The 68334-nt window shown below is 49.2% G+C and overlaps 4 protein-coding genes across 12 annotated transcripts in view; 3 read left to right on the forward strand and 1 right to left on the reverse strand.

Annotated features, from left to right (window-relative positions):
- The first annotated feature begins 8366 nt into the window (after positions 1 to 8366).
- Wdr81 (WD repeat domain 81) lies at positions 8367 to 22406 on the forward strand. Of its 2 annotated transcripts, XM_034504891.2 has the most exons (10): positions 8369 to 12291; positions 13022 to 13129; positions 13555 to 13745; positions 13873 to 14063; positions 14863 to 15028; positions 15108 to 15267; positions 17527 to 18213; positions 18784 to 18929; positions 19185 to 19364; positions 21257 to 22406. In XM_034504891.2, exons 1-10 carry the CDS (start codon positions 8643 to 8645, stop codon positions 21575 to 21577), a joined length of 5799 nt encoding a protein of 1932 aa, XP_034360782.1. In that variant the 5' UTR covers positions 8369 to 8642; the 3' UTR covers positions 21578 to 22406. The 2 variants fall into 2 exon arrangements, 1 of the variants encoding a protein (XP_034360782.1); XR_013111198.1 differs by lacking the exon at positions 21257 to 22406 and having other exon boundaries at positions 8367 to 12291; positions 17527 to 18227; positions 19185 to 19327.
- Positions 22407 to 23387: 981 nt separating this feature from the next.
- Positions 23388 to 31895, forward strand: Serpinf2 (serpin family F member 2). Of its 3 annotated transcripts, none has more exons than XM_076936303.1 (10): positions 23388 to 23538; positions 24817 to 24883; positions 25022 to 25060; positions 25175 to 25237; positions 25491 to 25692; positions 26147 to 26290; positions 26429 to 26632; positions 26981 to 27123; positions 30020 to 30224; positions 30805 to 31895. In XM_076936303.1, exons 2-10 carry the CDS (start codon positions 24821 to 24823, stop codon positions 31215 to 31217), a joined length of 1476 nt encoding a protein of 491 aa, XP_076792418.1. In that variant the 5' UTR covers positions 23388 to 23538; positions 24817 to 24820; the 3' UTR covers positions 31218 to 31895. The 3 variants fall into 3 exon arrangements, with proteins under 3 accessions (XP_076792418.1, XP_034363106.1, XP_076792419.1); XM_034507215.2 differs by lacking the exon at positions 23388 to 23538 and adding an exon at positions 23640 to 23788; XM_076936304.1 differs by lacking the exon at positions 23388 to 23538 and adding an exon at positions 24396 to 24531.
- Positions 31896 to 41864: 9969 nt separating this feature from the next.
- Positions 41865 to 52862, forward strand: Serpinf1 (serpin family F member 1). Of its 3 annotated transcripts, none has more exons than XM_034507312.2 (8): positions 41865 to 42021; positions 45592 to 45679; positions 47269 to 47467; positions 47964 to 48119; positions 48593 to 48796; positions 49726 to 49868; positions 52072 to 52282; positions 52496 to 52862. In XM_034507312.2, exons 2-8 carry the CDS (start codon positions 45599 to 45601, stop codon positions 52753 to 52755), a joined length of 1254 nt encoding a protein of 417 aa, XP_034363203.1. In that variant the 5' UTR covers positions 41865 to 42021; positions 45592 to 45598; the 3' UTR covers positions 52756 to 52862. The 3 variants fall into 3 exon arrangements, with proteins under 3 accessions (XP_034363203.1, XP_076792421.1, XP_076792420.1); XM_076936306.1 differs by lacking the exon at positions 41865 to 42021 and adding an exon at positions 44142 to 44165; XM_076936305.1 differs by lacking the exon at positions 41865 to 42021 and adding an exon at positions 44327 to 44433.
- Positions 52863 to 56331: 3469 nt separating this feature from the next.
- Positions 56332 to 68334, reverse strand: part of Smyd4 (SET and MYND domain containing 4) — a 57672-nt gene continuing 45669 nt past the window's right edge. For 2 of the 4 annotated variants that reach the window (XM_034507439.2, XM_076936308.1), the window contains exons 6-11: positions 63380 to 63562; positions 62733 to 62896; positions 60593 to 60725; positions 59650 to 59766; positions 59353 to 59476; positions 56332 to 58134 (exon numbers count right to left, since the gene is read on the reverse strand). In XM_034507439.2, coding sequence (XP_034363330.1) covers positions 57981 to 58134; positions 59353 to 59476; positions 59650 to 59766; positions 60593 to 60725; positions 62733 to 62896; positions 63380 to 63562 — 875 coding nt within the window. In that variant the 3' untranslated portion in view covers positions 56332 to 57980. Of the gene's footprint in view, positions 58135 to 59352; positions 59477 to 59649; positions 59814 to 60592; positions 60726 to 62732; positions 62897 to 63379; positions 63563 to 68334 lie in introns of those variants that run through there. The other 2 variants (XM_076936307.1, XR_013111199.1) reach the window with 2 other exon arrangements.

Consider the following 68334-nt stretch of genomic DNA (forward strand, 5'->3'; position numbering starts at 1 on the left):
AAGTGAAGGCGTGTGTTTTTGCAGTGCATCCTGGTCAATGAAGTTCTTACGGTGACACTCGGCTTCCCAGAATGCAGCGCGCTCTGTGAGTTGGCATTTTTAAACTGATCTCTGAATCGGTCGCGGGGAAGTCCTTAAAGGGCTACAGCGCCTCCTTCTTGGAGCTTCTTTTAGACCTCAAAACTGATTCACCCTCCTTCACAGGAGGCCTAAGCTAAGAGAAGGCGGAGCACGCGAAGCAACAGCAGTTGGTAGAACTGAAGATGGAAGCCAGCCACCGATGCAGCAGAACTCTCGAGGTCTTCGGGGTATAGGGACCACTGTCACTCGCACAGCCCCAGTCTTCACTGGAGAGCTAGCCCGAGGTCTTTGGGGTATAGGGACAACTGTCACCCTCACAGGCCCAGTCTTCCGTGGAGATCTAGTCCATCCCTCGTGGGTTTAGTGAAATCTTTTCTAGTAAATGTCTCGTCCTAGTCGCCGAAGAGCCCACGGCCTCGCAGGGGACGCTTTTCTAACAAAGGATTCATATCACAGCCCTCACTTTTAGAAAGAAAGAGTTTGTTGTTGTTGTTTTTTTTTCGAAATTAGGGAATGATCTTTACCAAAATAGTATCAGCCAGAAACCCCATCCTAAGATTAACAGCCATTCAGTCCCGCCCTCCGAAGCGCTTCTCTGACTCAGGCCTACTTAGGGAAGTGATTTCAAAGGTGGGGACCAATGAAGAGGCGGCTCCTTCCCTGGGGGCCAATCAGAGTCTGAAAGGTGGGGGATGGGCAAAAGCCGAAATGAACCCAATGACTTGGCAAAAGCTGCTGAATTGCTTATTTAAAGGGACAAGCCTGGGACCACCTCGTCACTCCCTCCCCACCCCCAAAGAGAAACTTGCGGCCTGGGGTTCATGATTTCATCATATCTAAGTTGAGGGTGAGAGCAACTGAGCCGAAGGAATGAGAGGGGGAGCTTGAGATAGCTCCTTCTGTGTTAATTAAGTATGGGCTCCACTAAAGTGACTGCTAAGGTTCCTTCAAATCCCGAGTTCAACTTAGAGAATGTTGTGTCTTTAAGGAGACTTCCTGCCTTCCGCCCCAGTAACAGCTGATTATTCGACCCCAGGAGACGAATCAGCCTTAACCACATCCTCCTTATTGCATGTCCTTCTCCATCTCCTTCTTTCTGCCCTCCCCCCTCAACCAGGACATGGGTGGTAATGGAAGGTAATGGGACCCCAAGCATAGGGGGGTAAAATTTATCTTTTTGTTTTGTTTTTTTGAGACAGGGCTTCTCTGTATAGCCTTGGCTGTCCTGGAACTCACTCTGTAGACTAGGCTGTCCGCCTGCCTCTGCCAAATGTATCTTTTTCATGATCTTTACTCCATCACTCCAAGAGTGCTGCCTCCCCCCAACAGCTGCCCTTACTTATTCAGAGTTCTGAGGAGATTGGAACAGAAGATATTTCCTGTCACCACGGTCAATTTAGTGGGGAGGCCACTACTGGGGATCCTGTTATGGTGGCGAGCTGAATGTGGGTGCTCCAGAGGCTCCTGGAGAAGATACAGGGAAACTGAGCTCAAGCCTAAAAAGGAAAGGCTGTGGAAAACAAGACTAGTGGGTCAGAATCTTGTTTCCTAGACCAGCTCCCCGGCTTCACTGCTTCAGTTGCCCTTCTTTCCTAGGTCAGGTGACTGACTGATGGGGTCCTCCTGCCTTTACCCACTCACCCCACTTCTAGCTTCTCAGATGCCACTTATCTTTGACTTTTAGCCCACTCCTGAATCAAGCATGCCAACATGTTAGTTCAGGTACTACAGGTAGAACACACCAGTCCTAGAAGCCAGGAATTCCTACAGGAAGACCCAGGTAAATATGTTGTCCCAGCTCTGAGCTGGAGTCAGGGTCACTCCAGGACAAACTTAGTGTGAAGTCCTAGGACTGACTTGGCAGGGTTGGGGGAAATTGAGCAGGGCTCTGGCCAAGCTTGGAAGAAAGAAAAGTCTCAACAAGCTGCCCTATTCTCCATTATCCCTGGCATAGGAGCCCCATGCCCTCCTTACTCAGGCGTCTGTGGTGGCCCTTCTGATTTTATTCCACTCTCTAACCTCCTCCCACCCACCTCAAGGCCAAAAGCACAGGGTTGACATTTCTCAACCTTAGCACTGTTGATGTTTTGAGCAAGAGAAGTTCTTCTGTACATGGCTGCCCTGTGCAGAGTAGGAAGGTCAGTACCACCCTGGGCTCTACCCTAGGTGCCAGTAGCACATGATCCCAATTATAACTACCAGAAGTGTCCCCAAATATCCCCTGGGGAGTCCAAATCCATCCTAGCTGAGAACCACTGAACTAGCCAAACAGATTCCAATTCCAGTGCTGACAGGGAGTGAGCTTAGGAATGATATTTTCTTCATCTACAAAACAGTGTAGATAATAAATTTGTGGTTTCTTGTAGGGGGTTAAGAAGAAACTTCTTGAAACTACTTAGCACAGTACAAATCTAGCAGACCCACAGTTGGCACACAGGATGTCAGCTTCTTTCTTGCTGACCTCACTTGGCATGGGCTGGTGGCCCACAGACAGCTGCAGTTTTCCTCAGTGACTAGCCAAAGGGGGTACTTCTGGAAACTCAATATTGAAGTAGGCGAAGGGAAGTGACTAACGTTCCGCCCCAGATTCTGCAAACCCCATGGATCATGGATGCTCAAGCAGGGAGTCTGTAGATAACAGCTGGGTGAGGCAGAGGGGAACAGGGAGAGCAGTCACAGAGCATGATTTTAATTATCATCATCATCATTATTAATGGGAAACACGTGCTTTGTCACTGAGTTATAGCCATGTGCACCCAAAGCCTTTCTTTTTCTAGATGCGTCTTGAATAATTGTTCATCAGAGTTCTACTATGACTATGACCACCACCACCACCACCACCACCACCCAGGGCACTCAACACAAGTGCGGGCTCCAAGGCTTCATTCCCTCCTAAGTCAGAAGTACATCTTTAAAGTTTGAAAAGCCTTTCTTGGAACTGGGGAAGCTAGGTCAGTGGTAGAATCCTTGCTCAGCTAGCACACACAAAGTCCTGAGCCCCCAAGATAACAAAGTCAAGAAGTTTCCTAAAGTTCATATGGAGGCAGGTGCAGTGCCCTAGAAATTTCTGAGCCAGGTCCTAGCCTTGAAAAGATATCCCAAGAGTAGGCAGAGAGAGAACAAGAGGTAAATTGAAATACATTCAAGATCACTACTGTAGTATACAGCCAGCACCACTAGAGGGCAGGGAATACAGACTTAGAGGAAAAAATTGTTTTTGATCAGGTAATAATCTAAATTTCAGATAACTGAGACCAGAGCAAAGAGCAGGCCGATCCAATTCTGATGGTGGCAAGATCATCCTAGTGGGTCTTTATGGGGGATGGTGATAAACCACAGCACTTGAGAGATGGCAGACCAGAGCATCTTGAATTCAAGACACACCTTGGATACATATTATGATTCTAATTTTTAAAAACGGTTCCTGGGTTCCACCTCTTACTTCCCAGGTATGTGTGGGAATAAGCAAAAAACAAGCAGAATCTCTGTGTCCTTCGGTTTCAGGCTTCTCTAACACAAAGATGGAGAATTGTCCTGGATCATCTTGTTTCTCAGTTGAAAGACAATAATGTCCAAGTACAGGAATACTTTAATTAGTTAATTAAAATTTTTTAGCTAGTTAATTAATTCAAGGAGAATACAAGCTTGCTTCCATGTATTCTCTCTCTTTCCCTCTCACTCTGAAACAAGGTCTCACTGTGTTAACCCTGGCTATCCTGGAACTTTTTAGGTAGACCAGGCTGACCTGGGACTCACAAAGATTCTCTTGCCTCTGCCCCTCTAGTGTTGGGATTAAAGGCAAGTGCCACCATGCCTGATTCTCTCTTTAAAAAGAATTGTTTTATGTGCCTGAATATTTTGACTACATATGTGTATTGCACCATGTGAATGCCTGGGGCCCATAGAGGCCAGAAGAAGGTACCAGGTTCCCTGAAACTAGAGTTACAGATGATTGTGAGCCACCCAGTATAGGTGCTTGGAGCCAAAACCAGCCCCTCTGTAAGAGCATCCAGTGCTCTTAACCACTGGGTCATCTCTCTAGCCCCTGACTTACTTATTTTTTTTTTTTATTGAAGTGAACAATAAATATTCCCATTAACTTCACTTATTTATGTATTTATTTTTATTTTATGAGTATGGGTGTTTTGCCTGCATGTGTGTCTGTGTACCATGTGTGTGCAGTGCCCGTGGAGGCCAGAAGAGGAGTTATCAGATCACCTGGAAACTGGAGTCATAGTATCTATCATGTAGTGCTGGTAATTGAACAGTGCTCCTCTGAAGCCCCCTCAGTGCTCTTAATCACTGAGCTATCCATCCCTTTAACTTCACTTCATAGCTACATGAAAATATGCTTAGAAATGACTTCAGTAGATGTAAACAGTGACTCAAGGAGAGCTCCAAGGCTTTTCCCACTGCAGTGATTTATGGGTGGTCTCATGAGGCTAGTGTGGCTCTCCCTGAGTGTCTGTGCAGTTGCACTAGAGCCCTCAAGAGTTGGGAGAGGTGTAGGCAGATGCAACCAAAGCAGTTCTGCCTTTGTGTGATGTTTGAAAATCCACTTACTAGGTCCTTCTTCAGCTGACTGTGTAACAAATACCAACTAATCTCTTGATAGTTCAACTCAGGGGACATTTAGAATGAGAGTCATTATCATTTGTGTATAGCTTGAGACCCTCACAATCCACTCTGAGGTCATAGGGGTGCTTGACCAAGCAAGCCAAGTTAAATAGTCCATTTTCTTTGTCTCATCTCGTTAAGGATACCCAGTCTGTAATAGTTACTTTTCTGTTGCTGCCTTGCTGTAATAAAACATCATGACCAAAGGCAGTTTAAGAAAGAGAGTTTAGCCAGGTATGGAGTCCCACACCTTTGATCCTGCACTTGAGAGGCAGAAGCAGACAGATATCTGTAAGTTTGAGGCCAGCTTGGTCTACATAGTATGTTCCAGGAAGCTAGGGCTACATAGAGAGACTCTGTCTCTCAAGAAGAAGGAGGAGGAAGAAGAGGAGGAGGAGGAGGAAGAAGAGAAGGAGAAAGAGAAGGAAGAAGAGGAGGAAGAGGAGGGGAGGAGTATTTTTGTTTTCAGAGAGATAAAAGTCCATCCTGCCAGGGAGACAACACAATAACAATCAGGAAGCATGAACAGAATCAGGAAGCCAAGAAATCAATCAGATCTTTAACCACAAGCACAAAGCAGAGAGAACAAACTGATCTGTAGTGAGGCTAAGCTTTAAACCCTCAAAGTCCATCTCCACAGGAAGGCTACACCTCCCTATCACCTCTCCAAACAATACCCCAAATGGGGACCAAGTGTTCAAATGCCTGAGCTTATGGGGAACTTTTCTCACTCAAACAACCAAATCATCTCTGGGTATAGGACTGCTCACAGACCTTGTGGGTACACTTGGGTTTCATAGCTGGGTAAACAGAGTTGAAAAGAGACTTAAGAAAAACACCAGACCCTGTCTGACATTAGTGTTGGGGTTCACACTTTTGTTAAAGTCATTGATAAAGTCACATGATGCTCAACCTATGAACAACTGTAATTCCAGCACTTGAGGGAAGAAGACAGAAGAATCTAAAGTTTAGGGTCATCTTCATCTATATAGCAGTTTCAAGCTAACCTGGAATAGATAACACAATTCAACATGGCAGGGAAGCCCTGGCAGCAGGAACTTAAAGCAACCAGTCCCACTATCTGCAGTCAGGAAGCAAAAGATGATACATTTATTTTTTTTTAAATAGGGTATCATGTAGCCCAGGTTGGTCCTCAAACTCACCACATAGTCAAGGATGACTTTGAATTTATGATCCTCCTACCCCTGCCTCCCAAGTGGGTTTACATCATCCCAGCAGGATGCAAAAGCAAGTTCAAGGCCAGCCTGAATTTGAATCTCAGGTTGTCATCTTCCTCCTCCTCCTCCTCTTCCTTCTCCTCCTTCTTCTTCTCTTCTTCTTCTCCTTCTCCTCCTCTTCTTCCTCTTTCTCCTCTTCCTCCTCCTCCACCTCCTCTTCCTCCTCCTTCACCTCCTCTTTCTCCTTTTCCTTCTCTCTTCTCCTTCTCCTCCTCTTCTTCCTCTTTCTCCTCTTCCTCCTCCTCCACCTCCTCTTCCTCCTCCTTCACCTCCTCTTTCTCCTTTTCCTTCTCTCTTCTCCTTCCTTCCTTCCTTCCTTCTTCCTCCTTTTCTTCTTCCTTCTCCTTTTTCTTCTTTGGTTTTCTGAGATAGGTTTCTCTGTGTAGCCTTGGCTATCCTGGAACTAGGTCTGTACACCAAGCCAGCGTTGAAACCCAAGAGATCTGTCTGCCTTTGCCTCCAGAGTGTTGAGCTAAAGGCATGTTCCACTGTTGTATGGCATTCAAGTTTCTTATGAGATCTTTAACAAGTTTACCAAAGGTGTTTGGATAGCTTCATCATTCTAAAATAGGTGTGAAAATAGCTCCTAATTTTGTTTTGCTTTGATGTTTTGTGACATGGTATAAAGTAGTCTTGGCTGTCCTAGAACTCAATGTGTCAATCAGGCTGGCCTTGAACTTGCTTCTGCCTCCTGCTGGGGTCACAGGTTTGAGCCACCATAGCAATAGGTTTAATACAAGTTTAGCAATAGCTTTGTAAAGCCAACAGTGTCAAGCTGGATATGATGGCACATACTTGTAAGATTAACCTCAAAAGATTCTCTGAACTTGAGTTGGTGAAATGGTCCATCAGGTACTTGCTGCTCAAGTCTGAGTTTGATTCCCTGCTCCTATGGTATAAGGAAAGAATCAGCTTTCCAAAGTTGTCCTCTGAGTGCCGTGCGCCAATGCACACTTGCAGCCACCCACCCACACAAATGCACTCTCACACAGTGAGAACAGCAAGCAAGCAAACAGACAAACCAGAGAGAGGGCAATTGAGACACAAAGAGAATGAAATGAAGCAAGATATGTAAAGCTCTTGGCAGGTGGCTGGCTTCTGGTAAACACTCCATAAATGGGGAAGTTACCACATGCAAGGTCACGTGATCAAGTATATCTTGGGATCCAGTAGTCTTTGAAGAAGAAAAAGATGGAATCTGTCATATCTAAGCTATTGTCTTATCTTTGGGCAGTTTTTCTTCTTCCCTCCCTTTTTCTCTTCCCCTTTCTCTTTTGAGTTAGGTCTTATGTAGCCCTGGGTGGCATTACCTTAACTATACTGGCTTGGAAGTTGCAATGATTCTCTGCTGATTTCTCTTCATTTTGAGATAAGGACTCACTATGTCATAGCCTTTTCTGGTCTGAAACTAACAGAGATCTGCCTGATTCCGCCTTGCAAATGTTGGGAATAAAGTTGTGTATCACCACACTTGGGTTTTAAGTTTTAAAACTGATTTATTTTTATATATGTGTATGGGTGTGTGGGTGCTTGTGAGAAACCAGGTGTCAGATCCCCTGGAGCGGAAGTGTTCTTAACCACTGACCCATATCTCTTCCCTCTTCCCTAACCCTGCTTTTAAAGGCCTGAACCTCAGCACCAAACTCTTAGGTAGAAGACTCAACACACACACACACACACACACACACACACACACACACACACACGTGCACACACACAAACAGGCTCGAGCATACAAAGTGATTTTATTGCTGGTCTGGCCTTTATATGAGCTGGAACCAAAACCTTTGTCAGGAGAGCCGCAGTTTGAGCACAGGCTGTCTAGTTTCTGTTCTCTGTCCTGTGCCACCCCTTGCCTAGAGCCATAGTAGCATCTGCAAAGCTGTGACCACGCTAGCTAGCTGGTGTTCTGCCATCTACATTTTCGACAGGAAGTCTCTGGAGACTTTCCTTTTAAGAACTCCAGGCTTCTGTGCCTGGGCCACTTCTCTACTTCACAGAACATTATGTGCCAAGTGGCAAGTTATTAACCAAGTGCTTTGGAAAGTTAAACTCCTTGGTTGGCAGAGTGGCATGGGAGCACTGAGAGGGTGTATGTCTAAATGCCTGGTTCTGAGGCTGACAAGGCTGACACTTGGCTAAAGGGCTGGCATTTCTGATATGAGCCTCACTAGATCCGCATCTCAAAGCCTGCAGGAGAAATCAGAGACGGGAGAGAGGTCCAGTGGCCTGTTCAGGATGGCCTTCCTCTGCACCTAAGGGCGGCTGATTTGCCCAGGTAGTCCCAGAACCAAAGGAGCCTGGGACGAAGCCCCCTAAGGGCAGCAGGAGAGAGGACGCCTTGACTCATAAGCAGGGGTGGGGACAGGAGCAAGAGGCGGATCTCGCCCGGCCCTTTAGAGACACGTGCGGTTGTTTCCGTGTCTGGGAGATCACATGACCTGCATCAGCTGACCCGTCACGGTGTAGCTCAGCGCTGGCGCTTCTCGCTCCCCGCCCGGCTGCGCCTCGGAGCGCAGGACTCTGCGGAGGGGTAAGAACACCCCCAGGCCTTCTCTCCTTTGTCGCTGGTTCCCTCAGTCACCTGCACCCCATCCCCCACTCTTCCCCCCTCCCAGTCTTCCCGGCCTGGCACCCCGGAAGCCACTGTGAGGAGGGCCGTGGCCAGGCTCATCCTTGTGCTGCCCCCCAGGCAGCCAGGACCAAATGGCCCAGGGGAGCAGAAGGCGGAAAGTGGTTCTTACAGCAGGAGCCGAGGGCTGGTCCCCTTCCTCAGGACCTGACATGGAGGAGCTGCTCCGGAGCGTAGAGAGAGATCTGAACATTGATGCCCGGCAGCTGGCCCTGGCGCCGGGGGGCACCCACGTGGTGGCCCTAGTACCCACGCGTTGGCTGGCTAGTCTCCGCGAGCGCCGGCTGGGACCCTGTCCCCGAGCCGAGGGCCTAGGTGAAGCGGAAGTCAGGACTTTACTGCAACGTTCAGTACAGAGGTTGCCCCCGGGCTGGACGCGAGTAGAGGTGCATGGGCTGCAGAAACGAAGACTGTGCTACCCGCTGGGCAGAGTCTTGCCCTTTGAGGAGGGGTCTGGTAGTCCTGAGACTCTCACTCGTTTCATGCAGGAGGTGGCTGCCCAAAATTACCGGAACCTGTGGCGCCATGCGTACCACACTTATGGGCAGCCCTACAGCCACAGCACTGCCCCCTCAGCTATACCTGCCCTAGACTCTATAAGACAAGCCCTACAGAGGGTCTATGGATGCACCTTCCTGCCAGTGGGTGAATCCATCCAGTGTCTATCAAATGTCAGGGATGGGCCCTGCCCCTCTCGTGACAGCCCTGCCTGCCCCAGCCTTTTGCGAGCTGAGGCCCTGCTGGAGTCACCCGAGATGCTCTATGTGGTACACCCTTATGTGCAGTTCTCCCTGCATGATGTAGTTACTTTCAGCCCTGCCAAGCTGATCAACAGCCAAGCCAAGGTGCTCTTCATTCTGTTCCGTGTCCTGCGGGCCATGGATGCCTGTCACCGCCAGGGGCTGGCCTGTGGGGCCCTGTCTTTGCACCACATTGCTGTAGATGAGAAGCTATGCAGTGAGCTCCGGCTGGACCTCAGTGCTTATGAGATGCCTTCTGAGGATGAGAACCAGGAGGTCTCTGAAGAGAAAAATGGGACAGATGTTAAGTCTGAAGAAGATGGGGAAGGGAGACCTGGGTGTCCCACCTGCCAGAAAGAACTTCGGGGCCTTGTGCTAGACTGGGTCCATGGCCGCATCAGCAACTTCCACTACCTCATGCAGCTGAATCGGTTGGCCGGTCGACGGCAGGGGGATCCCAACTATCACCCAGTGCTGCCTTGGGTGGTGGACTTTACCACGCCTTATGGGCGCTTCCGAGACCTTCGTAAATCCAAGTTCCGACTCAACAAGGGAGACAAACAATTGGACTTCACCTATGAGATGACACGGCAGGCATTTGTAGCAGGTGGTGCAGGAAGTGGGGAGCCACCTCATGTTCCCCACCACATCTCTGACGTGCTCTCCGACATCACATACTATGTATACAAGGCCCGTCGCACACCACGCTCGGTGCTCTGTGGACATGTCCGAGCACAGTGGGAGCCCCACGAGTATCCTGCCACCATGGAGCGGATGCAGACCTGGACACCGGATGAGTGCATACCCGAATTCTACACGGACCCCACTATCTTTTGCTCTATCCACCCTGACATGCCTGACCTGGATGTGCCGGCCTGGTGCAGTTCTAATCAGGAATTTGTGACTGCCCACAGAGCACTGCTGGAGAGCTGGGAGGTGTCCCAAGACCTGCATCATTGGATTGACCTTACTTTTGGCTACAAACTCCAGGGCAAGGAAGCTGTGAAGGAGAAGAATGTGTGTCTGCACCTGGTGGATGCTCACACCCATCTGACCAGCTATGGTGTAGTGCAGCTGTTTGATCAGCCACACCCCCAACGCCTGGCTGGGGCTCCTGCCCTGGCCCCTGAACCTCCACTCATCCCCCGGCTCTTGGTCCAGCCTATTCAGGAGGCCACAGGCCAGGAAGACATTTCAGGACAACTTATAAATGGTGCGGGCAGGCTTGTTGTAGAGGCCACACCGTGTGAGACTGGCTGGACTAGAGATAGGCCCGTGACAGGGGAAGATGATTTAGAACAGGCTACGGAAGCTCTGGATTCCATCTCCCTCCCTGGGAAAGCAGGTGACCAGCCAGGCTCTTCCTCCAGTCAAGCCTCACCTGGCCTGTTGTCTTTTTCTGCACCCTCGGGGTCTCGTCCAGGCCGCAGGAGCAAAGCTGCTGGGTTGGACCCTGGGGAGGGTGAAGAGGGCAAGATTGTTCTTCCAGAGGGCTTCAGTCCCATACAGGCCTTGGAAGAGCTGGAGAAAGTGGGTAACTTCCTGGCCAAAGGCCTAGGGAGCCGGTTGGAGGACCCTGAAAAGCCTCAAGCGCAGCCACCTGTGCACCTACAGAGCCTCTTCCATCGAGACATGCAGGCACTGGGTGTCCTGTTGGCTGAGATGGTATTTGCCACCAGGGTCCGGATACTGCAGCCTGATGCACCTTTGTGGGTACGCTTTGAGGCTGTTAGGGGTCTCTGCATGCGCCACTCCAAGGATATCCCTGTATCCCTGCAGCCTGTGCTGGATACACTCCTGCAGCTCAGTGGACCCAAAAGTCCTATAGTGGTGAAGAAGGGCAGGCTAGAACCCCTGTTTGAGTACAGACCCGTTTCCCAAGGATTGCCCCCACCCAGTCCAGCCCAGCTCCTCAGCCCCTTCAGCTCTGTGGTCCCCTTCCCTCCATACTTCCCAGCACTGCACAAGTTCATTCTTCTGTATCAGGCCCGGCGTGTGGAGGATGAGGTCCAGGGACGGGAGCTGGTGTTCGCTCTATGGCAGCAGCTGGGTGCGGTGTTAAATGACATCACTCCCGAGGGCTTGGAGATCCTCCTGCCTTTCGTGCTGTCACTCATGTCTGAGGAGCACACAGCTGTGTACACAGCCTGGTACCTATTTGAACCTGTTGCCAAGGCCCTGGGCCCCAAAAATGCCAATAAGTACCTCCTAAAGCCTCTCATTGGTGCCTATGAGAGCCCCTGCCGCCTGCACGGCCGCTTCTACCTGTACACTGACTGTTTTGTGGCCCAGTTGGTGGTGCGGTTGGGCTTGCAGGCCTTCCTCAACCACCTGTTGCCCCACGTCCTACAGGTACTGGCTGGGGTGGAGGCCTCCCAGGAGGAGGGCAAAGGCCTGGTTGGGACCACTGAGGATGAGGAAAATGAGCTCCCAGTGTCTGGGCCTGGCTCTTGTGCCTTTGGGGAGGAGATTCAGATGGATGGGCAGCCGGCTGCTTCCTCAGGACTGGGGCTCCCAGACTACAGGTCAGGCGTCAGCTTCCATGACCAGGCCGACCTGCCAGACACAGAGGACTTCCAAGCTGGACTATATGTGGCTGAATCTCCACAGCCCCAGGAGGCTGAGGCAGTGAGCCTGGGCCAGATGAGTGACAAAAGCAGCACCAGTGAAGCCTCACAGGGCGAGGAGAGAGGTGGGGACGATGGGGGTGTCCCTGCAGACAAGAACAGCGTGAAGTCAGGGGACAGCAGCCAGGATTTGAAGCAAAGTGAAGGCTCTGAGGAAGAGGAGGAGGAGGAAGGCTGTGTGGTGTTGGAGGAGGAGGAGGAGCAGGATGAAGCCACAGGAACATCCGAGCTCACTCTGTCTGACACAATACTGTCCATGGAGACAGTTGTGGCTCCTGACGATGGGCAAGACAGAGAAGAGGAAGAGGAGCCCTTGACCGAGCAGACAGAAGGCAAAGAACAAAAGATCCTCCTTGGTGAGCCCTTGGGCTGCGGGGACGTGGGTCAGCTGCTTTTCCTTCAGTGTTTCACGTGCTGGGCATGGGTCCATCCTGATCCCCTGTAGCCCACACAGCTCACAGGCACAGTCAATGGTCTGATACAGTGTGATGTGGTAATGCTGTGTGACTGGAGCGTGGGGCTTAGATTTAGCTTTCAGGAGTCAGAGAAGGTGGCTGTCAAAGGGACACGTTGGGCTGGGGGTGGAGCTTAGTGGTAGAGCACTTGTCTAGTATATGTGAGGCCCTGGGTGTCTTATCTCTGCCCCCCAGAAAAAGAATTAAGAAGTAAGAGCGAGTCGTGGTTGAGATGTAAATGGAGCCGGAACTACTGGCAATAGCACTCAGGTGTGGAGTGGGAAGAGTATTCCAGACAGAGGGAAGAGCATTTGTGCACCTCTGAGGCTCTCGAGGTTCCCTCAGAGAGGCAGGGAAAGACTAAAATGGTTTTCTTAAGAGAGGCCAGAGGGCGGTAGCCAGAGACAAGCCTGCATTCAAGAACTTGGGAACAGTAGGGGAAGGTCGCAGGTCCTGCCTGTTTCCATGGGTTATTGGCTAGGACCTCAACCATGGCTAAGTAAATGGGCCCGGGCTGGTCAGGCTCACTAGCAGGGCCGCAGCCAGAGTTGGCCGGGTGGGGTGGGGTGTAGCGGGTGGGGTGGAAAGGGTGAGTTATCTGACGAGCTCAGAACCTTTTCCTGCCTTGTAGATACAGCCTGCAAGATGGTCCGCTGGCTCTCTGCCAAGCTTGGTCCCACAGTAGCCTCTCGCCATGTGGCCCGGAACCTGCTGCGCCTGCTGACATCTTGTTATGTCGGTAAGGTCTGTGGTTAGTGTTGGACACCAGGTTCCCCACCCAGGCTTCTGCCCATCCTTAGCCCCCTCTAAGGGACTCCGCTGACTTCCATCTCTTTCTGGGCAGGTCCTGGGTCTCACCCAGTAAGCTTCTTTTCTTGGGTTAAGAGTGGGGAAGAGCTGGGCGGTGGTGGCGCACGCCTTTAATCCCAGCACTTGGGAGGCAGAGGCAGGCAGATTTCTGAGTTCGAGGCTAGCCTGGTCTAGAGTTCCAGGACAGCCAGGACTACACAGAGAAACCCTGTCTCGAAAAACCAAAAAAAAAAAAAAAAAAGAGTGGGGAAGAGCCCAGTATAGAATGAATATAAGCTGCCCCACAATCTCAGAAGGCCGACACCCCTCCTGCCTTCCACTAGCTTCTCAAGGCTGCTGGCCCTTCCTTGGCAGGGCCCACTCGGCAGCAGTTCACAGTCGTCAGTGATGACAGCCCCCCACTGAGCGCCGGCAATATCTACCAGAAGAGGCCAGTGCTAGGTGACATCGTGTCGGGGCCTGTGCTCAGCTGTCTCCTCCACATCGCCCACCTATATGGAGAGCCCGTTCTCACCTACCAGTACCTGCCCTACATCAGCTACCTGGTCAGTCGATAGTTAATCAGGCCCTGGATTGGGGGCGCCAAGGATCCAAGGACTGGCCCCAGATCTCTGGGATTCCAGGAAGTCTGTGGGGTGGCCTGGCCCTCTCTCATCTATTCTGTGGTCCTAGGTAGCCCCAGGGAGCAACTCAAGCCCCAGCCGACTGAACAGCCGCAAGGAGGCCGGGCTGCTGGCTGCGGTGACGCTGACTCAGAAAATCATTGTATACCTCTCCGACACTACCCTCATGGATATTCTGCCCCGCATCAGCCACGAGGTCTTGCTGCCTGTGCTCAGCTTCCTCACCTCCTTTGTCACAGGGTAGGTCCCTGCTCCTTGGGAGAGCCAGCTAGCTGAGGGGCCCCCAGGAGGGGCTGGGAAGCTCAGGGGAAAGGAGATAATACTGTCCTGAGTCATGGTTCTGATGTTGGGTGTAGTGGCACAGGCCTTTAATTCCAGCACCTAGAAGAGGGCAAGTTTCTGTGAGTCTGAGGCTAGCCTGGTCTACAGACAGAGTGCCAGGCTAGCTAAGGCTCCATAGTGAGACTCTATCTTTAAGGAGAGAGAGAGAGAGAGAGAGAGAGAGAGAGAGAGAGAGAGAGAGAGAGAGAGTGTGTGTGTGTGTGTGTGTGTGTCCTGGTTCTGGGTTGTGGGCGTGGCTTGGTGAGGGGACACATTCCCAACATGCAGGAGGTGCTGTGTTTGAACTCCAGCACCTCAGAAAAACAAAAATGGGGGCTGGAAAGAATAGCTCAGGGCTTAACAGCACTGGTTGCTCTTCCTGAGGATCCAGGTTAGATTCCCAGCAGCCGTGTGGTAGCTCACAACTGTCTAGCACTGCAGTTCTATGGGACCTGCTACCCTCTTTTGGTCTCTGTGGGCACTGCAAACATGTGCACAGATACATGCAGGCAGTACACACATAAAATTAAACAAACAAACAGAAAAAGTCCATGTTCTAGCCTACCTGTAACTCTGACTAAGCCACACTGCTCCCCTGTGCCTCAGTTTCCTTTCCTGGTCTGGACTGATCAGCCTTACAGCTCTGTTATTTGAAATTCCTGGTAAATTGGTCAAGTCCTTCAGGGAAGGGCTCGGAACTCATGCACTTTGTTTCTAGGTTCCCGAGTGGGGCCCAGGCCCGGACCGTCTTGTGTGTGAAGACCATTAGTCTCATCGCCCTCATCTGCTTGCGCATCGGACAGGAGATGGTCCAGCAGCACCTGAGTGAGCCAGTGGCCACCTTCTTTCAAGTCTTCTCTCATCTGCATGAGCTTCGGCAGCAGGTAGGCAGGTTCTGGGCTGGTCAGGCCAGACCAGGGCAGTGCAGTGGACCCACTGAATCTGTGGGCTTCCTACCTGCAGGAGCTGGATCCCAAGGTCTGTACTGAGGGCCAACTGCCAGAGGCGACCTTCTCAGATGGTCAGCGACGGCCAGTGGATCCCACCCTGCTGGAAGAGCTGCAGAAGGTGTTCACCCTGGAAATGGCGTACACAATCTACGTACCTTTCTCCTGCCTGTTGGGTATTGCCCATCACGTTCCTTTGCACAGAGTTGGTGACTACATCTCTTCCCTGGGGTGGGCCCCAGAGTCAGCAGTGGATTCTTTTTTTTTTTTTTTGAACATGGGATCTCATTAGCCCAGGCTGACCTTTAACTCCAGCTCCTTCCGGCTTCCACCCGTCTCCCACCCGTCTCCTGCTGGCATTGTAGGAATGTGGCACCACTCGGGCTTCTTTATGTTCTTTTGTTAGAAGTGACTCTGTGTGTGTGTGTGTGTGTGTGTGTGTGTGTGTGTGTGTGATATCTGTGTGAGTGTAGGTGTGTGTGCCATGGCATGAGTGTGGAGGTGAAAGAATAGCTATCGGGAGTCAGTTCTGTCCCACCACCGTTGGTTCTGTGGACTGAAGTCAGGTGACGAGTCTTGGCAGCAGATCCCTTACATGACGAGTTCTCTCTCTAGATCCTGCTTTTGTTTCTGTGGGGTTTGTTTGTTTGTTTTCTTAGACAGGGTCTCTGTGTAGCCTGGCCATTCTGGAACTCACTCTGTGGAGTGTGGCTGGCTTTGAACTCACAGAGATTCACCTGCCTCTGGCTCCCAGTGCCGGGATTAAAGGCGTGCGCCACCACTGCCTGGCTTTGTTTTTGTTTATTTTAAAGATGATATCTTACTGTGTAGTCCTGGCCACCCTCATACATAACACACATCCTCCTGCCTTTGCATCTGCCTCCTCTGTGCTGGGATTAGAGGTGTGCACTGCCACACCCAGATTTAAACAGGAATTTTAGCATCAGGGCAAACAGATTTGGCCCTAGAGCCCAATTTCCTTGGTGATTATCTATCTTAGGGTTTCTATTGAACATCACGATAGAACATCATTACCAAAAGTACCTCGAGGAGGAAAGGGTTTATTTCATCTGACAACTCTCAGGTCACCAAGGGAAGTCAGGGCAGGAACTCAAGGCATAATAGAAGCCATAGAAGAATTTGGGCGCCTACGGCAGTGGCGCACGCCTTTAATCCCAGCACTTGGAGGCAGAGGCAGGCGGATTTCTAAGTTCGAGGCCAGCCTGGTCTACAGAGGGAGTTCCAGGATAGCCAGAGCTACATAGAGAAACCCTGTCTCGAAAAAACCAAAAAGAAAAAAGAAAAACTTGGGCTTGTTCTTGGTGGCTTGCTCAGTCTGGTGCCCCCTTCCACCGTGCAATGGTTTCTCTGTTTATCTCCGACTATCCTGGAACTCATTCTGTAGAGCAGGCTGGCCTCAAACTCAGAGATCCCCTTGCCTCTGCCTCCCAAGTGCTAAGATTAAAGGCATGTGCCACCACCCCTGCCCCGGGGATGGCACTACTCACTGTAAATTGGCCCCCTCCCATATCAGTTGTTAAGAAAATTCCTCCATAGGCCAATCTGGTGGATGAATCTTCTCAATTGAGGGTTTCTTCTCTCTCTCTCTCTCTCTCTTTTTTTTCTATTATTTATTTTTATTTTATGTGCATTATGGCCTGCATGTCAGTCTGTGTGAGGGTATCAGATCCCCTGGAACTGGAGGTATAGACAGTTGTGAGCTGCCATGTGGTTGCTGGGAATTGAACTCATGTCCTCTGGAAGAGCAGTCAGTGCTCTTAACCACTGGGCCATCTCTCCAGCCCCCGGTTTCTTTTCTCAAATGACTGTAGCTGGTGCCAAATTGATAAAAAACAAAACAAAAGAAAACCCCAAACCAACAACAATAACAACAAACAACAACTAACCAGGACAGTGACTTATAAAGAGACACTGAACATTTTCCAGCAGCAAAGACTCAGGAGCTGGCCATTCAGGGCTGGGGAATGGAATGTAGGGGAATATGATGGTCTCCAGAAGCTACCTGCAAAGGAATGAATGGCCTGCTGGGTTTTGTGGCTTCCCTTATGGGATGGGCACTGTACTGGGCTTCTCTCTGAATAGGATGGGCAGCCCTGTGGTTGGGTGTGTTATGCTCCTACAGAATTCTAAGCTCCAAGAGGCAGGATGCATCTGTCTTATTCTTCATTGTATATCTGTTGCCAGAATGGTGCCTGGTATCTATGTGTGTCTCTATAGAGACAGCACTCATGTCTATGTATTGATAAAGGAAGCTGTTTTCGGGGGAGGAAACAGGCTTACAGACGAGGATTTAATTACCCAGAGTAGCCCAGTCAGTACCTTGCTTTGGCTTCTGTGGTTTCTAAGCCCTGGGTAGAAGATGGCAACTACCTGCCATCTTCCCCAATCTTAGAACTTTTCCTACTCCCCTGTAGGTGACATCATCCAGAAAATCATCCCCAACCACGAGTTGGTCGGGGAGCTGGCAGGGCTCTATCTGGAAAGCATGAGCCCGAGCTCTCGAAACCCAGCCAGCGTGGAACCTGCCATGGCTAGTGCTGGCCCTGAGTGGGATCCTCAGAGTGGGAGCTCTCTCCAGGATGATGGCCACTCAGGGACTTTTGGGAGTGTCCTGGTTGGAAATCGCATCCAGATCCCTGATTCTCAGCCCCAGAATCCGGGGCCACTGGGCTCCATCTCTGGAGTGGGTAGTGGAGGCCCCAGCAGCAGGAATGAAGACAACGCCCTGAAGCGGGAGCTGCCTCGGAGTGTGCATGGGCTGAGTGGGAACTGGCTGGCATACTGGCAGTACGAGATCGGCGTGAGCCAGCAGGACGCTCACTTCCATTTCCACCAGATCCGCCTGCAGAGCTTCCCAGGACACACGGGGGCTGTCAAATGTGTGGCCGCCCTGAGCAGTGAAGACTTCTTTCTGAGCGGCAGCAAGGACCGTACTGTGCGCCTCTGGCCTCTGTACAACTATGGGGACGGGACCAGTGAGACAGCTTCCCGCCTCATCTATGCCCAGCACCGCAAAAGCGTCTTCTACGTGGGCCAGCTTGAGGCCCCACAGTATGTGGTGAGCTGTGATGGGGCGGTGCACGTCTGGGACCCCTTCACAGGTGAGCGGGCCCAGGTGAGGCCTGTTTGCAGCTGCTTTTCTGTGCTTTAGCCAGGCCTCTGGGAACGAACTGGATCTAGTGGGAAACATAATCGCATATTTTGACAGGGAAGATTCAGTGAGGCAGGCTAGAAGAACAATTAGGACTTAGAATCTGTGGGACCCAAGCTTGAGTCCGCTCCCCCAACTTATGAGCAAGCGGCTCAGCTGCTGCAGGCATCTGCTTTCCACCTGTAAGAATCAGAAGTTTAGAAGATTCTGAGAGTGTGGCTTTGGCTTCTTGTGCAGCGTCTCCTGTCATCATTGTAAAGGGAAATATTGAATGGAGAAGTGTCAGGGCAGACAGAGGTGGCGGCTGGTTGGAGCATGCTATATGAAGAGAGCAGACTGCTTTGGGGCTGGGCCCTTGGCTTCACTGTGGAAACAGCAAGATGAGAAATCCTTGAAATTGTTTGTGTTTTCTGAGGGTTACTGGGGAATGGGATGCAGGTGTGGGGTCAGTCAGGGCTTGAAGTTAGCCAGGGCTCTTTGATAGCCACTAGGTCCCCAAATGTACTGTGTTCTTTTTCAGGGAAGACCCTTCGCACAGTGGATCCTTCAGACAGCCGGGTGCCCTTGACTGCCGTAGCTGTCATGCCTGCCCCCCACACCAGCATCACTATGGCCAGCTCCGACTCCACCCTGCGCTTTGTGGACTGCAGGAAGCCTGGCTTACAGGTCAGGAGGCATGCAGTTGCTGTGCTGCTGGGGGTCTCTGGGCACCCATCAGGAGAGATAGTCAGAGGGGACTCCACCAGGAACACTTCAGTAGTAGCCCTGTGGGTGGGGCTCTGGCACAGATGGGGATTTTCCCTTCAGTGGATGGAGTGGGAGGGGTCAAGCCTGCTGGCTTTGTGGGCTTGAATGGGGTGAGCTGCAGTAGGGTGGGTGGGTGGCACTTGGCACTTGAACACAACCTCCTTCCTCCTGCAGCATGAGTTCCGACTGGGTGGAGGGCTGAACCCTGGGCTTGTTCGCTCCTTGGCCGTCAGCCCCAGTGGCCGGAGTGTTGTGGCTGGCTTCTCCTCCGGCTTCATGGTGCTTCTGGACACCCGCACGGGCCTGGTTCTACGAGGCTGGCCAGCCCACGAAGGAGACATTCTACAGATCAAGGTAACTGCCTGAGGTCCTATCCTTTAGTTTCTCCTTAGGGCCTGGCCTGAGAGAGGGCAGGTTTATTCCGGTGTCCCTTATACCTGGGTCGTTCGATGGATAGAAAATGTCCCTCGTAGGCCAGCTCAGGAGCCAGCTGCATAGGAGGCAGGCTAGGGGCAGGAATCAGGGCTAGAACTGACCCTGATGCTCCACAGAGATGTTCTAATGAGTAACCCTTGTCCATATTTGTCTTGCTTGTAGGATCAGGGGTCGCGCCCTGTCCGTGACCCAGTTAAGGTTAAATAAAGCTCAGCCTGGAGGCTGTTTACTACCTGGAGACCACTGAGCAGAGTCCATGCCCCCTGCTGGGCTGTCCTGATGGGGGCAGGAACAGGCCCAGGCTTGGGCATCATGTTCCTGCCTCCTGTATTCAATCATAGACCTCAGGGCACGTTCAGTAGTTCTGGGAGAGGAGAAATAGGGCTGTGTGTGGGAGGATTTCTCCCTGCAGCTGGAGATGCTCCCTCCTCCTCAGCCCAGATGGAGGTGAAGGACATGCATCCTTGCTACTAGAGAAGGCAGGTTGCCCCCAGCTCTGCCCAGGACCCCAGGGAACCCTGGGTCGCAGTGTTTCTAAAGTCCAACATTCTAAGAAAGTGTCAGGATGGCTCTGGGGTTATCCTGGGTGTCCTCTCAGAGGCTTCTCTGAGCCCCAGTTCTTTCCACGTGTGAAGTGAGGACAGTGCCAGGTGCTCTTTCAGAGGAGATGAGTTTGGTTCTCAGCACTGTCTAACTCTGGCTCCAGGGGAGTCAACACTCTTCATGGCCTGTCTGGACACCTGTCCTAATGTGGCCTGCATGCACACACAAATAAAAGTAAATGTTAAAATGTTAGAACAGTGGCACCTTACACCTCACGTTAGTAAGATTGGATGTGGCAGTGCCTCACAGAATCTGTGGGACTTTTTTTCCCTTAAAATTTTTAAAGATTGGTCCAGGACTGGTGGTACACACCCCTAATTGCAACACCCAGGAAGCAGAGGCAGGTGGATCTCTATGGGTTTGAGACCAGCCTCATCAACAGAGCAGGTTCCAGGACAGCTAGGGTTACACAGAGAAACCCTGTCTCAAAAAGCAAAAACAAAAACTGTTTAAGAATTATTTATTTATTTATTTGAGCTAGGATCTCTCTATTAGCCTAGCTGTTCTAGAACTCAATGTATAGACCAGGCTGGCCTCAAACTCACGTAGTTCCTCCTGCTTCTGCCTCCTAAGTACTGGGATTAAATAGTGGACCGTGCCCTGCTGTTTTCTTTATAGGCTCGGTGCTTGGCCTGCTTGTGTGCACATGCACTACCCTTGTGCTGTGCTAATAGAGGTCAGAAGTGAGCATCAGCTCCCCCTGGAACTGGAGTTATGGATGGTTGGGAGTTACAGTGTGGGGGCCAGGTCATTTGCAAGTTGAGAGTACTTCTAAGCCATCTCCAGCCCCCGTACCCCAAAACCCAGCTGTCCTGAAGTAGAATCTGTTCTTAAATGAGACTGATAGTTACAGGTTTTTGTTTTGTTTTTCTTTTTTTGGTTGATTTGTTTCATTTGTTTTGAGACAAGGTCTCACTCTGAACCCCTAGGTGGCCTGGAGCTTGCTGTATAGACCGTGCTGGCTTCAAATTTGTTCTCTGAGTGCTGGATTTATGGGTTTGTGCCATTTTGCCCAGCCTCTGATGGTTGTTACTAATTTCTTTAGGAGACAGGGTCTCACTGTATATCATCCAGACATTGGCTGGCCTGGGAATCACTGTGTAGGCCAGGCTGACTTTGAGTCACAGTAAAGCACTCTGGGATGGTTTTGGAGTTTGGTGAGTACCCAGGCCCCCACTGAAACTGTCTGTCCCTCTCGCTCTCTGCAGGCTGTAGAGGGCAGCATGCTAGTCAGCTCCTCGTCCGACCATTCCTTGACTGTTTGGAAGGAGCTGGAGCAGAAGCCCACACAGCACTACAAGTCAGCATCTGATCCAATCCACACCTTCGACCTGTACGGCAGCGAGGTGGTCACTGGCACTGTAGCCAACAAGATTGGAGTCTGTTCCCTGCTTGAACCACCCTCTCAGGCCACCACAAAGCTCAGTTCTGAGAACTTCCGAGGTACACTCACTAGTCTGGCTTTGTTGCCCACAAAACGCCACCTCCTGCTGGGCTCGGACAATGGCATCATCCGCCTCCTGGCATAGGTCCAGGCAGGAGTTGTCTGAGGCCAGGGTGAGATGACACCTCTCAGGTCCAGCTCCTCATCCTTGATCTCTCAGCCGATTCTTCTAGGCAAGCCCCAGGCTCTGGGTACCCACATGGCCTGCTGTTTGGGATTGCACAGCTCCTGAATCTCCAAAGCCATGAAGTGGCTTCATTCATGAAACTCGGGAGATGCTGTTCCTAACCAGCAAGAAGGGGGACAAGGAAAAGCACTGTGATCCCCATTGCTCTCCCAGCTCTGCCTTCGAGATTCACATGGGGAGAGGGAGGCTCCAGGAAATGAACAGAGCCGTTTGCTCTGGCAGCTTCCTCTAGCCATGCTCTCCTTAGCTCTGTCTCCCTTGGGTAGGAAACTGCTCCTGTCTAGGGTTCTGATGGTACTGGGACTCCAGCCTCAGGAGGCCTGGCCATGACCGGGGAGTTTCAGGGCTTGGTCTGGGGTTTTAGTGTCCATTCAGCCAGGTCTTCCCAGTGTGGGACCAGATAAAAGGGGAGAGGAGGGAACAGGACCAGGGAAGGGGTTATATGGGCCCAGCTGGTCCAGGAATGAATCCATGCCTTGCCTTGGTACCCCTAACCACAGCATTTGTGCCTTCACCCGGGGAGGCAGCCCTTGGGACCAGCACTCCTAGGAGAAGAGGCAGCAGGAATCATCACTGTATCTCTGGTTCCTCCCAGGGGATGGGAAGACCCTGGCATCTTTTGAGTCCCCATTTGGAGAAGTCTGAGATATGGCCCCTGCTACCTTCTCACTATTTGCAATCCATGTAAATAAGGTCAATAAATTCTTTGGAAGAGCCATGGAGCTGAGTGAGACTGTGTTGTGTTGTGTTTTGTTTTGCCTAGACTGGGCTCAGGCAATTCTGCCTCAGCCTTCCAAGGAGCTGGGGTACTAGTATATGTCACTGTGCCTGGCTTAGGGCTTGTCTTTGCTTTTTTCAGGTGGCTTCATGTGTCTCAGGTTGGTCTTGATCTTGGGATGGCCATTCTGTCTAAAACAGTACTGTGCTTATAGGCATGACCCACCGGGCCCAACTTTTATTTTTTAAAGACATTTATTTTTGTATGTGTATGATTTGCACTTGTATGTATGTGCACCATACTGTGTCTGGTCCCTGCAGAGGTCAGAAGAGGGCTGTCTGGAACTGGAGTTAATGAATGGTTATGAGCCACATCTGGATGCTGAAAATTGAACCTGGATTCTTTGCAAGAGAAGTCAGTGTTCTTAACCACTGAGCTGTCTCTAGTCCCCATGCCCAGCTTTTTTTGATACAAGGTCTGGTAGCTCAAATCATTGGCCTTGAACTTGATATGTAGCCGAGGTTGACCTGGTATTCCTCACCCTCTTCCCTCTACCTTCCAAATGCTGACATTATACATAGGCTTGTACAATCATGCCCACCAGTTTGTCTTGATGGTACCAGAGTCAGGAAAGCCCAGACCTGGTGGTTTCCAGAGCTGTGAAGAACAGAGCAAGAGGGTAGAAAGGCAGCCATTGTCCTCTGGTTACCTTGGATACAGAGCTTCTGGTTTGGGTGGCCTCAGGTCAGTTTTCCTAATGGCTCATCCCTGGGGAAAGTGAACACTGTTGAAGAGGTGGGACCCTGCGAGGGCCAGCCTCCATCTGAGTCTCTCCACCCCTCACCTTGGAGCCTAGGCTGAAGGGAGCCAACCAGGATCCTGGGCTTGCTACAGTTGGATGAACAGGCTCCAACAACCTCCCCTTCCCTGGGGCAGCTGTGGTGGTGGTGGTGGTGGTGGTGGTGGTGGTGGTGGTGGTGGTGGTGGTACTTCTGGACACAGGTCACAGACTCTCTGAGCCTAACTGACTGTGGATAATTCTCCATGTTGAAGGATCTTTAGAAGGCTTGCCAGACCCCTGAGCTTCCTGGCCAGATCCAGCCTCCTCAACTGTTCCTGTAACCCCCTTTTCGAGGCTCAGGCAAGGTTCTGGGTAGCTGTTTTAGGATTAGTAGCCTTGGTGGGAAAGGGTCTTCTGGCCCCCATATCAATGTTTAACCGGATGTACAGGTCAATATTTACCAGCACAGAACACAAGCTGAACGGGGGTTGGCTAAGAGCAAAGGTCCTGTGGGAGGAGAGAGCTAGGCCAGGCTGGCTGCACCAGGTGGAGCGTGGGGAGCAAGTGGGTCCAAGAGAACATTGTGTGCTGCACTAAGAAGCCTGAAGAGGTAGGATGGGAGGGTGGTACAGTCGGCTCCTCGGGCAGCAGAGGAAGTGGAGAGCTGCCCCCTTGGCAGGGGGTCTGGCTGAATTTATTTAGGGAGCCAGAAGCTTCACAGTGTCATGGGGTGGTGAGGAACAGAGGTACAGGCAGCTCCAGGAGAAATCTCTGGAACTTTAAAACCTGGAGGCCTATTCCTGGTGGGCAGAAAGATATATCCAGATTGGAGATAAGGCCCTGGCTGAAGGTTCTTGGACACAGTTGTGGGGGTTTGGGGATAATAGAAGGACCCTTTAGAAGAGCTGGCCCTGAGATAAGGCCTGGGTAGGGGCTGAGGATGGGAAAGAAGCCTTTGTTGAAGGCCCTAGGCTGAAGGCCTCCCCCATCCACCAGCTGGGCTTCCCTGAAGTACTCTGGAGCAGAACTTGGGACAGAGGTGGGATGAGGCTTGTGGTTCCCGTAAGTCCAAAGGTGTCTGGGCCAGTCATTCATTGGTCAACAAAGCAGTTTCTGGCTCTCCTGCCACCCCAGATTAGCTCTTGGAGCCTTTGGGTAGGACCAGGGCAGCCTGAGGACAGCTGAATGAAATGAACACAGATTGGGTGGCTTCCCTGGGGTGGGAAGGAAGCTTTCCCACATCTATGACTGAGGGGCCATGCATCATGCTCAGTATCTACAAAGATTTTTATTTTGGTCATCAAAATCTACATGGGAATAGGAAGGACTTCTGCCATGAATTACCAAGACAAGGTAAAGCATCAAGGGAAATGCCCGAGGTCCTCTTGCAAGACATGGGGTCTAGATTTGAACCCAGCACTGATCCACATAAGACCTAAAGAAGGAAGACTAAATGAGAAACTATATGGGTGAAAAAAAAATACTTAATGGAAATCCCACCTCAGGGCGAGAGCCACAGCTAATATGTTTTGAGTCCAGGTTCCGCAGCCTGGCATGGTCACGTAGCCCATGGGTAGCAGTCTACTGCCTGGTCTTTGAGTGTGAGGTAGGAACTAACTCTTCCTGTTCTGGATACAGGAACATGGCACTGCTCCGGGGATTCCTGGTACTCAGCTTGTCCTGTCTGCAAGGTCCCTGTTTCATGGTGAGGCAGAACTGAGGTCTGAGTGGGAAGCAGTCAGTCAGGCTGAAGGAGATGTTGGGGACAGGGTCAAGTTTGGGAGAGGCCAGAGGGGCAGAGAGGGAGGAATGCTGAGTCCTCTGCTCCCCCTTTTCTCAACAGTTCTCTCCTGTGAGCGCCATGGATCTCCTGGGCCAGCAGGTATTCAAAAGTGAGGGGTTTGGGGGGAAGAGCCCAAGGGTCTCACCTATGTCTTAGACAAGGTGGGGACCCACGGGAAGGAACTTTTCTTCATCTGCTTTCTCCTTTCTGTAGCCAGTGAGTGAGCAGGCCCAGCAGAAGCTGCCCCCACCTGCCCTCCTCAAGTTGGCCAACCAGGTACAATCAGGTGGGGCCAGAGGAAGGAGGAGGACCTGATTAGTGGTAGCAAGTGAATGGGGGTGGGAGAGACAGAGTTATGGCGCTGATGCTCAGGGACTCAGAGGGATGGGGTAGGAAGGACGCCAGCATGACTCTTCTTGCCTCAGATCTGGGACAAGGCCTTTGCTGCCCTGTAGCACTAGGACTCTGAGGGACACAGAGAACCCAGACTGACCTCTTGACCTCACTGACTTCTGATCTGTCCTTGTAGGATCTTGGTGGCCATGCTACCCTGAAGAGGTCCGCAGGAGACTGCAAGAGTACCCCAACTGCAGAGGAGACTCGCAGGCTGGCTCAGGCCATGATGGCTTTTACTACTGACCTGTTCTCCTTGGTGGCCCAAACATCTACCAGCTCCAACCTTGTCCTGTCACCCCTTAGTGTGGCTCTAGCACTCTCTCACCTGGCACTAGGTACTGGGGTCACGCCTGTCCAGAAGAACTAGGAGACCACAAAGGGTGCTGTAGAGGTTGTCCCATTTGGTAGAATGTTGGTGCCTGAGCTGTCACCACCCTCTAGGAGTCAGAAATCCAGGGATAACCTAAGAATGTTGTGATTGACAAGTGTCCCTAGTTATTTTAGCACAGGAATTTGATGGCTACAATATCTTCCAGTGGACACGAGTGTCTCACTGTGGGACACTGCTGTTCAGAGAGGAAAGGTACCTTGAGTGAGGAGACATTGCCCAGCTTGTTAGCTGCAGAGATGAAAGTAGAATCTGGCTGTCCTATGGCTCCGTGCATCTGGGAGGGGAGCAGAGTAGTGGTCTGTGGCCATGTTCTTTATGGGGATGTGAGAGTGTGGGAGTGGGCAGTGGGGCCAGAAAGAACCCGTGGTCTGAGTGTCAGCCTGCTTGGTCCCCTTCAGGTGCTCAGAACCAAACACTAGAGAGCTTGCAACGAGTGTTGCACGTGAACACAGGATCCTGCCTCCCACATCTACTGAGTCATTTCTACCAGAACCTAGGCCCTAGGACAATCCGACTAGCTGCCAGAATATACCTGCAGAAAGGTAGGTGCTGATGACATCCAGCTGCCCAGAAAGAGTCCTACCTCTTGTGCACAAGGGTGAGGGAGAGGGGCTTGGCCTCAGGTAACACACTGGTGGATATAGAGGCCCTGGGATGAACTTGTGGCTCATTGCATGCAGGATTTCCCATCAAAGATGATTTCCTGGAGCAATCAGAAAGGCTCTTTGGTGCGAAGCCGGTGGAACTGACTGGAAGGCAGGAGGAAGACCTGGCGAATATCAACCAATGGGTGAAGGAGGCCACAGAGGGGAAGATTGAGGATTTCCTCTCTGAGCTGCCGGATAACACCGTGCTGCTTCTCCTCAATGCCATCCACTTTCATGGTGCACTGTTCTTCTTAAGTTGCTCACCCTCACAGCACCACCCACCCTGTCGGCTGTGCAAGCTTTGCTCTGAGGTTGCTAGGCCATGAAGCAGGGGGATTGTCTGGGCGTGTGAAGAGGAGACTCAAGCTATAGAGGCCAGGCTGCCTTGAGAGAAAACTGGGGCTACAGAGGGATGGAGAAATGCAAATCCAGATATAGGGAAGACTCCTAAGATCAACTAGATGTCAGCTGGCCAGTGCCTCTGGGAGCTTGGCTTCTACCCCTTAGTCCTTGAATGGGTTCTAGGCAGGACAGGTGGGAGGCTGGTCTTATGTTACATGGCTCCTGCCCTCTGCCTGGCTGCAGGTTTCTGGAGGACCAAGTTTGACCCGAGCCTCACCCAGAAGGGCTCCTTCCACCTGGATGAGCGGTTCACAGTGCCAGTGGACATGATGCATTCACTGTCATATCCTCTTCGGTGGTTCCTGCTGGAGCAACCTGAGATACAGGTCACTCTGGATTTTGGCTTGGGCTAGCAAACTAGGCCTGGTGCTGGGAGGCAAAGTCTGGTCCCTGGGGTAGGGAGCTCCGGAGGGTCTATTAGGCTTCTACCCAGGACGCAGACTCTTTGAGGTTCATCTGCTCAAAGAAAATATATTGAGTTTTTGTCATGTGCCAGACAACTGTTCTCTGTGCTCGGGTTTTAGTGGAGCCCAAGAAGACCAGGGCCCTGCTCCTGAGGAGGATAGGAGTTCCCACACCGTATCCCCCAGAACTGGAGTTATAGGTAGTTGTGAGCTGTGTGGTGGGTGCTGGGAATCAAACCCTGGTCCTCTGCAAGAGCAGCCAGTAAGTATTCTTAACTGCTGAGCCACTTCTCCACCTTGAACCTTTTTTTTTTTTTTTTTTTTTTTTTTTTTGTTGTTGTTGTTGTTGTTGTTGTTTTTCGAGACAGGGTTTCTCTGTGTAGCCCTGGCTGTCCTGGAACTCACTCTGTAGACAAGGCTGGCCTCGAACTCAGAAATCCGCCTGCCTCTGCCTCCCAAGTGCTGGGATTAAAGGCCTGCGCCACCACCGCCTGGCTGACCTTGAACCATTGATCCTCCTGCCTCTGTCTATAAGTACTAGGGATGGCAGATTGCATCAGTGTGCCTGGTTTATGTGTTGCTAGGGGTTGAACAAAAGGGCTTTGTGCATGCCAGGCAAGCACTCGATAACTGATCTACATGTCCAGCCAGACCTTTGACTCTTCTAGTAGTGTCTTCACAGTGCTTCAAAATGCTTTTGGGTTTCAAAGCGTATTGCTCAGAACATTCTGATTGGATGGAACTCCGAGCCAAGCTGTCTCAGCTATGGCTTCCCTTGCTTCTAGCCGAATCGTGACTCCATGGCTAGAGTACTGATTCTTGGGTCCATCATCTGTGGCTGAGATAACAGTATGGTCTAGTTTTGTTTGTTCAAGGGTCTGACAATGTTACGCAGGTTGGCTTTGAACTCATGATCCTCCTGCCCCAGCTGTCTGAGTGCTGGGGTCCCAGGTGTGTGGCACCACACCTGCTCATCCATTCTGTTGGATAGATTACTAGGCAAGCTGGGTACAGCATTGCCAGTTCTGCAGGGAGGAGCCATGTGGGCAGCCAGGGTTCTCTCTAGCTTATGGTAAGAGAATGAGCGTCTGCTCAGCTCCACTCAGCATCTCACCTTCCTGTTGCTTCTTCCTCAAAGCCCTGTGCTACCCACTGTTCCTCCATCCTCTGGCTCCATCTCCCCATCCTCCCACTGGCAGAGGATCTGCCTGCAGGCACTATGCTGGAACCCAGGGAGCCCTGCGCTTAGTGATTTCCATGCTCCACTAACTGCAAGGATTCTAAAAAAAAAAAAAAAACCAAAAAAAAAACCCCAACTTTTGTGAGCTGAGTGCGGTGGTTTACACCATAATCCCAGCACTCGGAAGGTTGAAGCAGGAAGACTGAGTTTGAAGATAGGGCTACATAACCAGACCCTGGAGAGAGAGAGAGAGAGAGAGAGAGAGAGAGAGAGAGAGAGAGAGAGAGAGAATATCTCATTCCACATCTTGGCATATATAGCAGACTCTTTGGGTGAAGGTGAAAGGCAAGGGGCAAGCTTCCTACTCTTTGCTGTGGCTCCTCTATGGGTCATTTTGAAAGCCAGTAGCCCCACCTATCACATGCAGGGAGAACTGAGAGGCAAAGACAGGAAGGCCCATAGCTTGTTTGTACAGCTTGCTGATAGCACATAGAAAACTCAGTCTGTAGTGAAGACACTACTAGAAGAGTCAAAGGTCTGGCTGGACATGTAGCTCAGTTATCGAGTGCTTGCCTGGCATGCACTAAGCCCTTTTGTTCAACCCCTAGCAACACATAAACCAGGCACACTGATGCAATCCGCCATCCCTGGTACTTATAGACAGAGGCAGGAGGATCAAAGGTTCAAGGTGGAGAAGTGGCTCAGCAGTTAAGAATACTTACTGGCTGCTCTTGCAGAGGACCAGGGTTTGATTCCCAGCACCCACCACACAGCTCACAACTACCTGTAACTCCAGTTCTGGGGGATATGGTGCCCTCCTCTGGACTGTGAGGGTACCGCAAGGACATGATGCACAGACACATTCAGGCAAAATACCCATATACATAAGATCAAAATAAACCTTAAAAAAGAAGTTCAAGGTCATTCTGAATTACATAGTGAGTTTGAGGACAGCCTGAGATACATTACCCTGTCTAAAACAAAACAATACAAAACAAAATTGGGGCTTGGTGTACAGCTCTGTAATCCTAGCACTCAGGAGGCAGAGAGGCAAGAGAGTCAGAAGTTCATAGCCACCCTTGGCTAAACAGTCATTTCAAAGCCAGCTTGGGATCCATGAGACTCTGTGTCCGAAAAAGGAGCTATGTGTAGTTATACACATCTTAAATCCCAGCACTCGGGAGGCAGAGGCAGATGGGTCTCTGCAAGTTCAAGGCCAGCCTGGTCTACAGAGTGAGTTCCAGGACAGCCAGGGCTACACAGAGAAATCCTATCTAGAAGAAACAACAACACAAAGATGGCAAAAAAAAAAAAAAAAAAAAAAAATGGAGAGCAATGTAGAAAGACAGCTGATGCCGAACTATTTCTCCTCCAGACACCCATGTGCAAACACCCTCACACCCATACAAACATGGGTGCTTATGTATGCACACACAGAGATGTAAAAGCATTATCTCATTTGGCCCTGTGTCACCTTGCACAGGGGAAAGTGGTATTATTCCACTTCCCAAGTGAAGTGAAAGCATGCTAACCCTGAATTTCTGGCTCTTGTCTCAAAAGTCCAGAAGTAATTTTGGCCCAGACTCCAGATGGGTCCAGGTGCTGATTGGTCCTCACGGTCTCTCCTTTTGTCTGTAGGTGGCTCATTTCCCCTTTAAGAACAACATGAGCTTTGTGGTCATAATGCCAACTTATTTTGAGTGGAACGTGTCTGAAGTGCTAGCCAACCTGACCTGGGACACTCTGTACCAGCCCTCGCTGCGGGAGAAGCCCACCAAGGTGTGGCTGCCTAAACTCCATCTGCAACAGCAGCTGGACCTGGTGGCCACCCTCAGCCAGCTGGGTAAGGAGGTTGGGGATAGGGTGCCCCCAGGTGGTCTGGGCAGAGTACTGAGTACTGAGCTGGCAGTGCGTCTGAGTCAGAGGTAGCCCTGCTTCCAGGATGGGAGCATTTGATATGCTCCCCTAGACTTTCTGTTCTGGGGTGGATTGGGGTGAACTAGTTTGCCCCTTGAGACTGAGCACTACAAAGAATTCTGGGTAAACCTCACTGGCTAGCTTGGAAAGGGAAGAGGAGAAGCTGGGGTCACCGTGTGGAAGAGCCGCAGCTACCCTGCACTAGGTGCTGAGAGCTCACTGTGCACAGTCTAATGGAGCAGGCACGTGGAGACCCAGATTCTCACAGTCTAGTGTGAGTGGTAAATTCGAGGTTGTCTGTCCAGTTTACCCCAGAGAATATCAAACCAGTACCTAGTGCAGACCCTGATGAAAAAAAGCTTCTAGAACTGTTGTCTAGGCTGAGACTTGGAGGTTTGACAGATTCCAATCAACTGCTGGGTTCAAGTGTTCCCTTTAGCCAGGATGCCAGACACATCCAAATAGCCTTGGGGCAACACTGACCAGTCATCTGCTACTCTGGGCAGGCCTACAGGAATTGTTCCAGGGCCCAGACCTGCGTGGGATCTCTGACCAGAGTCTGGTGGTGTCTAGCGTGCAGCATCAGTCTACCATGGAGCTCAGTGAGGCCGGTGTGGAGGCGGCCGCAGCTACCAGCACTGCCATGACCCGAATGTCCCTCTCCTCCTTCACTGTGAACCGACCCTTCATCTTCTTCCTGATGGAGGATACCATGGGCATGCCTCTCTTTGTGGGCAGTGTGAGGAACCCTAACCCCAGGGCACAGCCCCAGCTCCAGGAACAGCAAGATTCCCCTGACAACAGGCTCTTAGTCCGAAATGACAAAGATGACTTCCATGGAGACAAGACCTTTGGTCCTGACTTGAAACTTGCACCCCGCCTGGAGGAAGATTATCCCCAGTTTAGCTCCCCCAAGTGAGGAGGGGCCCTGGGCAGCAGCATCCTGAGTCCCCACCTGGATCAGCCTCTCAACTCCTGTGACTCTTTCCAACCAGCTTTGTGGGATGGGGTGGGACATGGGGGACAGTCACCAGGGATAGGAGCTATTTTCTTGCAGCAGCTCCTGGGGATAGGAGGTGGGTGGGGCCTGGAGGAAGGCAGGCACAGGGAATCTTCATTTCTTCCCAAGGGGCTCAAGAGGTAACCTTTTGTGGGCTGGCACTTGTGGACACAGTTTTGACTAGAGGTGGGTTAGGCAAGTCCCTAATTAGAGTCCTTCCACATTTGTAAGCAGAGGACAGAGAGGCCATCTTTAGACATATCAGCAGACACCCTGGGTGGGAAAAGGAAAGACAAGTGTTGGTCTCCTGAGCTTAGACTGGCCTTTGTACTCCATGGGTGGAGGCTGACCTACGCTTACTGATGTCCTTTGCTGAGGACAGTCAGGTCTCCAACCCATGTCCTGCCTCTCAAGTCACCCCTCTGGTTTTTGGAGATGCCAACACTGCCAGGAGCCTTCCACCTTCATCTCTCTCTTGTCCTCCTCGGCCAGAAAGCTCAGGGGCTGAGGCAGGGAAGGGCCCCTTTAGCTCCCAAGACTCTTTTGTAAAGTTTTTGTAGTGATTTTTATGCCACCTGAATAAAGAATGAATGGGCAGGGCTGGTTTGACGTCACAGTTCTGGGCAAGTGGATGTGGCTGGGAAGCACCCACGGGGCAGACTGCACTGAGCCCTCTCTGTGCCACGTTTGGTCCCTGGCCACATGCCAGTCCTCTCTGAGTCTGCTAGGTCTACCTCCATGCCAGCCTGGCTCAGCTCTCAGCCCTTCCCTCTATGTGTGCCGCGGGCAGCCGGTAACAAGGATGGCTCAAAACTGGCAATTAGGGAGCTAGCGGGTTTCTAATTACACCCTAGCCGTTATGCCAGGAGCAGGCGCCCGCCAGCCGGGGCCAGGCTGACAGCTGGAGGCTGGCAGTGTCTGAGGATTTTGGGGACGTAGTTGGGGGATACTTGGCACCGGGCTGGTTACTTCCTGTGACAGAGTAGGAGCTGGAAGCAGAAGTGGTGTGTGCATGGATGATGAGGGCTGACCTCTGGAGTAGGCATGTCTCCCTGATGGGATCTTCTGTGTGTTCATGTGGCAACAGCCCTCTTGGGCCCTAATGTCCCTGGGCAAGGTCGGATGGGGAGGATGAGGAGGGTAAGCGGTTCCTGGTGTAGGATCCTGATGCTGCTAAGGATATACGTGTGCATGGGGGGGAGGGTGGACACATTAGGACCATGTGTCAGAGGTGAAGTACGCTAATTGAGACATGAATAGTGGAGCCTGAAGCATCAGTCAGAGCAGGAGCCAAAGGAGGTAATGGAGAACACCACAGACGTTTCAGGAAGAGAACTGGAGAGCTGCTGGGGACAGGAGAAACAAGAGCAGAAGGTCTGAGCTGAGAACATGCACAGAAGTCCACGATGAGCTGAGCATGGGGCTGGGGAGGAGGGAGAAGGAGTCAGTAGCTGGGTACAGAACCTGAAGTGCTCTAGGACCGCACAAGGAGAAAAGAGATCTGCTATTTACTTTTATTTTGTGTGTATACCTAATTTATATGAATGTTTGTTTGTGTGTCACACGTGTTCAATGGCTATAGAGGCCAGAAGAGGGCGTCAGATCATCTGAAGCTGGGGTTGCAGGTTTCTGATACACCATATAGGTGCTGGGAACCGAACCTGGGTCACTGAGAGAGCAGCAAATACTCTTACCTGATGAGCCATCTTTTCTCAACTCACTCACTCTCTCCCTCCTTTCCTCCTTCCTCCCTCCCTCCCTTCCTTCCTTCCTTCCTTCCTTCCTTCCTTCCTTCCTTCTTTCCTTCCTTCTCTCCTTTTCCTTTTGGTTTTTGTAAACAGGGTTTCTCTGTAAACCCTGGCTGTCCTGGACCTGCTATGTAGACCAGGCTGGCCTCACACTCACAGAGATCTGCCTGCCTCTGCCTCCCAAGTGCTGGGATTAAAGACATGTGCCACTGCTGCCCAGCATTCCCTGACTTTTTAAAAAAAATTAAAATTTTATTTTAAATTATGTGAAGGTATGTATGTGTGTATGTATGTGTGTGTGTTGTTGGGGGGAAGTATGTGTCCATGAGTGCAGTTGTCCTCAGGGGATAGAAGAGGGTGTCAACTGCCTGAAGATGGATTTACAGGTGGTTGAGAACCACCTGATGCAGGTGCTGGGAACAGAACTCCAGTCCTCCATAACAGCCCTACACTAACCACTGAGCCAGCTGGCCAGAAACACCTCTAGTGTGTGTGTGTGTGTTTAACTTTAATTTTTTTGCATTTATTTATTTATTTTTATTTGTTTGATGAGTTTTGTTTTCTTTATTTTGTTTCGGAGACTAGATTTCACTATGTAGTCTTAGTTTACCTATTATTCATTATGTAGACCAGGCTGGCCTCAAACTGAAAGAGATCTGCCGGCTTCTGCCTCTCAAGTGCTGGGATTAAAGGTGTGCACCACCACATCTGGGAACTTACTTATCTATTTATTTATGATTGCGTGTGAGTGTGTGTGTGTGTGTGCAAGTGCACACACGTGCTTGTGCCATAAGGCATAAGTAGAGGTGAGAGAACAACTTGCAAGTGTCCATTCTCTTGTTTTACCATGTGGGGTTCAGGGATCAAACTCGGGCCCTCAGCCTTGGCAGCAAGCTTCTTCACCTGCTTAGCCATCTTTTTGGCCCTTTCCCCCAGCTTTTTGGTTTGCATAAATTAATTCTAAAGTCTTTTCCTCTATCCCCATGCCCTGCTGCAGCCTGGCAGTTCTGGGGACTGAACCCAATGTTCTACCACTGAACTATGCTCTAGCTCAGTTTACAGTCCTTGTATAGGTTGGGTTTCTTGCCTCACATTTTGGAGGTTAGCCCATGTTGTGTACAGCAATGTCCCTTCACCTGGAAGCCTTAGACTGGTGAGATCCTGGGTCTGAGCTTGGCTGTGGAAGGCTCACGTGGCTTCTGGATGGGATGAAGAAGGAACAAGAAGACTGGTGGTTTTGCCCACCCAGGGTGCAGATCAAAGTCATAGAATTCATGGCTAGACCACAGGGAATAAGAGAAGGAAGGACTCAAGGATGACAGGATTTGTCCTTGCAATTCCCAGGTTCTTATAAGAAATGGGTAGGGTGGTGCCTTTGACCAAGCCAGGGGGCAGAAAGATTGTAGGGTGGTCAGGAGATTTGCTTTTAAAATATGTTTTAATGGCAATGTTCCTCTAATACAGGTCAGTCACATGCCCCATTTTGCCTGGGAAAATTAGAGTTATTTCTGTCATTTGAGCTAATTAGTAGTCTTGCTGTTGGAAGTGTCCTGTGAGTCCATTCCTGGGCTACCGTGTGGATCTGAAAGGCATGGGACCGCTGACTATGGCTTTGAGGTCACCCATTTTGGATGTCAAGGAGTTGACTGAATATTTGGCAAGGGCTGGAAGTGTGTATTTGACAGCATAGAGATGCTTTAAGTCATGAAGCTAGGGCCTGGGCTGAGCTCCCACGGAGCATGTGCAAAGCCCTGGGTTTTGTCCCCAGTGGGGACGGGGGGTGTGGACGATACTGAACTAGAAGAAATCTTTTAAGGAGAGATTCTGTTCATAGAAAGGAAAAGGGTCCAAGGATCAACAAGCAGAGACAGAAAAGACAGGGAGCTTATGGTGGGAGAAGATGGCGACAAGAGGGAAGGGGCTTTGAGAGGAAGGAGCTCGGCTCTGTTGCCTGCTCCTGAGGAGAGTTCCCATGTGGCAGTCAACACAAGTCACTTGCTGCAGTAGTTTCAGAGGAGATGGACACAGAGGCAGAGGTGAGAAGGGAGTAGGAGCTGAGACTGTAGATGTCAAAGCAAACAGCTCTTTACATCATGGTGGTGAGGGAAGTGGGCAGCGAGTTTAGGGTTGTATCATAAAAAGGAGAATTTCAGATAACCGAATTTTTTCCCCCTTTTTTCTCAGTGTTCAGATTGAACCCAGGGTCTTGTACATGCTGGGGAAATGATCTACAGTAGACTACACCCTCAGTCCTAATAGAGTCTCTCTCTCTCTCTCTCTCTCTCTCTCTCTCTCTCTCTCTCTCTCTCTCTGTCTGTCTCTCTCTCTCTGTCTCTCTCTCTCTGTCTCTCTCTCTCATTTGTTGTGTGAGAGCAGCTCGCTCCATGTTGTCTGATTCCACAGCAAGTATTACCAGCTGCGCCCTGGAAGTGCAGACCTGTTTTAAAGTCTTGAGTAACTTCTCATAGGAGACTCTGGAAGTTTGGTGAACTTCCGATGTTATCTAATTTCCTGGAATCCCACAGAACCAAGACTGAAACAGTGAGATTTCTCCACCCTTCCAGTAGAGGGTGCTTTCTTGTCAGAGCCTTTGGCAGGCAGTTGCTTCCAGAAGACTTTCCCATCATGCATCTGTGGCGGTTGGCTTGGTAGGAGCCGTGGTGCATACAGAGCCCTCTTAAGCAGTCCTCTTCTTCAGGTGCAGTCCCAGGAGGCACTGGAACAGCAGCAAGTGTGAACACAGTGGACTGAGGGCACTGTAGACAGATAGAATGTTCCTGTGAATAATGCCTCGTGTCCACATATGCATTTTATGGAGTGGGGATGGGATCTAGGGCTTCATGCATGCCAGGCAAGGACCCTGTCAGAGCTACACCTCTGGTCCTGTGGGAGGCTTTTGGTGCATGCATTTAGAAGTAGAACATTGGGCTTTCGCTTCGGGCTTGTCCACCTTTAATGGTTAATTTATTGTTATTTTAGAGAAACATTGTTGTTTAATGGTAAAGCTCAGCACAGTCTAACACCAGGACTGGCATGGAGTCAAAGCAGCAGAGACGGCCGGGTGACCTCACGGAGCGTCACTTGGGGAAGAGGATGAGGAAGGGGACCATCAAACAGAAGAGTCCCATGGTCTCAGATAGGGCAAAACCCAGAATGGCATAGGAGGAGGTGCTGCTTGAGAGACAGGATCCTGTAGCCAATAATCAAGCTACCAACAGGGTACCAGTGCCAGCCCCTATCCAGCCACACTAACTGTGGCAGGCCTAGCACCAATGAATTGGAGAGGGAGCTGCTGCAGGAAGGCGGTTTAGATGAGGCCTCTGGTGTACTCAGGAGGGAGGCAGACACAGGCCTGAGGAGATCAGAACTGGAAAACTGGTCTGCATTTTTTCGGTTTTTGTTTTGTTTTGTTTTGTTTTTCAAGACAGGGTTTCTCTATATAGCCCTGGCTGTCCTGGAACACACTCTGTAGACCAGGCTGGCCTCAAACTCAGAAATCCACCCAAGTGCTGATTAAAGGCGTGCACCACCACTGCCCGGCTCACAGTCTGCACTTTTCAATCTCTCAAGCTTTTTTTTTTTTTTAATTTTATTTATATGAGTACAACTGTAGCTGTCTTTAGACACACCAGAGGAGGGCATTGGATCCCATTACAGATGGTTGTGAGTCACCATGTGGTTGCTGGGAATTGAACTCAGGACCTCTGGAAGGTCAATCAGTGTGCTCTTAACCACTGAGCCGTCTCTCTAGCCCCCTCAATCTCCCAGCTTTAGCCCTTGGTCTCAGCACTCCAGGTGATTAAATTTTATCAACCTGATAACAGCATACAAAAGAGCTGGAGAGATGGCTCAGCGCTTAAGAGCACTGACTGCTCTTCCAGAGGTCCTGAGTTCAATTCCCAGCAACCACATGATGGCTCACAACCATCTGTAATGGGATCTGATGCCCTCTTCTGGTGTGTCTGAAGACAGCAACAGTGTACTCATATACATTAAATAAATACATAATTCTTTTTTAAAAAAGACTGTGCAGCAAGACTTCTTATGGTTTTAATTTCATTTTTTTCTTGGTGATTTGGGGACTCAAACCCAGCCCCACTTTTTGGTGGCACTAATTTAGGTAGGGTGTATCTATTATATCCTTCTGACTGTCCTGGAATTGGCTATGTAGACTAGGTTGGCCTTGAACTCTCAGAAATTCTTCTGCCTCTACTTCAGGAGACCTTGGATTAAAGGTGTCATACCTAGCTGAGGGATTTTTCATATACCAGGGAATGTGATCTCCACTGAGCACATTCCCAGCCCTGTGGAACGCCTTTGTATAAATTTATTGTCCCCTTGGTATAAATTTATTGTCTTCCATGAATGACTTGGCCATATTTTTTTCTTAAATTATTAGCTAAAACTTTTTGTTAGATTTATTTTATGAGTGTTTTGTCTGTGTGTATGTCTGTGCACTATATGCAATCCTGGTGCCCACAGAGGTCAGAAGAGGGCATTGGATCCCCTGGAAGTGCAGCTATGATGCTGTGGGCCACCATGTGGGTGCTGGAAACTCGGCCAGAGCCCTCTGCAACAGCAATGGATGCTCTTAACTGCGGAGCCACCTCTCCAGGTCCTCTTGAAGTTTTATAAGTATTTTGTATAAGTTCTTTGAGAATTTCATACAACATATTTTGATTGTATTCACCCAATGCCTTTCAGCTCCTCCCAGATCCACCTCCCTGTTCCCCATCCTGTTTTTATTTTTATTTTTATTGATGTGTGTGTGCACACACCTACGAGTGATGCTGGTGGAGGCCAGCAATGGGTGTTGGATCCCAGGGCTGGAGTTACGGGCAGTTTTGATTCTCTAGGCTTGATTCGGGTACTGAGAATGTAATTCAAGTCCCCTGCACGGGCCGCAAGTGCTCTTACCCTCCAGCCCCCTCTTGAGTTGTTTTTGGTTTTCTCATTGATTTACAGTTTTGGTGTGGCTGCATCTTCTCTTCCTTTTACAGTATCTATACATCGTGAAGAGAGATTTCTAACTCTAATATCACACTGGTTGTCTATCTTTTTCCTTTTAGTTTGTACTTCTTTGGGAGTAGGTCTTTATGTTGGCCTTAGATTTCCAACAGTTCTCCTGTTTGTGTCTCCTGAATGCTGGAATTATATGCACACCACCACACCAGCTACTTATTGTTTGTTTGTGTGTTTCTGTGTATGCCATGGATTGCATGTGTAGCTCAGAAAATAACTTGTGGGAGTCATTTCTCTCTTTCCACCATGTGGGGCCTGGGGTTGACTCATATCCTTATGCTTAGTGACAAGGACTTTTTACTTTCAGAGCCATCTCTTTTCTTCCTTTTCTATATTTTGCTTTCTTTTTTCTTTTCTTTTTTTTTTTTTTGAGACAGGTCTTCATAAAGTTCAGGTTAGCCTCTGACTCTTTAAAATTTTTTTAAAATTTATCATTCTTTCCGTTTACATCTTAAATGATATTCCCCTTCCTGGTTACCTCTTCACAACCCCCCCCCCCCGTCCCATCTACCCATTTCCCCCTCCCCTTTGGCTCTATGAAGGTGCTCCCCCACCCACCCACCCACTCCTACCATACTGCTCCAATATCTCCTACACTGGGGCATCAAACCTCTAAAGGATCAAAGGCCTCTCCTCCCACTGATGTCAGACAAGGCATATGTATCTGGAGCCATGGATCCCTCCATGTACACTCCTTGGTTGGTGGTCTAGTCCCTGGGAGGTCTGGGTGATCTTGCCAGCTGACATTGTTCTTCCTATGGGGATGCAATCCCCCACCACTTATCCAGTTCTTCTGCCAGCACCCCCACTGGGGTCCCGAGCTCAGTCTGATGGTTGGCTTCGAGCATCTGCATCTGCATTGGTCAGGTGCTGGCAGAACCTCCCAGGGAACAGCCACACCAGCCTCCTACTCTTATATGAAAGATTGATGTGAACTCCTGATCTCCCTTCTACTTTTCAAGTCCTAGGATTACAGGAGTACACCATCCTGCCTGCCTAGATTTGTTTTATAGAGCATGGTATTGCTTAACTAACATGGTGGGCATGATGGGCTCATCTTGCAGAAGTAAGAGGATCACTGTGAGTTCCAGGCCAGCCTGGGCTACATAGTGAGGCCTGGTCTCAAACAACTGATTGACCAACCAGGAAAGATTTCAGTATCACCTGTGCTCAGAGTGTGGCACTGGGTGATGGGAGACTGAATGAGAAGTTTTCACAGGGCATCTTTTGTTGCTTTTGACACTGTGTGTGGGTACGTGCATATGCGTGTATATGTATATGCATGTGAGCATGTCACATGTATGTGTGTGTGTGTGCATGCACTTGCACACATGTGTAGATCAGAGGACAACTTTGTAGAGTCAGCACACTCCCTCCACCTGGGTTCCAAGGATTGAACTTATGTCATCGGGTTTAGATTGCAAGTGCCTTTGCCCGCTAACACAGTGTTTTGGCTAGAGGTGCTTCACAAGGTTTTTTTGAAAGCTGGACTCTGACTGTTGACACTCTTCTTCCTACAGAGCTGAACCTTGCCCACTACAAAGTCTCACTGGCCCAAACTCTGCTTTCTATGGCCTTTCCAAGGATGGTTGTAGAGACCCCTAAATTTTCTCTCATTTGAGCCTTCTCTGACTGGCTACTGGGCTTCATTAGTCAGCCTAGAAAATATATAGGCTTAGAAAGGAAGCTGGGTTTTTTGTTGTTGTTTTGGTTTGGTTTGGTTTTTTTTTCGAGACAGGGTTTCTCTGTGTAGTCCTGGCTGTCCTGGACTCACTCTGTAGACCAGGCTGGCCTCGAACTCAGAAATCCACCTGCCTCTGCCTCCCAAGTGCTGATTTTTTTTTTTTTAATTAGTGGATTTTAGAGATATGGTTTCTCTGTGTAGCCTTGGATATCCTGGAACTCACTCTGTAGACCAGGCTGGCCTTGAACTCACAGAGACCTGCTTCTGCCTTCCAAGTGCTGGGATCAAAGATATATACCACCATTACCCAGCCCAGAAAGCAATACTTTTAATCAGAGTAGCTGCAACATGAAGCATTCCAGAATCTTTAGCTTCCTGGAGAAGATCCCACACCACACGGTCGACAGTTCAATGTACACGAACTTTGTTCCCTAAACAAGATTAACAAAAAATATTGTTCTTTAAAAACTAATCATTACAATTATTTATTTATGTACCGTGGGTGGGTGGGTGTGCACGAGCCCTGGCACACACAGAGGTCAGAGGACCACATGTTGACATTGGTTTTCCTCTCCCATGTGTGTGCTGTGGATACATCTCAGGTTCTCAGGCTTAGTGGCTATAACCTTTACCTGGTGAGCCGCCTCACTGGCCACCTTTTCTTTTATTGTTTTATGATACAGATTTTCAGGTAGCCCAGGCTAGCCTCAAATTCACTGTGTAGCCAAGGCTGCCCTTAAACTTCTGCCTCACCTTCCAAGTGTTGACATCATGAGCAAGTGGCACCACACCAGTTATGAAAATATTAAGATTACCTTCAGCCTTTGTGTATTCTGTGTTATATGAAACAGATGACTTTTGAGTTTAGAATTGAGTTTCATCCCCAAGGTCTCTTATGTAGATGTAACTATTCCAGATCCCAAATCCAAAACGCTTTTGTTCGTTTGTTCATTTGATTTTTGGTTCCTACTCATTTTGGATGAGGGACTCAACCTGAGGTCCCCAGTCACCGCTCCGACAGTGCTTTAGTTCGGAAACTGCATCTGAGTTCCAACACCCCAGGGAAAGCTGAGTGCAAGTGTTCTCCTGTGCAGACTGCGTCTAGTGAGGGCCTCCTCTGAGGATGGGTGTCCTGGACACTCCATTTTTTTCTTTGATCAGATGTTTCCCCATCATCCTTTCTTTTCTTCCTAAAGATTTTGTTTGTTTGTGTATTTTTTTTTTCAAGACAGGATTTCTCTGTGTAGTCCTGGCTGTCCTGAAACTTACTGTGTAGACCAGGCTGGCCTCAAGTGCTGGAATTAATGGTGTGTGCCACCACCTCTGGGCTAAGCTTCTCAAGCTGCTGCTGCTGCTGCTGCTGCTTCTTCTTCTTCTTCTTCTTCTTCTTCTTCTTCTTCTTCTTCTTCTTCTTCTTCTTCTTCTTCTTCTTCTTCTTCTTCTTCTTTTCTCTCTCTCTCTCTCCCTTTCTCTCTCTCTCTCTCTCTCTCTCTCTCTCTCTGTGTGTGTGTGTGTGTGCGCGCGCGCGCGCGCGCGCGCGCGTGTTTGTCTGTATGTGGTACCTGAGGAGGCCAAGGGATGGCATCAGATTCTCTGGAGCTGGAGTTACAGGCAGCTGTGAGTCCTTGGTGTGTGTGCTGGGAACGGAACTCAGGTTCTCTGCAAAAGCAGCCAGTGTTCTTAAGCACTGAGCCAACAACTGTCTAGTTCCCACCCCACTGTCCTTTGCAATCTTCAGAGAGCACAGACCTTTAGAGCAAACAGTCTCAGTCCCACTCCTTCATTTTGCAGGAGAAGGAGAAGAATCATCTTGCTCCCAAAATGCAGGTAGAGCCAGAGCCAGCGAAGAACCCAGCATCCTCACCCCGGCTCACTTTCTCTCTATGCAGATTTCCTCTCAGCCAATCCTCTCCGTTGTTCAAGTTCAGACTCATGACCTACCCCAGGCTGGCCCAAGTGCCCCTGAAGTTAACCATCATGTGGAGGGTCCCAATGAAGAGAGATAAAGGCCCAAGGGAGAGGTGGTAGAGGAGGAGAGTGATGCAAACGTGTGGTCTTGGGGCCACATGGCAGAAGGGCAGCAGTGGGTTAAAGTTAACACCAGACAATGATGCAATCACAGATTCCAAATGGAGTCAGGTCACTTTAAGAAAGGAGTAGCTGTAATCTGAAGCCTGTTGGAAGTTGGGTTGAGAGGCAGCTACTCCCTCCACAGCTTCCTGGAGCCCCTCAGAGTGTAAGCTGTGAAAGGAGCTGCACCAGACCACAGGTAAGGCAGCTCCTGGTCTAGCTTGGGGAAGACAGATATGAGAGAGGCTCCCTGGGAGAAGCTCTCTGACTGGAGGGACTGGGAGTGGCAGGGGCACCCCAGAGAGCAGGAAAGAGGGGTGCAAGGAAGTGGAGGTAAGGTTATAGTAACCCCTGCAGTTTAGGAATTAAGGTGAACAGATGAGAGAGGAGAGAGAATTGGGGGACAGAGGGCCAGGACTCTATTATCCACTCACTATATACCACTGTGACAACAGGAGAGGCTGGACAGGGGTTTTGAATGGAGTTGGGAAGGAATGTAGTGGTGGGTGGTGGGAAGCAAGGAGCTAGGCTCTGGGACTGGACTCAGCAGTACCCTGAAGGGGCTATAGTCCTATAGGCAGGGCTCTCCCTGGAGTTGCTTCCACCAGCAGTGAGCAAGGAAGTTGATCTTTCTGCAGCCCAGTCTGGCTCCATTCAGTTTGCTGCTTTTCAGAGCCATTGGTGCTGGTTCCCTTACAGCTTGGGCTGCCTGAGTCTTGCTGGGACGCCGGCTAGGTTCTCTTGTCCAGCTTCTGTTCTCTTTTACCAAGCGAGCTGGGAGACAAATGAGGTCATGGCCTCTTGCAAACAATAAGCACCATTTAGCCTAGCTGGTTTGTGGGGTCTGGCTGCCCTCCTGCAGCCCTTTCCTCCTGAGGCAAGGCATGGCAGGGAGTGGTCTGCGTCAAAGAAAAGAGACAGGCTTTCCAAGAGCCAGCCACTGTCTGGACCTCAGCTGCCCATCAGTTCAGCCCCCAGGCTGAGGGGGATGGGTGGGGACCAGAGAGTTCTGTTCTCCAGAACTGGCCTTTCTGGGGTGTTGTTGGGAGGTACAATTATGGGGTGTCTCAGGCTGATTCAGATTCCAAGATTTCAGGGAAAAAAAAAAACAAACCAAACTGTCCCCAAGTGACTGGTGTAGCCATGAGCCAGCCAGACTGAACCCCTGGAAACAGTCCTTGAGCCAGTGGAGAGAGAGGTGTCCTCCCCTGCACTGTCCACATGGTCACTGCCATGTGGCTTGAAGGGAGCTTGGCTCTGGGAGGAGGAGGAGCAACATGTTTGTCTCCCGACTGGGTTTAATCTGAAACACATGTACTGGCTCCCACTTGTCTTCTCAGCTTGGATGTGAGACCACAACATCCCAGTTTCTGTGCCTCTTGATTTGGGGCACATGGGGAGGCCGGCCTTGGCTCAGAGGGGAGAATCTTGACCCTCTCCCCATACCCTTCTCCCCTATAGCCTAGAAATCTGGCTTGGACACTGCCCTTTGGACAGGATGGCATGATTGTCCCGGTGCCCCTGGCTAGCCAGTGGCTGCCTACCCAACCCAGTTATTACAGCCAGGGTTTTGCATGTGTCCTGTGCAGCCTCTGATGCAGACCTTCACTTTCTGCCCTTTAGGGTCTCCACTTCCTTTATTCCTGTGGCTTGGGGTGGAGCATACAGGCATTTCCCTAGCATTTGTCCCAGCTTATAGCTCTTGGGCCAGCATTGGACTTCTGTGTCTCCCCATGCACACCAGGTTTCCCATCTCTGATTCAGTCCTCCGCCTAACCATGTGGTACAATGACCTATGGCTTAGACCCTGGAGGAACTCCAGAAGGTCCCATCTGCAAGGGTACCTCATTTACTTCCCGGAAGAAGATGCCAAGGGTGACCATCTCCTCCCTTCTCAGTTGCTACCTACCCAGAGGGACCAGAGATGCTTTTCTGTGTACCTCTCTGATAAACCAGCCTCTTGAGGCTCAGCTGAGGGAGGCTGCTGCCTGTGATGGGTGGGGGTGGCAAGGGAGGGCAATAAGCCTAGATCTGCGTTGCTTTCTCTGTTGTTCTCACGGGTTTCCTCCTGAGCAGCTGGGTGGCAGTGCCCTGGATGAGAACACAGAGGTCCCTAAAATCTCCACTGGAAGGTCTGCTAGAGATGAGAGGCTAGAGAGAGCCAGGTTGGTTCCTGCTGCTGTCAAAGGCAGAGTGAACGCGGAGTCTTTCCCTTGCCCTTCACGCACTACAGGTGTCCCGTGGATTGTCTGACTTAATTTTAAGGACTGTAGCTGACCATGGTGGACTCCTAACTTCTCAGATCAAATTTTTTCCCCCTGGGAAGTCAGAAAAGCCAGTGGGGTATGTGTCTGGTGGGGGAGGGTGCGTGTACATGAAAGAATGGTGATGGAGCAGAGGGGCCACGTTAGCGTGTGCGTGCTATAAGACAGGTGCACACTAGGACAGCCAGTGGTCTTTTCTGACTCGTGGCCCTTGTCTCCCTCCTCTAGACCTGACTCCAGGGGAGCACAGGAATGATGTGCAAGAGCACACCGCCCAGGCTTCAATTCTGTCCTGTGGTCCAAGTGCCGGGCCGGAGTCTTAGCAGAAAAGGTCGTTGCGTAGGGAGGTAAAGGGAAATGGGAGGTCCCACCAAAAACTGGTGTTGTTTAACCTGAAGGAAGGAAGGCTCTGGGATTAAGAGCTGTTTCCATGCTACGAAGGGGAAGAAAACATGGCTCTTTACAAGAGAAACCAGCTGAAGGGAGAGGTGAGGGCTTCCTGACCACTGGCGCTGTTAAGGTCTCCTGAGACATTGTCTAGGCAGATGTGACTGTGCACACCTGCAACCTCAGCACTTGAGAGGCAGAGGCATAAGGACCACACGTTCAAGAGCAGCCAAAGTATAGTAAGGTTGTCTCAAAAAGGAAAAGAGAGAGAGATGTTCTAAAATTTAACCCTCCTAGAAGTAGGTCAACACTACCATACTATATACAGGGAACTTATATACTATACTATACTATACAACAAGGAGGGCTTTATTCTTTGGATGGCTATGAAGACCCAGAGTCAAGGTTTGATGCCAGGCAGTGCAGCCCTAGTTCACACCCTCTTAACTAAGAATTGCTCTTGAAATAGAAGAAGGGCGTCAGGCCAGGCATGGTGGCTCACACCTGGAATTGTAGTACTCAGGAGGCAAATGGAGGAGGGTAGCTGCAACTTCAAGGCTAGCCTGGGCTTCATACACAAGAACCTACCTAAAAAAAAAAGTGTGTGTGTGTGTCTTTAGCATAGGCTTTGGTCAGAGAACTGTTGGTGGATGACAGGACCAGACCACATGTTCTGTAAGTCTATGACCTGGGCTCGGCATCCATCCTCAGACAGGGTTCCGAATACTACCAAATGAGCTGGCTGTGTGCCTCCACGGAAAAGCCTTGGTGTGTGTTTGTGCTAGAGTATTTTCTTGAGGCCTGAAAAGTCTGCTGCTGGGTCTTCACTGCTCTGGAGCTTAGAGTGGAAGGTGGGTCTCCCAATAGGAGCCAACACGGAGGCGGAGGTCAAGGTGAAGTGCGGGGGCAGGTCAGGGATGACAAGCCTCAAGGTAAGGGTCCACTTCGGGGCTGAGAGCTAGAGGGACGGAAGGTGCTCACTCTGCCTGACTTTTGTCCCTGTGCAGTGTGCAGTGTGCAGTGTGCAGTGTGCAGTGTGCAGTGTGCAGTGTGCAGTGTGCAGTGGCAGGGGAGGGTGTGGGTGAGGGGAGTCACTTACTCTCTTGTTTCTCTTGTAGTCCCGGGATGCAGGTCCTGGTGCTACTCCTCTGGACTGGAGCCCTGTTCGGGCACGGCAACAGCCAGAATGTCCCCAGCAGCTCTGAGGTCAGTAGGGTGTGTAGGTGGGGCAGCAGCTCTCCCAGCTCCTCCTCAGCAGGCAGCAGGAGAGACAGTGCAGGGAGGCAGCCCTGGGTCCAGGGTGGGCTCTGGCCTTCACTCTGCTAGGCCTTCGCTAATCCAGCAAGACAAGAATATCCTTCCTCTCCTTTCAGGGTCTGGAGTAGCTGCCACTATATGGAGGAAGTAGGGGTTGGATTGTGTCACACAAGGATAAGGCAGCTGGGCATATTAGACCTGGGTTGGCTCTAAGTCTGGATCAGGGCCTAGTGACCTTAGTCAATACTGTCTTGCCACTGGCCATTCACTTATTCCTCACTTACTAACTCCCCCTCCTCTGTTGGGGGTGAAACCCAGGCCCCCGCACGGGCTACACATGTGCTGTATCACTGAGCTCTGCCCACGGGACACTTACTCTGGATCAAAATATATATATCCCAGCACTTGGGAAGCAGAAGCAGGTGGATCTCTGTGAATCTAAGGCCAGCCTGGTCTACATAGTGAGTTCCAGGATAGCTAGAGCTATATAGTGAGATCCTGTCTCAAAAAAACAAAACAAAACAAATCAAAAAACCAAAACCAAAAACCAAACACAAAACTAAAAACAAATCCTCCAAACCAAAAAGCTGAAGATACAGCTGGGTGGCAAGTGCCCAACGTACGTAAGAGCCCAGCTTTGATCCAAAGCCCTGGAAACAAAACAAAAAGCAGAAAGTCCCTCGCAACAGCAGCTAGCTCACTGAAAACAAGTCAGAAAACTACAAAGTCCTCTCAGGACTGGTCAGAGGAGATGGCTTGTCAGGAAAGACAGGGAGGGTGTCATAGCAGGACCTAGGCAGACGAGGACCAGTCAGCAAGATGAGTAGGGAAGAGGGGTCTGAGGACAGGTTTCTTTGGTGGTGGTGATGGGGAGGTTCCCTGCAGAGGGAAGGGGGGAGAGAGGGATGGAGGGAGGGATGGAGGGATAGAAGGATAGAGGGAGAAACAGCCAGACACAGAGACAGAGACACAGACAGACACAGACAGACACAGACAGACACAGACACACAGACACATAGACACACAGACACACAGACACAGAGTGTATTTGTAGGCTAGAAGTCAACCCAGAGTCCTCAGGTCCATCCACCTTGGTTTCTGAAACAGGACCCCTCACTGACCTGGAACACAGTTCAGGCTGACTGGCCAATTAGCCTCAGGACCTGCCCATTTCTGCCTCCCCAGTGCTGGGATTATAAGCATGTGCCCCCGTGTCCAGCTCTTTCCCCATGGCTTCTGGGGATTGAATCTAGGTCCTCGTACTTGTAAGCCGGTACTTTATCTACTAAGCTATCTCCCCAGCCCTACAGTTTTTATTTTAAAGTGGGCCAGGCTTCAGGCTCTTAGGTCACAGTTCAAGTCTGGCAAGCCCTTTTGTGTTGCCCCCACCCCTCCCCACCTCTCAGCTCAGAGATGTAGTCAGAGAGCACACACTCCTTCTCACCTCAGACTAAAGGCCCTAGGGACCAGAGGACAACCCTCTGCAGGAGGTGATGCATTCACTGTACCTCCCTACTGGTCCTTTTATTCTAACCCAGGGTTCCCCAGCCCCTGAGAGCACAGGGGAGCCAGTGGAGGAGGATGACCCCTTCTTCAAGGTCCCTGTGAACAAGTTGGCAGCAGCTGTTTCCAACTTCGGCTACGATCTGTACCGCCAGAGATCCAGTGCCAGCCCAAGCGGCAATGTCCTGCTGTCTCCACTCAGCGTGGCCACAGCCCTCTCTGCCCTTTCTCTGGGTGAGTGGTAACTGAAGAAGGCTGCAAGCAGACCTGAATTTTCCCTACCCAGAATCTCCATGCTGCCACTGTCAGGGGCGCAGGGAAGGGGGTGGTGTGGGGGCCACATACAGTCCCTACAGCTTTGTAAATGGCACTCAACCCTTGGTTCCTTAAGTGGCTTCCTATTGTGTTTTAGTTATTTAACCAGGTTCTAGGGTTACAACTGCCATGAGCAGCCCTGGTTCATCCTCAGAACAGTGTAGGATACAATGGGAGAACTTTGGGACCACATCCCTTTTCTCTCTGTAGGTCTGATGACCTTGGCCTGTCTTAGAGATTGTCCTAGCAATGCAATCATTATTTCTTTCCATGCCCTGAAGCTCTGGTCCAACTAGAACATCTGCAATATGGGCCTCCTCAGGCTCTCAGAGGACAAGATTGGTGTCTAATATCCCTACCCTGATGTGGGCCTCATGGGCAGTTAGGAAGCTTGCCGTCCTTTTCTCTCTGGCAGGAGCTGAACAGCGAACAGAGTCTGTCATTCACCGGGTTCTTTACTACGACTTGATCAGCGACCCTGACATCCACGGCACCTACAAGGAACTCCTTGCGTCTGTCACTGCCCCCGAGAAGAACCTCAAGAGTGCTTCCAGAATTGTGTTTGAGAGGAGTCAGTAGCTCACCCCCACCCCACCTTTCAAAGTCTATGGAGTCCTAGCTGGTCCCCAACTCATAATGCTGCCTCTGCTTCTGCAGTGCAGGCACGCACCATTATGCCGGGCACTCAGTTGCTTTTCTGGCCTGGGTTGTCTATATGCTCCAGGCTTCTAAACAATAAGTTGTGTGTGCTCAGGCCAGGCCTGGCACTGGTGGGCAGGAAAGGGCCTGTGAGACCACAGAGGAACAGAAAGAGGAAGTGGTGTGTGGGAGACAGCAGGAGGGTCTGGGTGTGTGTGTGTGTGTGGACAGTAACATGAAGGGAAAGCAACGGGTGGAAGCCATTGTTCCCTAGCCAGGGTTTGGGCAAGCCGGCAGATGCCCCAGCAAGTCAGGGGAAGATGCTGAGCAGGAAGCTGGGGTCTGGCATGCTTTCAAAATGAGGCTGCTGGTTCAGCGCTCATCTTTGATCTGTTTGCTCTCAAGAACTTCGAGTAAAATCCAGCTTCGTTGCTCCTCTGGAGAAGTCATATGGGACCAGGCCCCGAATCCTCACTGGCAACCCTCGCATAGACCTTCAGGAGATTAACAACTGGGTGCAGGCCCAGATGAAAGGGAAGATTGCCCGGTCCACAAGGGAAATGCCCAGCTCCCTCAGCATCCTCCTCCTCGGCGTGGCTTACTTCAAGGGTGAGGGCTTCCCCACTTGTCTTTGGCCGAGGGAGGACAGTGGGTGTGTGTGTGGTTGCAAACATGAGCGCAGGCCAGAGCGAGATCTGAAAGCTACAGTGCTTGTAGCATGTGGGCATATCACCCTGAGTGTTTCTGAATTAGCTGACCAGTGAAATGGCTACATGGGGCTGGGCACAGGTCTCTGGCTTTTGAATCAAACGAGGTTTAATACCGGCTCTGTCCCATGAGCTGCAGAACCCTGTGTTAGGTTTCTCCTCAGCCTGTGTCCTTGTCTTCACTGTTAGGATTACACATCTACCTCTCGGACACTCTACAATACATGCTGTCTTGCCCTCAGAGCAGCCCCCTACTCCTGGTCCCATCCCGGCTCAGACCTGCCGTCACCTACTTGTCAACATCCTTCTAGGCAGTGGTAATATGTCAGGAGACCCTTCCACAGGCCTTATCTGAGATCTATTTTACTCAGAAAAGGGATTGGGGCAGGAATGGTTTGATCAGTTTCCATTTTTAGTTGCTTTGTGACCACCTTATGGATCAATTTCCATTTTTAGTTGCTTTGTGACCACCTTATGTAACTCGCAAGAGTGGATCCTAACCTAGAGGAAAGCCCTGGGGCTTCCTACTCCAAGCCCACAGGGGACGGGAGAGCAGTCATACACCAGCATATTAAAGGCCACTTTCAACAGAAGGAGCTTGGTGACCCAAGTCAGAGAGAGAACACCCACCTATTTCTGAGTTTGCTAGGTGAGGATTGCCAGCACCTGTGGTGCATGGAGCCTGTGGTCTGCACCATACACGCTGGGACCCGGTGGCCCCTGTGTTCTTGCTGCTGACAGCTCAGGTTGCTTTGGCCAGTGGAGACACAGCATGGTCCTGTGGCCTTTCTGGTGACAGTGGCTCAGGATGCTCCATCTGTTTCCTTCCAGGGCAGTGGGTAACCAAGTTTGACTCAAGAAAGACGACCCTCCAAGATTTTCATTTGGATGAGGACAGGACCGTGAAAGTCCCCATGATGTCAGACCCTAAGGCCATCTTACGATATGGCTTGGACTCTGATCTCAACTGCAAGGTCTGTAGGGATGGAGGTGGGAGGTCAGAGAAGGACTGGGTGGGTATGGAATGGGCGGCCACTGAGATCTGCAGGTTATCTGAATTTTGCTGTGTGACTTTGGGCAAGTTAGTACTGTTTCTGGGGCTTTCCTTTTCTTGAAGAGGAGTGAGAAGTAGTTATCAGAACTCATTCTCCCAGGGTTTGTTCTAAGGATAGAAGCCATCAAAGTGGGATTTCAAGATCTGGCACTCAGAGTTGAGGATGGTGACACACACCTCTAACCAGGAGGCTGAGGGAGGGTGACAAGAGCCCAGTCTGAGTTGTACTTTGAGACTATCTCAAAACACAAAAAAGGGCTGGAAGGATGGCTCAGTGGTTAAGAGTACTGGCTGCTTGCCTGGAGGTGGTGTTGCACACCTTGAATCCTAGCACTTGGGAGGCAGGGCAGGCAAATCTCTGAGTTTGAGCCTACAGAGCGAGTTCTAGGACAGACAAGGCTACATAGAGAAACCCTGTCTCAAGAAAACAACCAAACCAAACAACCAAACAACCAACCAAATAACTTCTCCCCTTCCAGCCCCCAACAAAACCAACAACAAGAACACTGGCTGCTCTTTCAGAGCCCTAGGTTCAATTCTCAGCACCCATGGCAGCTCACAAACCATTTGCAATCCCAGTTCCAGGGGATCCAACATCTTTTTCTGGCCTCTGCAGATACCAGGCATGTCTGTGGTGTACAGACATGCAGGCTACCACTCATACACATAAGAAACAGACAGACAGACAGACAGACAGACAGACAGACAGACAGACAGACAGACAGACTAGACACTTGCCAGGGTGTACCTCAGTGGAGAGTGCTTGCCCAGTATGAGCAAGGCCCTAGGCTTAATCCTTGGCACTGCCAAAACAAAGCAAGCAAGAAAGGAAAGACTCTACACTCAAATGTTTATTTATTCATTCATTTCTTTATTTATTTCTTTTTGAGACAGAGCCTCACGTGGCTCATGCTGGCCTCAGATGAACTAATTGAGGACTCCTGATCTTAACTCTACCTCCCAAGTGCTGGTATTGTAGGAATGTGTCTTAGTTAGGTCTTTATTGCTGTGAAGAGACCCCATGACCAAGGCAACTCTTATAAAGGCAAACATTTAATTGGGGCTGGCTCACAGTTTCATAGCTTCAGTTCGTTATCATCATGGTGGGAAGCAGGGCAGTGTTCTGGCAGACATGCTGGAAGAGCCAAGAGTTCTATATCTTGAAATGAAGTCAGCCAGCAGACTATGCCCTCTGTAGACAGCCAGGAGGAGGCTTTCTACCCTGGGCAGAGCTTGAGCACAGAGACCTCAAAGCCACCCCCAAATTGACACAGTTCCTCCACCAAGGCCACACCTCCTCCACCAAGGCCACACCCCTCCACCAAGGCCACACCCCCTCCAACAAGGCCACACCTGTAATAGTGTCATTCCCCATGGGGTAAACATTCAAACCCAGGAGTCTATTAGGGTCAAACCTAGTCAAACCCCACAGTGCTGGCGATCAAACAGCTTGCTTCACGCATGTTAGGTGAGTGCTCTACCAAGTGGGCTACAGTCCCAGCCCAAGTCTTTTGACAGCTTCTCTCTCTAGAATTAAGGGCAAAGTTTTGACAACTTGTCACAAATGCTACAGGCTGACATTCTGCAGCTCTAAGTGTACCTGACTTCTTTCTGTTCTTAATCAGTACCTATTAGCCCTTTCTAGACTATGGCTTCTTTGGAAATCTAAGTGCTTGAAATAGTGGGGTGTGGTGACACATGCCTTTAATACCAGCACTTGAGAGGCAGGAGCAGGTGGATTTCTATGTTTGAGGCTAGCCTGGTCTACATAGAAAGTTCCAGGGCAGAATAATAGACCTTGTCTCAAAAAAAAAAAAAAAAATCCCAAAACACTCTAGAGAAATGACATTTCTGTTTATGACTGCATGAGGCTCCGGAAAGCTGACACTTGTTCCTGGGCCCTAGAATCAACACCTCTGTTCAAAGGATCTATTTTACTGTTCATTTCTGGTCCAATGCTCTGCCCACTCATGGAAGGACTTCCAGTAACCAGTATCCTCCTGCACAGGCTGAGGCTCGGGGAACACAAAGCCGAGCCCCACCACAGGGAGGGGAAGACAACTGTTGGTGTATAGGGTTTTTCCTAGCTCAAGACTAACCCGTGTGCATCTCTGGTGCGCTAGATCGCCCAGCTGCCCTTGGCCGGAAGCATGAGCATCATCTTCTTCCTGCCCCTGACGGTGACCCAGAACTTGACCATGATAGAGGAGAGCCTCACCTCTGAGTTCATTCATGACATTGACCGAGAACTGAAGACTATCCAAGCTGTGCTGACTGTCCCCAAGCTGAAGCTGACCTATGAAGGCGAAGTTACCAAGTCTCTGCAGGACATGAGTACGTTTGCAAGACCATTTTGCTCTTGGGGCTGAGTCTCAGAGCTTCCCACCTTGCTGACAGAACTGAGTCCCGTGACTTTGTAGGATGGCTTAGGGAACATGTGACACTATTACAGGGGAGGGGAGCAAAGAACCACCTTCCATTAGACTCAGCCCTTGGGGTGTATGTGTGTGTGTGTGGTGTTAATGGAATCTTTCTCAATCTCTGCAGAACTACAGTTCCTGTTTGAGTCACCTGACTTCAGCAAGATTACAGGCAAACCCGTGAAGCTCACCCAAGTGGAACACAGGGCTGCTTTCGAGTGGAACGAGGAGGGGGCAGGAACCAGCCCCACTGCAGACCTCCAGCCTGTCCGCCTCACCTTCCCGCTAGACTATCACCTTAACCAACCTTTCATCTTTGTTCTGAGGGACACGGACACGGGGGCCCTCCTCTTCATAGGCAAAATCCTGGACCCCAGTAGCACTTAATGTCTCAATGCTCTACAGAAAACCCCACAGGGAGGGCTGATTATACATTCTAGGAAGACGGCCGGTAGTCTCAATGTAGCCTCTGCAATAAAAGAGCTTTTCCTTAACTTTTGCTTTTTCCTTCTCCTGTTTGAAGCTATGTTTAGTATGGAGAGAAACTGGTCCTTATGAATTTACATACTTGTAACTGGAACTGGCTCTGCTTAAGCTCTGCAAAAGTCACCATTTCCTGCTTGTGGAGTGCTGGTGAATGAGGGACGTCCCGCCCCAGGAGGGCGCCTCCACACACAATTACTAACACTTGCGGTGGGGTTCCTCACCTTTCTCTTACTATCACAAATATCTGGGGGAATCAACAGCTGTGTTAGAGGTTCCAGCCATGACTGCTCCCCTTGCTTCTGGGCACACGTGTGGTGAAGCAGCCTTGTGACTTGTCTTAGGACATGAAAGTAGAGAGAAGATGAAGCCAGAGATTCCCCTTGGTTGGCATGCCTATCCATGTCCCACCAGGCCTAAACCCTAACAGTTCTACCATCTTCCAATAGTGCTACACTGGGACCCAATCTTTGCCTTGGGGGACACAATCCAAACCACAGCAGATGTTCCAAACCAGCCAGACTAGGTTTACTTAGGTATTTATGTGTGTTTATGCAGGTATGTGTTGTACATGGGGTCATGTAGAGGCCAGAGGACAGTGCTGGGTGTCATTTCTCAGGAGATGGTGCCTTTGAAAGTTAAAGAAAAGCCAGGCAGTGGTTGTGGGGTGGCAGTGGTGGCACATGTCTTGAATCCCAGCACTTGGGAGTCAGAGGCAGGTGAATCTCTGAGTTTGAGGCTAGCCTGGTCTACACAGGTCTAGCCAGGGCTGTTGCATAGAGAAACCCTGTCTCAAAAACCAACCAACCAACCAACCAACCAACCAACCAACCAACCAAAAACCAAAAAAACCCACCAACAAGTAAAACAGAAGAAAAAACTTTAACTTGGAAGTTAAAGAAATATATATTATTTTTCTATCTTCCATGTTGTTGCATTAACCTTTGTATCAGTTAGTTGTTGTTTTAAAGATTTATTTAATGTATATGATTACACTGTAGCTATCTTCAGACACACCAGAAGAGGGCATCAGATCTCATTACAGAAGGTTGTGAGCCACCATGTAGTTGCTGGGAATTGAACTCAGGACCTCTGGAAGAGCAGTCAGGGCTCTTAACTGCTGGGCCATCTCTCCAGCCCCAGAAATATATATTATTGAGAAGATGAAGAGATGGCTCAGTGATTAAGAGCCTCTTTCAGAGATCCCATGGTTTTGTTTGCAGCACCTACATGGTGGCTCAAAGCCCTGTGTAACTCCATCCAGTTCCAGAGGATCTGATGTCCTCTTCTGGCCTCCACAGGCATTGCACACATGTGGTGCACACAAAGATATGCATGTAGGCAAAACATCCATACACATAAAATTAAAAATTTAAATTATGATTTGTATGCATATGCATGTATACAAGTGTGTGTATGTGTGTGTGCCACAGCACAAAACTGTCAAGAGACAGTTCTGTGGAGTTAGTTGGTTCTCTCCTTCCACTTTTAGTGGCCCCTGAGAATTGAGGGTTGCCAGGATTGTATGGCAAGTATCTGTTCCCAATGAGCCACCATGGTACCTCTTCCTAACCGGTTTGTTTGTTTGTTTGTTTGTTTTCAGACAGTCTTTCACTGGCCTGGAGCATACTAAGTAGACTAGCTAGTAACTGGCTGGCCATTGTGCCCCATGGATCCATCTGTTTCCACCTTGACAATGCGGGCTCACAAGCAAGTGCCACCACACCTTGTTTCTTTTTACATAGTTTCTGGGGTTGACTTTGGGTTCTTGTGTTTGGAGGGCAAGCTACATTTTACCAACTAGGCCTATTTATTTTTTGAGAAAGGATCTTATGATGTGCCTGGCTAGCCTGGAATTTGCTATGTAGACAAAGCGGGTCCCAAATTCAGATGTCCATCTGCATTTGCCTCCTGAATTCTAGGTATGTCCCACCCCTCTTGGCCTCGGTCTGTATTTTTTGAGACAGGGTCTCATGTAGTGCAGAATGGCACTCAATTCCTGATCCTCCCAGCCTCTAATTCCCATGTGCTAGAATTATAGGCATGTATATCTGACATGATTTTATTTTTTCCTTTTAGTTGTATGTGTACGTATGTGTCTGAGTGTGGACACATGCATGAGTATGGTGCTTGCAGAGGTCAGAGCATCAGATCTCCTTGGCGCAGGAGTTACTGGTGGCTTGAGCTGCTTGTCACTGAGGCTAGGAACTGAACTCAGATTCCCCGTAAGACCAGTATATGCTTAACTGCCACCTCTCTAGCCCATCTATCTATCTATCTATCTATCATCTATCTATCTATCATCTATCTATCTATCTATCTATCTATCATCTATCTATCTATCATCTATCTATCTATCATCTATCTATCTATCTATCTATCATCTATCTATCTATCTATCATCTATCTATCTATCTATCTATCATCTATCTATCTATCTATCATCTATCTATCATCTATCTATCCATCCATCCATCCATCCATCCACCCACCCACCCTCCCACCCACATGCCTACCGACAGGGTCTCACTATGCAGCCCTGGCTACCCTGGAACTCATTTATGTAGACTAGGCTAGCCTAGAGTTCATAGATCTCCTGGTTCATGCATGCTGGTATTAAAAGCGTACACCACCTTACCAAGATGAAATGCATAGTTTTATCTTTCTTTTTATTTACTTTGAAAGATTTTCTTAAAATTATGTGTATCTTTCTTTATGTGTGTGCGCGCGTGTGCGTGTGCGTGTGTGTAATTGAGCGTAGGTGCTTATGTAGGCCAGAGGTGTTGGCTCTCATGGACTTGGAGTTACAGGTGGTTATGAGTCACTCAGTGTGGGTAGTTGGAACTGAAATGAGGCCCTCTGGAAAAGCAGTGTGTGCTCTTAGCTGCTGAGACACCCTTTCAGCCCTTTTATTTTTGAGACAAGGTCTTTTGTAGCCCAGACGGCTTTTGACCATCTAGTCTCAGCCTTCTGAGTGCTGATAGGTGTGTTGCTACGGTGGGCAGCTCACACAGCCTTTAATATAAGCACAGTTATAGGTATTCTCAAGTTAAGGTCACAGGAGACAATGAGAGTTTTTTTTTTTTTTTTAATTTAAATTTTATTTTATGTATATGATGAGTGTTTTGCCTGCATTTGTCTGTGCACCATGTACATGCAGTGCTCACATAGGCCAGAAGAGGGCATCATATCCCAGGAACTGGAATAATAGATGGGGTTAGCTGCTGAGAATCAAACCCAGGACTTCCAGAAGAGCAGTAGATGCTCTTAACTACTGAGCCATCTTACAAAGCATCTACAAAAGCTTCTATGCATAAAACAAAACCTGCTCAGTAACAGGCTAAGCATATCCTTTGGGGAAGAGCACCTATTTTACAAAGCGTGACAGGGCTTTCAGGAACAAAACACATGGCATGTGTTTGGACTGAAATGACTATATAGAGTTGTCTGTAGGACTAAACTTTTTTCCTGAAAAAGCTCTACTCAAAACAAAACAAACCTTTCAGGTCACCTCCTTGTCAGGGTAAGTTAATCGACAGCAGGAGAATCAAATGCTGCCCATTTTCCAGTCCACAAATGTTCAAATGTTGTCTTTTAACACCTAGCTTCCTGAAAAGTTGCTGCCAGGCATCTTCAGGACTATTTATTTCCTGATTATAATGTCATGACAATCAACAGCTACTTCTTGGGCATGGCTAGGATGGGCAAGTTCTAAAACGCAGAGTGTATGGACTTGGGTCTTTTTTTCCCATTAATTCATCCAAATAAATTGGTCACCAGCAATAGTGTACTAAGGACGAGTCAGGAAACCCCACAGCCATCTGTCCCTGGTGGTCTGGACTACCATTAGCCATCCTCTGGGAAAGGGGCAGTGACCTTCCCTCTGTCTCAGTTGGAAACCATAAACAGCAGTGTCCACAACCACAGAACTCAGGGGCATTTGGAGATGTAACCGCTAGCCTCACAGTCTACCAGTGAGCAACACCAACGGCTCCTCCTGGAGTGTCGTGCAGACAGACTCACAGCTCCTCCTGGAGTGTCGTGCAGACAGACTCACAGCTCCTCCTGGAGTGTCGTGCAGACAGACTCACAGCTCCTCCTGGAGTGTCGTGCAGACAGACTCACAGCTCCTCCTGGAGTGTCGTGCAGATTCCTGAATCCATTCTTCGTACTCACACAGTTTGTACTTCATGTGTGAGCCTGAGGAGACATGGCAGTCTCAAACTAGGCCAGGTGGTCTTTGCCTATAAACCTAGTACTTGGAAGGCTGAGCAGGAAGATGATGTTTTGAGGCTGGACTGGCTTACAGAGTGAGATTCTGTCTGCAAGTGAAACAACTCGAGTAGTCTGCTTTCAAGTGTGCTGACAAGGATACCTATATGTTATAAAGTCATGCCTACAAGGTTGACTTGCATCAGTGCTTGGACAGCGAGTGCCAAGAAGATTTAATGAAAGCCACTGAGTAAGAATTAGAACACTGGTAGGAAACAAATACAGAGCTGCCATCTCAAGAAGGAACTGCCTAGCAGTAAGACAGCCCCATATTTATTTCTCCATTCACAAACTATACATCATCAGTCTTATACATCACCAGTCTTAATGAAGACTTTGAGGAAGCAGGGTATTGTAAGCAGAACTGTGTGTCTCTTGAGGTAAGGAGTCGTACTGACTTCTTGCTGTACGTTATTTTTCAATTACAATACAAGACTAAGAGTTGAAGTTCCCACTGGAGTGGAACACAGCACTTCATTACTACTAGAAACCGTAGGGATGGTCTAGGGAAACAGACTCATCGTTTAGTGAGATGAAATCGAGCCAAAACCCTAGGCTACCATCAGCTGCCTGCAGATCAGCGACAACCCTTTAAAGCATGCAGCCTCTACAGACATTGGAATTAGGCTTTTCTAGGGAGGGGGTTTCTGTCAGAGGGCAGTTAATTCCTGCAAGCAGCAGCCAGCAGGACAGGTGAGTGTCTCAATCTCTGTTTTCAAGTGTTCCCTGTGCCAGACGCTAGAGTATCGTCAGTTGGGTAATTCCTGTCCTTTCTGATGAGAGCTCCACGCCAACAGACCATCTAACTCATTGTCAGAGTTCCGTTCTTGAGGGTGAGGGTGTACAGGATGTACGCTCTACACCACGGGCCCCGCAGGGATGAATGATGGGTTCAGTAAGCAGGACCTCATCTCCCGGAGCTCCTGGACCTCGTCACTCTCGGGGCCACAATGCACCAACAGGATCTTTTCTGCCTTCCATATGGCACTCAGAGCTTCAGGCACTGCCAACCTGAAGTAAGAAAGGGAATCTTGTCAATTCGCTACCTCAGTCTAAACGAAAGCTGACTCCTTTCTGTACAGAGGACACAAAGGGTCTTAAGGAGGGCACAAAGGGTCTGAGTGCCTCTGCCCTCTAGGTTCTTACCATCTGAAAGTATAGATAAACTATCATGAGCATACTGCAAAGCAGATTTGAGAAAACTGTGTATGTGTGTGATAGACTCTGTGATCCTGTGTGGGATCCTGAGAAAAATGGGCAAATTCAAAACCTTAGTCAACATTTATAAAAGCTTTATACACAGGTGTTCATTTTGGAGTGCGTTTGTCTAACCTGACTGACTCCCTCTCTCTGATCTTGCCCTTGTCTCTCAGGTCCTTCCCTCTCTCTGACCAAACATACTGTTTCCATGTCCGAAACAGGTCTATGCTTCAAACCCTTTCTCTTACCAATGTACATCATGAGATTTTATCAAGGCTGGAGGTATGGCAGCCATACAAAATACTAAATTGGGGATATACTTCACTTCAAATACCTCAGTGGCACACTGGGTGACAAACCAGCCTATCAGGGCTACTCTTCCTTGTATTCTATTTTGTGTGTGTGTGTGTAGAGCTAGGGACAGAACCAGGGCCTTGTGCATGCCACCAAGGGTGCTACCAACTGAGCGGTTCCCTCAGCTTCTTTTTTAATCTCTAAAGCAGGGATTCTCAGTCTTCACATAACTAACTGTGGAGTCTGTCCTGTGTACTGCAGGGTTAGCTTTTACCCACTAGATGCTGGCAGTACACTTCCCTCAAGCCGTAACAATCAAAACTGTCTCCAAACACTGCCAAATGCCATCTGAAGGCAAAATCCCTCTGGATGAAAACAACTGCTTTAAAAGGAATAGGAGGCAAACCAGGGAAAAGGCAGAGCCCTGGAGTTGAGAGAGCAGGGACTGAGGCAGCCAAGGGAGGTATGATTAAGCAGGGAGGAATGCTACAGGCGGGTGAGGCTGCCCAGAAGTCCTCCCTAGGAAGCTCCATGAAGACCTAAAGGTTTTCTCCACATCTCTCAGGAAGAAATTCAAAGCTTAAAGTCTATCAGTGAAACAGAGGCCAAAGATATACCCTAAAGAGGAAATCAAAGAGTTTCAACATGCTTTAAAGCACTGTAGCAAAAAAGCCATCCACAGAAGCACCTAGTAAAACACAGAGCACTGTGTACCTAGGAAAAGGAAAGACCTACCCATTGAACAAGACTTGGGCCAGTTTGAAGAGTTCATGGCCAATTTCAATACTGGATGGCCCATGGCGAGCTTCAACCACCTGGAGACTCTTCTGTACATGGGCAGCAGACTTTAGCCAGTCTCCTGTGAGAAGAGAAATGTCTCATTCCAGAAAAGAAACACCATTAGCCCACGGCTCTGAGGGGGAGGAAAGCAGAACGGAAGGGAGAAGAGTACAGTTCAGATGGCAAGAGAAGCAAACACACTAGGCGGGGCCACACTGAACACATGGCGGGGAAGGAGAGCTCTGGTCATACCTAAGGTAGCATAGGCCTGGGCCAGGCCGTCTTCAATTTCTCCCAGCACGGTGTGCTCTGCTGACAAGAAGCTCTCGGCAGCCTCCCGGCACCGCAACAACTGTTGAATAGCTTGCTCTATGGATTCAAAAGAAAAATGCCTCACAGCAGATACAGACCTAATCCTGGACATGAGAGACCAAGTCACGAGGTGTCTATCAGCTAGGCCAAAGTGAAAATGCCCCTTTATCTCACCGAGTCAACCACCCAGCATTCCAGGGAAGCTGATGGTTGCTTATGCTTTCTCTTTCAGTAGAAAAAGATGAGGCCTCCCCACATTTACCCTGGGCTCCTAACATCCAGTACAACCAGCTGTACATTCCTCCTGGAATCGTTAGCTTTCTTGACTCTAGGCTAAAGGTCAACTTCAGAATCTAGGCTAAAATAGTCAAAATAGATTCCTACTTTGTCAGGGTCTAATATTGAGTTCTGCAAATTCCTTTCTGAAAAGAGAGGAGTCCTGCTTTCCTTCTCTCAGCTCGGGCTAGCTACCGAGCTCTACTCTGGAGCCACACCACTAGCCCAGAGCAGGACTCAGGACTCACTGCTGCTACCGAGGGCAGAACAACCTTCTAGGAGCTTAGGTCAATAAGCTGGGAATTAAGATGATGACATTGAACCTCTGGAGCCACACAAAGCCCATGGAAGCCAGACAGTCTTTCTGGTGCTCGAGCTGCTAGAACTATCTGGTGCAGCAGACTTAAACCATCAGGTATATTTTCAAGGGCACCAGAGTAACAGCTGGTCAAAGTCTGGTCTCACTGGCCTACACAGCCATCTTGTGGCCGGTGCGGGGATAATTAAATTCAAGTCCTCAATAAGTAAGGCAAGGCAAGGCAAGGCAAGGCAAGGCAAGGCAAGGCAAGGCAAGGGTTGAGGCTTAGGGCAAGGGAGCCAGTCTCACCTGGTTTACCATTTGTGAGAAGCTTCTGGGCCACGTGAACCTGTTGCTGAAGGCCCTGCAGGCGAGAGACCAGACAGCCTCTGCTGACAGATTCTGTGCAAGATTCGTTGCTACAGCTCAGCACATCATTTCCCTGTGGACGTCAGTTCTATTTTTATTCCTAAGCCAGAACAGTTATCAATACTGCATGTTGCATGTTCGTGAGCTAAAGGGTCACTGCCTGATGAGGAAGAGACTCCTACAATAGCCCATACAAACAAGGCCTGAGTGAATTTGGTCTGATAGCAATTCTAATGAAAGCAGAAGCTGATCCCACTCCAAAATTTAATTTTTGAATAGAACTGATAGTTTATAATCCTTTTCACCTTAGCAGCCCCTCTCATCTCTTTTTGGGACCAGGCCTTTAGATGATGAACACATGTATAATAGCTATTCTAAAAAGCCATAAGAAAACCAATATAGAAAGCTGAATGGGTGGTGGTAGCCTACACTTTTGATCCCAGTACTCTGGAGGCAGAGGCAGGCAGATCTCTGTGAACTCAAGGGCAGCCTGGTCTACAGGGTGAATTCCAGGACAGCCAGGGCTACACAGAGAAAGCCTGTCTTGAAAATAAACAAATAAACACACAAATAGAACGCTGGATGTGGTGACATACTGCAGTAAGTGGCACAGTAGGACGGCAAGTCTGCGGCCAGTCAGAGCTACGGAATAAGTTCTAGATCTAGTTCCTCCCTGCGGGGCGAGGAAGAGAGGAAGAAGCAGAAGGGAGATATGGCTCAAAGGATAATCATCTTACTATAAGAATCTATCAGAGAAAGCTAGGTGTAGGCCTGTAAATATCGCCGTACTTGAGAAGCTGGGACAGGGGGATCTCAAGTTTGAGGCCAGACAGGGCTCTGAAGTGAACTCTAGGTTAGTTGGGGACACGCAGTGGAAGCCTGTCTCAAGGGTGAGCAGGAGTGAGGAAACACTACTGCAAAGGGTGCTCGGGCTCAGCATGGTGGCACCTGGGAGGCAGAGGGCAGGAGCCAAGGCTACACAGTGAGACCTTGCCTAAAACAACAAAATAAAATGAAACGTGCTAGGGACCGATTCATATTTGACCCTTGGCTTTACAATTTTAGCTTCTCAACATAACCAATGCCACTTACTGTATTCCCAATGAGGATGGTACTCTCTAGTGTGGAGAACATTTTCCATTAGGGCATGAATGTTGAAGATCCCAGTGACTACGCCATTACCTGGCAACAGCACCTCTCTAAGGGTCTGTTCTCATGCTCTCCGCTGTGGCTCTGCCCTCTGGCTCAAATGCTGAGGGAAAACTCAGACTTTCTCACAGTTACTACAGAGGGTGTCTGATGAGGCCGGCACAGAGATGGAATTGAGCAGACAGAAAATCCATGACCTGATTAAGCTATATCTGAAACAGCTCCTTGGAATGTTGTTCTCTTAGATGGGGTCTCACTTGAGATTGGCCTCAGACTTGAGACCCTTCTTCCTCAGCCTCCTAGGTGCTGGGATTACAGGCCTGAACTACCAAGTACCAGGTCTGATACAGAACTTTTGATGACTTATTTGAGCAAGTAAATTTCTATTGTTTTTTTGGTCCCCTTGAGTAAGTTAAGATTTTGTGTCATTTATACGGAAAATGTTAGGAAATCCAACCTGTGGTTGCTTGCAGTGTCAGGTGACATGTAGGGATGAGTTACAAGAATGGAAGCAGTAATAGTTGTAAGGCGCTTTAGGAACCTTGCCTAAAGATGGTGACGGCTGCCCAAGACCCTTGAGATAAACAAGACCTTATTTGGCATTCGGGCTGTGCGAGCCGGTGGTCTGATCTGACGCACATATGCAGGACCTATGAGGAGATGTCGCGTGGCATCACTTCGTTGGACGCCCATCAGGGATATAAGCCTCGCCCGGGAAGGGTTGGGGCCACTTGCCACTAGAGCTGAGCTGTACCTGATTACCTGAGTAAACCACATAGAGAAGGAACCCTGTTGTTCGGTGTCTTATTCCTGCGGGATGGGAAACAGTGCGGATCAAATAGTGCTTGCTATAAATGCTGGGTGGTTTCTCCTAGTGACTGACAACCTTTAGCTGGAGCACTGACCCCTGGGAACAGTAGAGAAGATTTACCTGCATGAGCACTCTGCAAGTGTTACAACAGAAGGCTTCCCACTTGGGTGCTGCAGCTGCTTTCAGTGTCTCAGCATGACAGGCTGGACAGCTGCAGTCAAAGAAGTACTGAGAACTCAGCCTCTGGCGCCTCTCAGTAACACCCATCCGGCTCTCATGAGGCCCTGGAGAGAGATTACCCACAGTTCCTGTTCACATCAAGAAAGTCAAAGCCTACTCAGCAGAGGGGTTGGGATAGTCATCATGTGACTGACATGGTGGTGCGGGTTGGAGTTCTGGCTCAGTGATAGACACCTGGCTAGCCTATGTGAGGCTGGGTACTATCTCCTATTATCTCAAAAGAAACAACAAAACACGGGTGGAAGTAGGTAAGTTTCCAAGCTGCTGGGGCATGAAGAAAAAGAAGCTGAGAAGGTGCTCCTTGATAATTTTCAGGATAGGCTTCAGCATGGAGGAGGGACATGGCTCACTGCCCTCAACAAGTCTTTTGATTACAGCCAGAAGACTTTTTTTTTTATTGGCCTAAGGATGCATTGGCTTTCCCAGGAAAGACTCAGAGGATGAGAGGAGGCACCGGCCCAGTACCTGCTGATTCCTGTCCCCTTATCCTTCTCACGTGAGGACAGTGGAAAGAAAGGCTGGCTCACCGTAGCAGTGCAGAATCTCTTGTCCTTTTGCGATCCTCTGTGCTGCCCGGATGGTGGCGACAGTGCTGGTGAAGGACACACTGGTGTTGGGGCTGCAGGAGTGGTTCAGGAGGCTGACAACAGGGAAGACGCCTGTGGCAAGGCGTACCTGTCTGCTGTTGGCAACGATGCTCTCGTTAGACCCTGGAAGTGCAAGAACAGAAGGAAATATGCGTCAGGACATTTGTCCTGTCCTTGTCATCTATGCCTCAGAAGATGAACTGAGCAGCTAGGCCTGAAGCCCATCTGAGTCACGGCTCCACAGCCAGATCCAACATAAATCAGATGGAACATGACTCACAGCAAACTCCAGTCCTCAGGAAGCAAAGGGAACGAGCACACAGAAAGTCCGCTGGAGCCTAACCATTATGCCTGTATGCCACTCAAAACCACAAGATTAGAATTTATAAAAAAATAATCAAAAAGGAATTACCAGTGGGGTACTTTCTAGACAGTTTCCTAATGCTCGCAGGACAGAGTCATAGCACTCCTAAGATTATCTCCTCAAGATGTTTGCAGTCCAAGTGCTTCGGTTTACCTGCTCTGTGGCTGGCTACGGGAACGAGCGTCCTGTTAGCGTAGCTCACTTTATTTACTTATGCAGCTTTAAGTGTGAACACAAACCCCACAGGCTTCTTCATCCTGCCCTTTGTCTAAAAAGTTTGGAAACTGCTCTGCAGTCTCAGGTAAGCAAATGGTCTGTGCGTGTTTTATTGAAGAGTCTTGCATCCCAGACAACCTCTTTGTAGTACAGTCAGCTGCAAGACAACTGCAAATCTGGAAGGAAGACAAGGGGCCTCTAGGCAGTGCTGCTGGTCTCCATGAACTTCCGTTCACACATATGTGAGTTCTTCATACCATGTGCACAGCTATGCTTAGTTAGGTTAGATTTCTGTTGCTATGGGGAAATCTATTTTGAAAAAAGCAAAGAAAAGGTGAGGTGAGGAATGCATTCTTGTAGTTCTAGCATTTGAGAGGCTGGGAAGAGAGGATCAGCCTGATCAAAACCAAACCAAACAAAATCAAAACCAAAACAGACAGCAAAAGAGGAGTTGGGAGTTTCCTTCCACTATGCTCCCCTCCCAAAAGTTAACAGTGGTCAAGGCTTTGGCAAATGTAAGACCCAAGCTCTAACAGCCTACATGTTCTTCAAACAAAATGCTAACTGATTTGGTTATGTAGCTTCTCAGGCAGAGAACCTCCACGTGGGGAACACACAGCAGGGTTTTCTGGCAATGGCAAGACAGTGATAGACTAGAGGAGGCAGAAAATGGGCCATGTGAAGCACAACAGCCCTGCGGCAAACAAAACACCATTCCCACTCCAGGTTCATCACACACGCAACATTTCACTTAACCAGAGGCTTCAAGAACTGCACACCTACAAGGGTTTTGTAATAGGCAAACACATGCCAGGAATAGGTATGATATGTGTAAGACTGGCTACCTAGAAAAGCTTAAATTAGGATCATAGCCTCGGTTTAAGCAGGAGGAAAATAATATTTCCAATAAACTGGGTGAAATGTGTAAAACACTGATACTTAAAAGGAAACGGTTTTCTAAAAAACTAGGAAACAATCAGATAACTGTAGTGTCACTGTTTGCGTGCCAGGAATCCTAACTAATCGCTTATCAGAAATAACTAGTCTGGATACAAATGTAATGAACAAAGAAAACACCATGAAATATCATGTGAAAATGTTCGACAAAGGAAAAAAAATTAAATATAAGAATTATGTTGTCTCTCTGCAGACAATCCTATTATCTGTTGCTATGGGGGACAGGAACAGGACATGTAAATACAATTCACAGGGAATCCAAATGACTCAATTTTAGTCAATAATTCTACAAACTGCATTAACATCTTTCATCAGAGCTTCTCTAAGTGCTTAGCTGGTTTGAGTGCCTGTCCGAGCCTCCAATGCCTGCCTTCTGGAACATGTGCTAATGAGCACCGAGAATGTTTAAAGGTAGGCAGCAGGAAGGAGCCGTGCAGGCACCAACAATTTGTCGTCTGAATAATCAGCGTCTGCATAATTAAAAGTTGACTTGCATTCTCAACTACTGATAACTGGCAGGCTCTATTAGAACAGTTGCTAAAATTTTCTCAGAAAAAAATGACTGCAGCACAGTGAGTAATGTCAGCCTTGTGAGTTATTTATAGATTATCCTCCGGCAGAGGAAGGCTCAGGAACTGAGTAGGGTGCTGGTGTCAGAGTTGAATGTCTCTCTAATTATTTCTAAAAAATTGAGTATTGATTTTTAAAAATTACTCAATATTTCGCATTAGTCACCTATTAGTAGATAATAGGAAGAGAGAATATGTACGTTATCATATCAGCCACAGTTAATAGGTGACATTTTGTATATAAAAATAAGTGAGTGATTCCTTAGCAAAGTGTACCTTGGATTGAAGTGTCCCTGGTGCATATCAAATGGATTTAAGTAAAAGAGAAAACAACATAAGGACTCATCCATACTTCCAGGACATAGCCACAAAATGAGAAGTGTGTAGGTGTCAGGTCATCAAGGGAGAGCAAAGGGTGCTAGCAGGCTCAGAACCACACAGAGCCTCAGCAAGGCTTGTTAAGACAGGAATCCTGGCACAACACAGATGTGCCCTTCCCACAGGGATGGAACCACACACACCTGTGCTGCGGTCTGGACGCTCATCTGTGGTCAGAGTTACTCCCTGAGGTGGGAACAGAGAGAGGCTTTGAGGAACTTTGATTAAAAAGAATTTATGCAAAGATAATAAGATACATTCTTATGGTTCTTTGTCAAAGTCTATCCTAGTTAACACTGTAATCCTTCTTCTGTGCCACTAATGAAACAGCTGCTAATGAAATTCAATGAGAACACTAAACTGGGAGGTGTTGGAACCCAAGGAAACAATAAAAAGGGATATAACAAGATCAGAACTACGAACAGACTGAAACAGAATCAGATGGTAGGAAAAAAGGAAGCAAACAGTGCTGGTGGCATGTAATTGGTGCAACTCACCTGGAGGGCAAATCTGAGGTATGTATCAAGTGCCTTAAAAATGTTCCTATGAAAATATTCTTAGCACTTAGATTATTTCTATTATTAAAAACTAATTAAAATTACAGAAAGAATACATGGTAGTTATGTAAAAATTAGAAACTGAAAATTACAGAGACAAAAACAGTCATTTAAAATACAGTTAGGTGGGCTGGAGAGATGGCTCAGCCGTTAAAGGCTAGGCTCACAATCAAAAATATAAAATACAGTTAGGCGGGGCCAATGGTTTTGTCGTATTGTCTTTGCAGTGGCCTCTTCTAGTTCTATGTATGAAATTATTACTGTTGTTATTATTTGGACAGGATTTTGCTATGTAGACCAAGCTGGCCTTGAGCTCACCATTCTCCTGCCTCTGCCTCAGGCTCATGAGTGCTGAGACTGATTGTAAGCATCCATATGGAAATTTTAACATAATTTATGACAAGGGCACATGGTGATTTGTAAGCACTTCTTTTGACATGTTATTTAAAAAAAAAAATCCCAATCGAAAATGACTTAAAAAATGTAATAAAAAAGAAAACCAACTATCTAAGTTAGGGCTTCCGTTGTTGAGATACAACATCATAACCAAAACCTACCTCAGGAGGGAGGGGTTTAACTCCTCTTACGACTCTCATGTGACATGCCTTCAGTGAGTGAAGTCAAGGTAGGAACCTGGAGACAGGAACTAAAACAGAAGCCATAGAGGACTGCTGCTTTGTGGTTTGCTCAGCCTGTTTTTTATATAGCCCAGACCATCTCCCCAGGGTGGCGCCATTCATAGTGCCCTTCCACACCATCATTACTGAGACGTGCCTACAGGCCAATCTTATGAAGGCATCTTCTCATTTAAGATTCCTTCTTCCAAGACATGTCTAGGTTTGTAAAAGGTTAACAAAAACTAATCAGGACATCAACAAAATGACACTGTCAATCTCACAGACAAAATGGTATTTTTATTTAACTTCTAGAGGATATAGACTGTCATTTTTATCATGATAATGTGTTTGATAGTGTGCATTTATGAAGTTTCATGAAGAGGGTGTGGGTGTAGTTCAGTTGCTAGGCAAGCATCAGGCTCTGCATGTTTTTCAGTATGGAAAGTCTCCTTTATAAAATAGAACCCTTTGTTTTATTAGCTATCTTGAGTTCTGCTATTTCATAATAACTTTGTTGACTGTAACTCTTCTTTTGCTCTGGTTGTTTTGAGACAGGGTTTCTCTGTGTAACAGCAGCCTGGCTGTGCTGAACTCACTCCAACTCACAGAGATCCCCCTGCCTCTGCCTCCTGAGTGCTGGGACTAAAAGCATGCACTATTACACCTGGCTATTTGTGATTCTTGACATGCCCCAATACTCCTATTATTGTTCTAACAGTCACTTTTGTGAATGGAACACAGAAGGATCTTTTGTTTGTTTGTTTTTCAAGGGTTTCTCTGTGTAGCTTTGGCTATTCTGGAAACTTGATCTGTAGACCAGGCTGGCCTCGGATGCAGAGATCTACCTGCCTCTGTCTCCTGAGTGCTGGGATTAAATACGTGCACCACCACACCTGTCGAAAATACATTTTTTGGGGCAAGCAGGATGGCTTAATGGGTAATTTTTCACGTAAGGAAGATGCCCTCAGCTCAGTCCTGGCGCCCATGCTTACGTGGTGGCTGGCATAGTAAGCTCAGCATGCTTAGGGCAAGATGAGAGGTGAAGTTCATGTACGTAGTGCAGGGGCAGAAACAAGAGAGACTATGCCTCAAAAGCAGGTAGAAGGGGAGACTCTACTCTTGAAAAGTTGACTCCGAACCTGTATACATGTGCTGTGGCCTTTCTACAGCCTCTCTCTCTTTCTCACACACTAAAGTTTAAAAAGCTTTTTCTCCTAGAATGAATGATAGGCTATTT

Source organism: Arvicanthis niloticus, chromosome 6 (assembly GCF_011762505.2).
Source record: "Arvicanthis niloticus isolate mArvNil1 chromosome 6, mArvNil1.pat.X, whole genome shotgun sequence".
NCBI lineage: Eukaryota > Metazoa > Chordata > Mammalia > Rodentia > Muridae > Arvicanthis > Arvicanthis niloticus.

Excerpts from the sequence above, each read along its gene's own strand:
- Serpinf2 (XM_076936303.1), top strand. The coding sequence starts at position 24,821 with ATGGCACTGCTCCGGGGATTCCTGGTACTCAGCTTGTCCTGTCTGCAA. Across the intron at positions 24,884-25,021 it reads TGCAAGGTCCCTGTTTCATG|TTCTCTCCTGTGAGCGCCAT; the intron begins GTGAGGCAGAAC and ends TTTTCTCAACAG. Across the intron at positions 26,291-26,428 it reads CAGAATATACCTGCAGAAAG|GATTTCCCATCAAAGATGAT; the intron begins GTAGGTGCTGAT and ends CATTGCATGCAG.
- Serpinf1 (XM_076936305.1), top strand. The coding sequence starts at position 44,339 with ATGATGTGCAAGAGCACACCGCCCAGGCTTCAATTCTGTCCTGTGGTC. Across the intron at positions 44,434-45,591 it reads AAAGGTCGTTGCGTAGGGAG|TCCCGGGATGCAGGTCCTGG; the intron begins GTAAAGGGAAAT and ends TTTCTCTTGTAG. Across the intron at positions 45,680-47,268 it reads ATGTCCCCAGCAGCTCTGAG|GGTTCCCCAGCCCCTGAGAG; the intron begins GTCAGTAGGGTG and ends ATTCTAACCCAG.
- Wdr81 (XM_034504891.2), top strand. The coding sequence starts at position 8,643 with ATGGCCCAGGGGAGCAGAAGGCGGAAAGTGGTTCTTACAGCAGGAGCC. Across the intron at positions 12,292-13,021 it reads AGAACAAAAGATCCTCCTTG|ATACAGCCTGCAAGATGGTC; the intron begins GTGAGCCCTTGG and ends CCTGCCTTGTAG. Across the intron at positions 13,130-13,554 it reads GCTGACATCTTGTTATGTCG|GGCCCACTCGGCAGCAGTTC; the intron begins GTAAGGTCTGTG and ends CTTCCTTGGCAG.